The 72,089-nt window shown below is 41.8% G+C and overlaps 5 protein-coding genes and 1 long non-coding RNA gene across 6 annotated transcripts; 5 read left to right on the forward strand and 1 right to left on the reverse strand.

Moving 5' to 3' along the window:
- Positions 1-303: 303 nt before the first annotated feature.
- aldh1l1 (aldehyde dehydrogenase 1 family, member L1) lies at positions 304-44,266 on the reverse strand (the record flags this gene model as incomplete). Its single annotated transcript, XM_083667785.1, has 22 exons — positions 304-797; positions 1,107-1,306; positions 1,511-1,616; positions 2,203-2,368; positions 2,526-2,624; positions 2,795-2,894; positions 3,240-3,333; positions 4,194-4,281; positions 4,509-4,614; positions 4,788-4,858; positions 5,192-5,342; positions 5,566-5,693; positions 5,860-5,979; positions 6,443-6,590; positions 6,879-6,970; positions 7,161-7,286; positions 40,676-40,813; positions 40,961-41,050; positions 41,285-41,386; positions 41,587-41,752; positions 41,968-42,202; positions 44,140-44,266. The coding sequence occupies 22 exons, from the start codon at positions 44,264-44,266 to the stop codon at positions 742-744; spliced, it is 2,709 nt and encodes a 902-aa protein (XP_083523911.1). The 3' UTR covers positions 304-741.
- On the forward strand, positions 14,997-16,667 carry LOC310803124 (uncharacterized protein). Its single transcript, XM_083667784.1, has 2 exons — positions 14,997-15,298; positions 15,646-16,667. The coding sequence occupies exons 1-2, from the start codon at positions 15,106-15,108 to the stop codon at positions 16,413-16,415; spliced, it is 963 nt and encodes a 320-aa protein (XP_083523910.1). The 5' UTR covers positions 14,997-15,105; the 3' UTR covers positions 16,416-16,667.
- LOC310803121 (uncharacterized protein) lies at positions 16,977-18,921 on the forward strand. Its single transcript, XM_083667781.1, has 2 exons — positions 16,977-17,218; positions 17,371-18,921. Exons 1-2 carry the CDS (start codon positions 17,032-17,034, stop codon positions 18,291-18,293), a joined length of 1,110 nt encoding a protein of 369 aa, XP_083523907.1. The 5' UTR covers positions 16,977-17,031; the 3' UTR covers positions 18,294-18,921.
- LOC310803120 (uncharacterized protein) lies at positions 19,242-27,975 on the forward strand. Its single transcript, XM_083667780.1, has 3 exons — positions 19,242-19,485; positions 22,109-22,270; positions 25,257-27,975. The coding sequence occupies exons 1-3, from the start codon at positions 19,293-19,295 to the stop codon at positions 26,372-26,374; spliced, it is 1,473 nt and encodes a 490-aa protein (XP_083523906.1). The 5' UTR covers positions 19,242-19,292; the 3' UTR covers positions 26,375-27,975.
- Positions 28,146-30,014, forward strand: LOC310803122 (uncharacterized protein). Its single transcript, XM_083667782.1, has 3 exons — positions 28,146-28,386; positions 28,543-28,725; positions 29,171-30,014. Exons 1-3 carry the CDS (start codon positions 28,194-28,196, stop codon positions 29,875-29,877), a joined length of 1,083 nt encoding a protein of 360 aa, XP_083523908.1. The 5' UTR covers positions 28,146-28,193; the 3' UTR covers positions 29,878-30,014.
- LOC310803126 lies at positions 32,249-33,836 on the forward strand. Its single transcript, XR_014554170.1, has 2 exons — positions 32,249-32,480; positions 32,673-33,836. It is a non-coding gene; the product is annotated as an uncharacterized lncRNA (long non-coding RNA).
- Positions 44,267-72,089: the final 27,823 nt, after the last annotated feature.

The following is a 72,089-nucleotide window of genomic DNA, read 5'->3' on the forward strand; positions in this document are numbered from 1 at the left end:
TCTCTGCTTTAGCAAGACACAAAATAGGTGGAAATACTATAGGTAAATATATATCTATATATATCTATATATCTATATCTATTTACATGTCATGAGCCTAATATCTACATCTATCTACATCTATATCTATCTACATGTCATGAGCCTAATATTAAGTTGTAATTCTGTTAGACAATAGTACCAACTGAAACTGGGTAATAATAATTGTATGGAATGTCAAAGGTGATTATAATGACAATTTTGTATCTGAAGTTAGTATTTGAAGAATTTAATGGCAGAAACAATATTTATTTGGGAGAAAATTTGACAATCATCGTTCTGCATTAATGTAGTTCCCATGGAATTTAGTCAATCATTTAAATTTATTAATAGAAAACATTTAAAAAAAAAAAATGTTACATTTCATGAGACATTGTGCTGACCTAATGTAAGCAATATTAGAAAGTTAATAACATGTTTTAATCCAAAAATGTATACTGAGGCCATACTGAGTTAAAAGTACTCTATTTTTCTTACTTATTCTACAACACAAATGTAGAAATCTCTGTGTGGATATCTGACAAAATCATTTCTTAAAACATGAGAACACTGATTCACATTATAGTGGACATATCCTGACATGATTATGAATACAGTACCTGCCAAAGATTAGGACTTTAGCTGTACTGCGCTATATCCGAGAGAGCCAGTTTGATTGCGCTAGAGAAATGTAAAGCTGGAAGACTCGCTCTCTTGCTATACTCAATACTCAATGGTCACAGCCTTGGTCTTCAGGTATTCGTTGAGTGCCTCTTGTCCTGTTGGAGTGAATCACATACAGTGATGTTGCGACGGAAGTACATAATCACTGACTTCATGTCACCACTAGAGGGAAGAAATGCTACACACAAACTGTTGTGGCTAGCAAGACATTTCATGAACTCATGAAAGAAGTCCTCTTGATTGACATTTTCAGAACATTAAAATAATAGATTGACAAACACCTTCATCAATGTAAAGCATTTCTTGTTGCTTAAGAGCAGTGCATTTGCTATATCGGGCGGCCATTTGGTCTGCAAATCTGCTCTGAGTGAAGAATAGGTAACAGAATCTCCTCCAGGTCTTACCCAGGTCCTTGCCGAAGCCCGACTGCTTGAAGCCCCCGAAGGGCGCGGCCACGTCTGTCTTGTTGTAGGTGTTGATGAAGACCGTGCCGGCGTTTAGCTTCTCGCTGACGTACAGGGCTTTGCTGATGTCACGTGTGAACACTCCCGACGCCAGACCGTACTCCGTAGCGTTGGCCCTCCGCAGGACATCATCCACATCACTGAGAGAGAGGGATGAAAGGAGTGAGATGGGCCAGAGTGGAAGAGAGAGAGAGATGGAAAGCAGAAGGAGAGAGACCGTGGTGGTGGGGAGGTTAGAGGCCATAGTTAAGATGGACATGGTAAAACAAACTTCAAAGTTGAGACTTTTATAATGTATGTATTGAGCTAACTTCAAACCAGCCTGTTCAAATAAAGGTACTGACCCACTCTTGAACTTGGAGAGGATCATGACGGGGCCAAATGACTCTTCACTAGCGAGGAACATATGGTCTTCTACGTCAGTGAACACAGTGGGCTCAAAGAAGAAACCTGGAGAGAAATAGATAACACAATAAGCATTTATAGACATGTATGCGACATATATATTAGATTTTGAGAATTGAACACAAAAGCCATATACTTGTTTGTATGATAATCAAACTTGTTTTACACTGGCTTTACTCAATTTGCTATATACACTCACTGAACACTTTATTAGGAACACCTGTAAACCTTCTCATGGTGTGGGGATGGCTACTTCCAGCATGATAATGCACCATGTCACAAAGCAAGGTTGTGTCAAACTGGCTTCATGAACATGACAATGAGTTCAGTGTTCTTCAGTGGAAAAATCTGCAGGAATTGCGTGATGCAATCATGTCATCATGGACCAGAATCTCAAAGGAATGTTTCCAACATCTTGTGGAATCAATGCCACGAAGAATTGAGGCTGTTTTGAGAGCAAAGGGAGGCCCTACCCAGTATTAGTATAGTGTTCCTAAGTGCTCGTCAAGTGTATCTATATTTATTTTATTTTATTCTTTTTTTTCTTTCCTTACCCACAACCTACACGTCCCTCAGGTATGGATTTAAAATGCAGTGAACAGAAACTAAAACCTTTGTGACCTTGTCTCACCTGGGCGGGCGACTTGTTTTCCCCCACACACCAGAGTGGCGCCCTCCTTCACACCTGTCTGGCAGTACTCCACCAGCTTGTCCAGGTGGGCCTTGTGGTTCTGGGGGCCATGATCTGTGGAGCGGTCCAGAGGATCACCAACCTTCATCTTCTTTATCTCTTCAACCTGCGAAAATAATAGAAACATAATAGAAACATATACAACACAGTACATGCAGATGCAATATTGTTGATATGATAAAAAGATATGATACAATCAGATGTTTATAACAAGGATACAAAGATAAAAAAAACTTTAAAAAAAACTAGAAAAAAATACATACCACTCTCTGTAGATACTCGTCATGGATGGTTTCCTCCACAAAGAGTCGGCCAGCTGCGATGCAGTTCTCTCCCTTGTTGAAGAACACTGAGCTCATGCCCTGAAAAACACACACACACACACACACACACACACACACACACACACACACACACACACACACACACACACACACACACAGAGTAAGTAAATATATTATACTGCCATTCTACCTAGCGATTTTTACTGAAAAAAAGTTACAGTTTGAATATACTGTACAGGTAGACTGACCATGCGAACAGCCTTATCCATGTCACAGTCGCTGAAGATGATGAGAGGTGATTTACCGCCCAATTCCAGAGACACCTTCTTCACATTACTTATTGCACAGCTGGGAGAGAGGAACACATGTACAACACATGTGAGATAGGGGCATTTACACAGATACGCATAGCAAATACACACACACACCCACACACCCACATACACACACACCCACGCACGCGCACGCACGCACACACACACACACACACACACACACACACACACACACAGACACACACACACACACACACACACACACACACACACACACACAAACAAACAAACAAACAGCCATACACAAACAGCCACATAGACAGGCTCAGTCAGATACATACTCTCATACAAGCACACACAGGACAAGTCATGGTCAACTCTAGACAGAAGTCAGTGTGGAGGAACAGTGACCTCTCACCTTTTCATGATGTGTTTGCCTATCTCAGTTGAGCCGGTGAAACCAAGCTTACGGACGTCAGGGTGGTCCGACAGACGCTGGCCCACCACAGAGCCTGACAGACAGAAGAGAAGCTGAATCATCATATTGTCAGCATCAAATAATCCATTCTACCTCTGGAAAATACACTATTGGAAATCTATGAAAAAAGCAGATCTAGGAAAAAAAATAAGGTAATATTCCATGTAGACTGTGTCCACCGCTTAATTTAAAGCGAGTTTGGGTGAAAATCTAAAATAAATAATGTGAAAATCTGTTACATCGGTGCAATCACAACCTATAGTTCAGTCAGGACACTTACGTCGGTTTTATCATTATTTAATGAAAATGGTAATACATTTATTTTGGCGTAATTGGATGACTCTGCGCTGTATAGCTCCCTGCCTGAAGTTTAACAACATAAAAACTAAATGCCATATGGCAGCCGCTCCCACGAAACACAGAGCGACCGAGTGGTTGGAGGCTCGGGCAGTGGATGGAACGACCAACAAGGATAACTCTCATAGCCAGTGGCGTTACACTGTTTAACTATGGTGGAGTGTTGCACAGCTGCTTTAAGCCTCGTCCCTGAACGTGAGAATATGTTTTGCATACGTTTGAATCAGCTGTCCCTCACCTAAGGGTCCGTCACTGCGCAGTTTGACTGAATAAATCCAAACCTATTGGAATTTATTTGCACTAATGAGCACTTTTGGTGGAAGCAAAATGGAGCACCAAGTAGGTTTAACTTGAATGAACTTGAAATTGCTTTTCAGTGTTATCTTTCACAGTTATAGACACAGACAACAATGAAAGACGGAGCAGCACACTTTTCTTGTGATTTCACTGAGTGACACGCTAAGTCTCTTGACAAGATAAGTCTCTAAGACAAGATAAGTCTCTTGACAAAACTAGAATAGATTCTCTGGTATTTACCTGATCCAGGGAGGATGTTGACCACACCCTTGGGGAATCCGGCCCTCGCTGCCAATTCTGCAAACTTCACAGCGGTCAACGGTGTCACCTAGGGGTAGGAAGAGAGACAGAGCAAAAATTGCTCAACAATGAATCTGTTTAACCCACAGTCTAAATGTTCTCGTAGAACAACGACACTAGAGTAGAGTATTAGGTGGGTAAATGCCCCACTTGATCCAACGTTGTAGATGGTCAAAGCTCTAGTGTAAGTGCATAGGGACACTCACCTGAGCAGGTTTGAGGACTGCAGTGTTGTAAGTGCATAGGGACACTCACCTGAGCAGGTTTGAGGACCACAGTGTTGCCAGCAGCCAGACAAGCAGCTGTTTTCCAGGCAAGCATCATCAGAGGGTAGTTCCAGGGGATCACGATGGCACACACTCTGAGAGGGGGTGTAACAAATCCATCCATCCAATCATTTGTCTATTCATTCTTTTATCAATTAATTAATTATTTTGGCCCTTCATTAATTAATTAATTAATTAATTAATTAATTAATTCATTCATTCATATATATGTGTTTGGGATGGTAGTGGGTGGGGTGGTGTGTCTCACCCAATTGGTTCTTTCTTGGTGAAGGTAAGGTTGCGATTGGGCCGGGCCTGGTTGATGGGGATGGTGCAACCCTGTGACAAGTGGACAGTGTGAGTGACATCACGAGGACCATCGTACAAATCACCCTGTCAATAACTTATGCTTTACCCTAATCGTAGGCACCAATGTCAAGTCAGGCGTATGCAACTCTTTGAGGCTTCTCAAAACAACTACATCATATCTTCATGATGATTACATAGCCTAACAAAGTGTTGACGTTTGTCATATCACACATATGAACGAAGGCAACACCAACTTAATTTTCATGTTGCACAAAATGAAACAAAGTAAAAAAAAAAAAAAAAAAAAAAAAAAAAAAAAAGAGAGAGCAACAGACTCTGTTGCCATCTCCATATCTCTCTCACCTGGATCTTGTCACACCAGCCGGCAAAGTAGCGGAAGGTCTGGATGGACATGCCTATGTGGGTCTTTAGGGCCAAGGTGTAGACCGCCCCGGAGTCAATGGACTCGATTGTGGCCAACTCCTCCTCATGCTGCTCCATCAGGTCAGCTAGCCTGGGGGGGGTCGCAAAGGGTCAGCCAAGGGTTTGTTTACCACAGTCAACTAAACACTTTATCCAACACATAGAATAGAGCAGAATATAAACCAGAGTAGAAAAGATACATTGAATAGAATAGAGAATAGAGAAAGAAGAGTGTGGCATTGACCACTGGTATGTGAGTGTGTCTTATCAATCAACCCAGACTCTATATGAGTATCTGTGTTTAACAGACGCACTTGTATATGAGTCTGCCTCTGTCTCTGGGGTTCATCTTTCCCCACTGTCCCTCTTCGAAAGCCTCCTTGGCAGCTGCCACAGCTCTGTCCACGTCACCGATTTGAGCAAGAGACACATCACAGATAGCCTAGACACAGAGAGAGAGAGAGACACACACACACACACACACACACACACACACACACACACACACACACACACACACACACACACAAGGGAGTGTCATCTTAATTTGTCATCGCCAAAGAAAGACCAATAAGTGAGATCAGAACTCTGTCTCTGTGTCGCCCTACCGTCCCGTCTGTGGGGTTAATGGTCTTGTAGGTCTTTCCTCCCTCTGCGTCCACAAACTCCCCGTTGATGAACAGCTGGTGGGGCATCCTGATGGTCATGTTGTTGATGTTCCTCTCCACCTATGTGCACAGTGTACAGAACCATTCTAGGATTAGGATTCAAAGGCATTTTACGTACAGTCCCTGCCTTCCAAAGCTTGTAGAAATCTGTTAATGACAAAGATTTCACCTGGATCACCACTAGTAGCTTTGCTGGTGATCAATAACTAACTCAGTGGACTTGAATACAACAGTTAATGGGTTAAAATAAACAGTTACAGACAAGTTAAAGGTTTGGCGTGTTAATGTCAAGTTAATGGCTTGATGATCATACTCTATCAACAATAAATGATGATGATGAGGATGATGAGGATGATGAGGATAAGGATCATGATGATCATGGGGATAGTGATGATGGTAACGATGATCATATTCATGATGATGATGATGTTAGTGATGTTGCTGTCAATAATGAATGATAATGATAAAGGTGGTGATGATGATGATGATGAGGAGGAGGATGAGGATAAAGATAATGACGTACGTAGTCGACCACCAGCTCCTCTTCGTCGTCCTCCCCCCGGAGCTTCCTCACACACATCTGGATGAAGTCCTGGAAGGTGGTGGCCATGTACACATCCTCATTCTGCAGCTGGCAAGCACTGGCCCTCAGCTTTGCCTCCTCCACCAGTCTGCAATACGAAGGGGTGAATGAGGGACGGAAGGGAAGAAGAAAAAGAAGAGGGCGGGGGGGGGGGGGGGGGGCATGGACAGATAGATGGATGGAGTGAGAGGAAAAGAGGGATTGAATGGAGAAAAAAGGGTGGCGGAGGGAGAGGGAGAGAGGAGGACATTGGGAGAGAAAATGAAAGGACATCACAAATAGAAAATAAAAACGTATTACATCTCTTTGCTCCTTAATGCGAGCAAGCTCCCTTCAAGTGAAGTCTTTGCGATGTTCAAGTTGGGCTGTTCTTTACCTGACCACGTCCATGGAGGCAGCGCCTGACTTGAAGAAGTCAGTAGAGTCCTCAACCTCATCCACGTTGGTCAGGATGCTCTTCCACACATCCTGTCATAACACATGAACATTGAAAAAGACTTCCCCCATATTGGCTGGATGGATGGATGGATGGATGGATGGATGGATGGATGGATTTGGATATTTACAGTAGTAATACAGGAACATGATTGAAAGAACAGAGGTATAGAGTGAGTATCCCGAGCCAACAAAGAGAGGATGAAGTGAGTTAGGATCTTACCCTCATCTGCTCAGCGAAGGCCTTCTCCTCCTCTGTCAGCTCCACGGCAGCACTGTCCCCCGAGCGGAAGTACTGTGCTGCCGCAATCATCTTCCCATCCTCAAACTGCAGGTTCTTTACCAGCAGCTAGGTACACAGACACACAGACACAGACACAGACACAGACACAGACACAGACACACACACACACACACACACACACACACACACACACACACACACACACACAACACATGTATGTGTTATTATAGTGCACACATACAGATCAAAATGCCTCACAAGTGATCATGTCTTGTCCTGGAAAACATCATAAAAAAATAAGAAGTCTCTCTTCCAATTTAATTATTTTTTGCCTGTGGTCATAAGGTTGTTCCACTGTCTTCACATTCATATTTGAGACAGTATATGCAGTATATATGCATTTCATAAATACGTCTTTGAGAATTTCCAATGGGTCCAATCGGAGTCGGACAATGGTAAAATTGATACGTGATTCAAGTCAATATGGAGCGCACAGAACACATGTTTTGGATTGGAGCTTGCGGGAGGTGAGGAGGACATCTCGGTGTCATTGGTTTACCAATCTGCTTTGACTGCATTGTTTGATTGTTTCTGTATGAAATGGGGGAGATTGACATGTCCTTGGTCTGATAGTCACAGACTCCCTCTTCCCCCACCTCCCTAGAGATCACAAGTAGCATTAAAATTGATCATTGCAAATCAATGACCTCTGGTGAATTGACGAGAGAGAGAGAGAGAGAAAGAGAAAGCTAAAGAAGGAAAGAGTGAGCGAGAGAGCCTGTGGAACAGAGGGAAGGGAAGGGTGAAGTCACAGAGGAGAGGGAGGCACCAGGTGACATTTAGATCAGCTCCTCAACACCTCAGGCGGCGTGTAATGTGTTCATTTCCTCACTCGTTTGCCAACCTGCTCCAGTCTGTGTGTGTGTGTGTGTGTGTGTGTGTGTGTGTGTGTGTGTGTATGTGGGATTGAGAGAGAGGGCGGGATGTGTAGAAGAGAGGAGAGAGTGTGTGAACCATGAGGAACATTCAGAACATTGCCAGTCATAGTTCACCCCCCCCCCCCCCCTTTCTCTCTCTCTCTTTGTCCCTTACACACACAGACACACACAGTTGTGAATGGGAGGAGTTTCCATACAGCCCAGAGTGACAGGACAATAAAGACTGAGGTGACCACAGCGATTGAAATCTGTCATGTGTGTTCATCTCTTTGAAAACAAGCTGACACAAATGTATTACAAACACCATCAATTGACGGAAGTCATAGCTCGAGGTGAAACTTGCCCAAAAGGAAAATCGTTTTGTTTGTTTTACTCAATATTCCAGTTCATATAAATAGAATTTTATCAAAGACAATATTTAACACATAGTATAGCCCATATAAATATAATGACATCATTCTACTTCTGGTTTAGACAAAGATTATATAATTAATAAAAAAGAAGTTAGTTGGATAGATGAAATAGAGGATGATCATATTAAAAGACACTAGTCAGTGGCAAACCTAATAAACGACCCCATATGACGACCCCATATGTGTGCCATTGCAATGCAGTTGTTTACATCAAAACTACATCGAAACGTCCATGTTGTCATGAACCTGCTCTGTCTAATGAGGTACATGTGGCAGGTGGGAGTTTTCCATCTAGGTCTGCCCCCCATGTGAACATGTGAAACATCCATGGACAGAGCCAGGTGGACATTCCCAGCCGGCTGTATAACAGGTATGCTCCGCTTGCTTCTGGTGGGACAATGAAACGAGGCTCTGTTCCCCATATGCGTGACGACCGTACACATAATCCTCAAATGTATCATTAAAACTGCACTTACTTACTGCCCCATACACAGAAAACACATCCAACAACATGTTTGTCATTGTGACCACACGTGAAGATGGACTTGCACCACAGGTCAAATGTAGATAGATAGATAGATAGATAGATAGATAGATAGATAGATAGATAGATAGATAGATAGATAGATAGGATGACCCTGGTGTAGTTCAGTGGTTGGTGGAGTGGTTGAGAGTGATTTTAGTGGTGTTAAACTGGTTGCTGAGGCAAGCCCACTAATAGGAATAAGTATGAGCAATAACAATAGTTGGACTTGCTGAAGCATAATTCCTCTCTGTGCCCGTATAGTCCTAAACACCCTCCAGTCCAGCAGGTGGCGGCCACAGCCACACAGATCATTGGTGTGACGGTATATGTGGTTTCTCTTCTTCTTGAGATAGAGAAAGTCAACACGCATTGAAGAAGGAGAAACGCCAATGTATTAAAGGTTCCTATTTCATTCGGAAATGTCTAAACTGAAATTGTTGAATGCGTTTCTGACCGAGCGATTAACAGCAGCTGCTGTGGAGATATTTGGAGCTGTTGAAATAACGATCGTGGAGTATCATGAAGAAATCTCCCGTGCGAAAGAGGAGAACAAGCGTCTTCAAAGGGTACTGGATTCAGTCCTCCAACCCGACATAAAGTTGCACCGAGCAGGTTCGTAACGAGGATGACCCCCAAGCATATTTTAGATGTCTCATTTCTATTATACACAGCGCAGTATAGTTAGATACAAAATACTATAATAGCTTTGTTGGGCTACTGTACTTCAAACAACATAGGTTAAACTGAGCATGTTTGCTTCTCTCAAACAGCCTAATACCTACTCTCCAGAGAGGTAATAGACCTTGGACTGGACCCAGTGGACTGTTTTCAGAAGAATAGCCTATCTAGGTTTGCATTTGGCTGATATAGGTTATGCACTCTAATGGTAACATTACCGTTTTTAAATATTATAGTTCTATATATTCATCATAACATTCTCGACTTTATTTATACAGTGCCCTGTGTAAAGAACGGGAGTGGAAGCATTTGTTCTTTTGGCTCTATACTCCAAAAATGACTGAGGTTGAAGTATAGGTTCTCAGCTTTTATTTGATGGTATTTTGTGTACTGGTTTCACCATTTAGAAATGACAACCCTTTTTATACATAGTCCCCCTACTTCAGATAGAATATAATATAATAATATACATATATAATAAAGACACCAAATGTAATGGGACAATTGGCTTGACAGGTGTTTCTGGTTAGTCAGGTGTGTTCCGTTGTAAGGATGAATCCAACTCGGGGTGGTCAGATGCTCGGGCAGGGTCTGGCTTTGATCTTAATGATCGAGTTGAACAGCGCTTAATTATGCTGCCTAATGTTTAATTGGATAAATAGTAGTGACTCTCTACATTACATAAAGCTAGCTCGATACAAACACATATAAGATAAATTACCCCTAATTTATTATCCATAAATACAAACGTACATCAGCTAAATTGCACTTGAAAAAAATCCATTAAATACACATGCACTGTTTTTAGTACATACTTTTTAGTACATACTCTCAGTATCAAAATCCAGCAGCAGGTACTCCAGGTCACAAAGAAGCCCCACGACATGTTCCTCCATAACCTCCGTATCCACAGCCTCTGTAGGTACCCCCCCATATCCGCCATTCCCGACCCCCCCTGCCCCTCCTCAGAGTGGAGCGGGAACAGGAAGATCAGGGAGGTCCCCCGGAGGTCTCCAGGAGAGACACCAACATCACCATCTTCCTTTCCCCCCTCTGGCTCCACAACCTCCTCTTTAATCCCATCCTGAATCGTCCCCTGAGCCGAGCTCTCAGCTTCCCCAGACACTTCCAGGCTGAGGACACTAGATGTAGCCAGCCCCCCCACACCAGGGCGCCCTACCAGGAATACACCGGTACCCACGGGACGCCGCCATCCCTGCTCGTCCATGAGGGATCCCGCCATGATTTAAGCGCAGAATCCCCCCTCTGAAGTTCTGAGCAGCCTGCTCAGGTGGAAATGCAGGTCGGGGGAGGGCCAGACTTTCGACGGCACTCATAATTCTGATTATTGCGCAATATCAAAACCCAGAAATGATGCGGAAATAGATGCGCCGAGCATCTGACCACGCTAACGGAGTATCTGAGCACCCTGAGTTGGATTCATCCTGACACCGTCACATCATTTCTGCAGGCATAAGAGAGCTGTCAATGTCTAGTATTGATTCTATGTAAGCCGTTTGCCTTTGGAGTCTGCTATTGGTGTCTATGAACATGAGGACCAAAAAGGTGTCAATGATGCTCTTAAATGTTGAGGAAGACATTATTAGGCTGAAAATCATTAAAAAAAACTAAAACCAAAACCTTAGGCTTGCCAAAATCAACAGTTTGGAACATCAATAAAAAGGAAAAAAAAGCACTGGTGACCTTGCCACTGAGCATCCTCCTCTATACAGTCCTTTACCACCAAGGGGGGGGGGTATACTCAAGGGGTAAACTACGGAAGCGAGCTAAGGGAGTTGGCGAACTAACTTTAGATCAAACACAGGATTTTGTCAATGTTAACTCACTAACTCCCTTTATTTACAATTAAATTACTTTGCAAGAGACATTTGGCAAACCACCCGATGAACCATCAGAGTCAGTGAAAGAAGGATTTTATTCCAAACTTTGGCTTGGTGGGGCTATTTTTATTTTGATACATGAAAAAGTCTCTGATTCTATCTGTCCATAGGACTATATAGGGGAGGATGCTATCCAGCTATGGTAACCTCAGCAATGACAAATGGGCTGGTAGGCCAAGGAAGACTTCTACATTGGATGACCGAAGAGTGCTCATAAAATGTTAGCCATTTTCTTAAGCATGATGCTATAGGCCAGAGAATTGATCTGAATTTTCTAAGGGCCTCTCGTAAACAAAGTTGTTTTTTTTAGGTCTGGTTCCTTGAGGTCTGGTGCAAAACACTTGCTATAAAAAAAATGCTACATTTTCACACATCTGAACGGATCAATCTGAACACATTTAGTCCACTCGTGGTAGACGTGCCAAATAGCTTTGAGAAATATTCAGTAATGGCAGAGAAGTGATGATAGGCAAAACAGCCATTTTCAATGCAATGTCCGATGCATCAAAATAAGCTTCACCTGAGGTCTATGACGAACAAAGCAAAACATACTAAGCCTCTCTATTGATTGTTTAATGTTTCTTTCCATCCTTTCCCCAGACCTCAGTGATCAGACTTTCTCAGTCTCTGAAGAGGAGGTTCCCCTTGAGCAACAGGATTGGAGCCCCAGTCTGGGGCAGGAGGAACCAGAGCCCACGACAAGTCAGGAGGGGGAGGAGCAGTTTCAAGAGCTCAAGTCTCATACCAATGACTCTATACTCACTCTACCATGTTTGAAAACTGATTTTCCTCAGGACACACCTGATGCCACCTTGCATCCGTACCCAATCAAAGTTGAGGAGGACAGCGAGATACGTGATCTGCACAGAGCAGGTTTGTAATGTGGATTACCTCATGCAACAATATTGCATTTAGATATTCTCTCTATTCTACACTGCACAGTATAATAAAGTCAGAATCTCCTACTTCACTAAAGTCACTAAAACCAGACTTGCAAATGAAGCACCACTCATTCCAATAAATTGCATTTTGTAGCCTAGCGATATGCTTCAGCTGAGGTCTTTGTCGAACAAAAGCGAAATATTACTACGCTTGTTTATTGATAATTTTTTTCTTTCTATTCTTTCCCCAGACCTCAGGGATCAGGCTTTCTCAGTCTCTGGAGAGGAGGTTCCACCGGAGCAACAGGACTGGAGCCCGGTGGAACTGGGGCAGGAGGACCCAGAGCCCACAACCAGTCAGGGGGAGGAGCAGTTTCAAGAGCTCAGACAAAAGTCTCATACCAATGACTCTATATTCACTCTACCATGTGATTTTCATCAGGACACACCTGATGCCGCCTTACATTCTTACCCAATCCAAATTGTGGAAGACAGCGGGATATGTGATTTAACAACCACTCCAGCTAGTCACATTAAAACAGAGCCTGAGGGCTATGCAGTGTCAGAGACAACCAGTGACTCTCAACACCCTGGGACAGAGAACATAGGACCATATGGATGCCATATTTGTGGCAAATGCTTTGACGGGATAAGAAAACTGACAAACCATATGAGGGAACACACAGTATTCTGTGTGGAGGGGCAGTATCAGTGCAATGTCTGTGACAAACATTTCAAATATAAGGATGAACTATTAAATCATACTAGGGCACACTCAAGGGAGAGGGGGCATCAATGCCATGAATGTGGAAAATCATTCAAACATAGGGGTGATCTAATCAGGCATACCAGGATACACACAGGGGAGAGACCATATCACTGCCAAATCTGTAAAAACCGTTTCAAAGCGAAAGCTGCACTGACTGTGCACATGAGGGTACATTCGGGGGAGAGACCCTATAGATGTCATGTCTGTGGAATGTGTTTCATAACGGGGAGTAATCTAAAAGTACATATGAGGAGTCACACAGGGGAGGCACCCTATAGTTGCCATGTCTGTGGAAAAACGTTCAAACAAACGTGTAATATGGTAGAGCATTTTAGGACTAATCATAAGGGACAGGGGCCGTATAAATGCAATCATTGTAGCCAGTGCTTTTTTGACATGAGCTCCCTGAGAATCCATGAGGAAATGCAGGGCGGAAAACATGTAGTATAGGTCAGGGCCCAAGGAGGCAGAAAAACCTTTGAAAGTTGAGTGGAAACGTCTTATTTTACCAGGGGAGGTATAGTAAATATGTTGGTTGATACTTCCATTTGAGAAATTGTCCTATAACAAAAAAAGATTTGCCTCTTTTAAAAAGCAACTGAAGACTTCTTTTTGCCTTGCTTTTAATAAGCCAGCCCTTTATATTATTTTACTCTAACATTTATATGTATTTATTTAATTATCTATATTGTAGGCCTACACACTTTCCTGTTATTCCTATGATGTTTTTTTTTTATTATAAATTATTATTATTGCCGTTTTAATATTGGGGTGTGCCCCGACATTTCCTACTTAGGGCCCCATAATAGGTTGAGGCGGCACTGAGTACAGTATGTTATCACAAATGAGATTTAAAGTTATTTTGCTGTTTCGGTATCCAAGATATTTGTGAATCATTTTTCAATAAGGTAGCCACATAAGTGCAATTTTCTTAAGTGTTCTCAGACTGGATCAATGACGAGGATGACGCCTGAATAAACACAGTGGACACTGGAATGTTTTGTCTTCTCAGTATTTCTCTAGTGCAGTAGGTGGTGACAGGACTGAGGAGTTTGCCACTAGACACCAGGACAGGCAGGGTTTTTATTTTTATTTTTTTATTACTTTTTGCATTTTTTTTTAACCAGGGCACACACGCACCTACACAAACACACATCAATGAGAAACCAGGCACACACAAACACACATGCTCATGCACTCTCTGGATGGTAAGAGTACATTTAACTCCAGTGTATGTGTTAATTACCTGACCCAGCGTATGGTCATACTTAAAGTCCTTTGAGTGACCAAAGCATTGGCATTCTTTGCATGTCAACTACATCTATTAATCAGTTATTTTAGCAAGGACGAATCCTTGCCGCAATTGTTTTGGGTGTTTCAGACAAATAACAGATGTTTTTAATTGAATTCAGGAATAAACCTAAATGAATAGACATTGAAAGGCAGTTTATCAAGTGGAAGTCTATGACCTCAGTCCAGCAGATGGCGACATCGATTTACCGGTTGCGTGATGCACGCCTTTTTTTTTTATTGGTTGCTGCGGTTGCTGTTGGCCATAACACTACAGAAGAAGTCAAGGACGGGATTTTGACCATGCAATGGATGCAATGTAAACCTCTCTGAGGATAAAATTAAATATTTAATCTGTTTTTTTTTTGTATAATATATATATAACTATCTATTTGATCTCTGACGGCAGTGATAAGCAGATAAAAACGTCTCGTCTGCCTGAAAGCCACAAGAGGAAGATCAGAACAGAAGGATGCTAGCTTGAAGTTTCCCAAAAACCTATTTAATCACTTAAGATAATTCTCAAACATGTCCAGACTACAGCTGTTGAATGTGTTTCTCACGGAAAGATTAACAGCGGCTGCTGTGGAGATATTTGGCGTTGTTGAAAGGACGGTAGTGGAGTATCAGGACGAAATCACCCGGACGAAAGAGGAAAATAAACGTCTTCAAAGGCAACTGGATTTGGTTCTCAAACCCGAGATAAAGCTACACAGAGCAGGTTTGTTGCTAACTCCAACGTATAGCGATATAGTTAGCTACTATAGATGTTCAGATATAGCAGAATGCATGCACGGTCGATGAAAAAAAGAAACATTTGATCTGATAAGACCTAAAGCGGCGGCCGGTGTAGTCTTCGATGTGGCGAAACCTCAGCACGTTTTCAGGCAAGCACGTTTTCCACTGCCTGGGACGGGAAAAGTACCGAGTATTTTGTAGTACCTAACAAAAAACCCCCAATAAAAACCTTCTTGGAGTTGTTATATTACTCAACTTATATAAGTAGGCTATACTCTACTCTGATTGTGTGTTGTTGTTTCTATAGCTGACGTATTCCCTTCTCTGCAGACCCCAGGCATCTCACCCTCTCCGTCTGTGAAAAGGAGGAGCAGCACAGCGACCAGGAGTGGAGCTCCAGTCTGGGGCAGGAGGAACCACAACCCACACAGATCAAAGAGGAGCAGGACCTCAGAACCAGTCGGGGGCAAGAGCCTCAAATGGTTGAGTCTGATATCAACTTCAGGCTTTCATGCGTGAGCGACTGTGGCCGATACCCACCTCAACCCTCACATCTCTATCAAATCCAAACTGTGGAGGACAGTGAGAGGAATGACTTGTCACCAACTCTAGCCGAACACATCAAAACAGAACCCGGTGGAGACGGCTGTGAGGTATCGGAGCCGACGAGTGACTCTCCGCGACTCTCTGCAGTAAATCCGGACTGTTCTGTAGCTCAGAGTGAAAAGGTGTATCACTGTCATATTTGCAACACGTATTATGCAAAGAAAGGAACACTGACAAGTCACCTGAGAGTGCACACAATGGAGAGGCCCTATCGTTGCCATGTCTGTGGAAAGCTTTTCAAAATGAAGACTTATCTCAAAAGGCACACACGGTTACATACAGGGGAGAGACCGTACACCTGTCATGTCTGTGGTAAACATTTCAAACGAAGTAATCATATGGTAGATCACGTGAGGAGTACACATAAGGGGAAGAGTCCTTATAGATGTGACGATTGTGGTGAATGCTTCACTCATTTGATCTTCCTGAGAGATCATGTGGCAACAATTCACACAAGAGGCCAAGCCATGAGTGCCTTTATTCTAACAATTTGACCCAAGTCCACATTAAATGTTGTCATTGTAACCACTGTTAATATGAACAATTTGATGTAGTCCCATTCAGTCACTAGGTGATCCTGGCCTAGGACCCCTATCCAGAGTAGCAGTCAACTGGGGTTGGGGTTCGGTTAGAAAATGTGATCTGAAAAGTGGGTTTGGGACTTTTAATTGAATAAACACTACTAGGAATGTTTTTTAGTTTTTTTTCAAAACAGTTTAAGTGCAGTGATTTTTGCAGTTGAACTGCAGTAGCTGTAGTTGTGTAAACAAAAATTTGCATTCTCTGATTGCTTCATGCTTAATCACAGTTAGTGCTTAATCACAGTTATATATATTATGGGAAGTGTACCTGAATAAATTATGATTATTTTGTTTACTTGTGTGTGACTGAATTAATAAAGATTGGAAGGATAGTTTATCAAGCATGTTTTGCCTTATAGTGAAAGTCAATATTACTCCAGTACAGCAGGTGGCGACATCGTATCAGTTTTGCGATGCACGCCTGAAGCACAAAAAAAGGCAGAATTGAGTAGATTACAAGCTATCCTGTTGTCTACAACCCATTTCTTTCGTTATTGTCTGTTTTACTTGGGATAATTCCCAATCAAACATGTCAAAACTACAGTTGTTGAATGCGTTTCTCACGGAAAGATTAACAGCGGCTGCTGTGGAGATATTTGGAGCAGTTGAAAAAACGGTAGTGGAGTATCAGGAAGAAATCTCCCGTTCGAAAGAGGAGAACAAACGTCTGCAAAGGCAACTGGATCTGCTTCTCAATCCCCAGAAACAAAGACGAGGTTTGTAGTTGACGACTATTAATATACAATCGTCCTGGTTGGGTTAGCTAGCTGTGTTCACTAAAACAATAAAAAAATTTTTTACGTGAGCTTCAGGATTTTGGAAACAAACTTGGCTGACTTTAATGTATTAACGCCCCCCCCCCTTCCAGACCGCAGGCATCAGGCTTTCTCAGTCTCTGAAGAGGAGGTTCCCCCTGAGCAACAGGACTGGAGCCCCAGTCTGGGGAAGGAGGAACCAGAGCCCACGACCAGTCAGGAGGGGGAGGAGCAGTTTCAAGGGCTCAAATCTTATAGCAATGACTCTATATTCACTCTACCATGTTTGAAAACTGATTTTCATCAAGATACACCTGATGACACTTTGCATCCTTACCGAATCCAAGTTGTGGAAGACAGCGAGATACGTGATATGTCGACAACTACAGCTGATCTCATCAAAATAGAGCCTAAGGAAGAGGGCTATGCCGTGTCAGAGACAACCAGTGACTTTCAACTCCCATCTGCAGTAAATCCAGACAGTTCAGCAGTTCTGAGGGGAAATATTTATCGCTGCCATATTTGCAATGAGTGTTTTGCAAGGAAAGGAAGGTTAACAATGCACCTGAGAGTCCACTCAGAGGACAGACCCTACAGCTGCCACATCTGTGGGAAACGTTCGAAATATAAGTGTGTTCTACAAAATCATATGAGGATACACACTGGGGAAAAGCCCTACAGTTGCCATGTCTGTGGCAAAGGATTTACAGCTAAGAACTATCTGTCAGAACATATGAGGGTACATACAGGGGAGAGACCCTATAGTTGCCATGTGTGTGGAAAACCTTTCAAAGCGAAGGGTGATCTGACAACTCATATAAGGATTCACACAGGGGAAAGACCCTATAGCTGCCATGTCTGTGGAAAACTCTTCAAACGCAGTGGTCATATGGTAGATCATGTCAAGAGTGTACACGTAGGGGAGAGACCTTATAGATGCAATGATTGTAGTGAGTGTTTTTCTGAGATGAGCTCCCTGAGAAAGCATGTGGAAACCATTCACAAAGTGCAGAATACATGTGTGCCCTTGCTCTGACAATTTATCCAAGCCAAGTCCACATGTCATGTTCTCATTGTAACCACTGTAAATATGAAGTCCTAATCATTCACTATATCTGATTACATTTCTAACACAGACTAGGTCAACGTGGTGACCTTTAAATCATGTTTTCTATACAAAATGTGCAAAGCCTGTAATAAATCATTTTTAAAAATCACAGAATGAAAAAAGTAGGCAGAAAGCCTCAGAAGGCAGAAAAAACAGAAAAACAAGGAGAGTAGCCTGAAAGGAAACTATGTTTGGGATTAAACTGCAGTGCACTATATTAGTACAGTATGTTGCTACTGTATGTTCCCAAGGAGGGATTTGACTGTAGTTGTGTAACAAAAACCCTTGTGTTCTCTGTAATCAAACTCTTTGCATTTCTTTGTTGGGAAAATAGGTGCAGTGTACTCAAAGTCAAACGAACAGCTAAAAGCACACATTCGACACTGCTAGTTGGCAGTTTACTAACCCCATTTCCCCAATAGTGTTATTATTCATTATTACTATGTGTATCTTATTTGTATTTCTAGTAAGCTATGAAGTATATTCGTTCTCATATCTTTCAATCTGTTTAGTTGTTTTCTTCATGTTTTTTTCTATTCTGTTTTTCTATTTTGTTCTGGTGCTTTTGATTTGTATTGTGTATTTATTTATTCCATAGTCTATTATTTATTTTTAGGATTTAGAATTGGTATTAATTAACATTATAAACTTTTAATTTACTTTACTGCAGTTTATGTAAGAGTAGCCTCTTTTCGGAAAGTTTTGGCGACCTGGGTGAATAAAGACAGAAAGTAAAGTTAAGTAGTCATGTTTGTCTTCTCCGTGAAAGGTAATGTTTCTCCAGTACAGCAGGTGGCGACACTGCAACATCTGTTAACGACACATATTGCAGACAGCAGAGCGCAGACCATTAACAAAAAATAACTTCCTCAGAGAGTCGCAACGACAATATAGGTTTATTTTATTATTACTAACCAACTCACAAACATGTCCAAACTACAGCTGTTGAATGCGTTTCTCACCGAACGATTAACCGTGGCTGCTGTGGAGATATTTGGAGCAGTTGAAGAAACGATAGTGGACTATCAGGACGAAATCTACCGTTCGAAAGAAGAGAACAAACGTCTTCAAAAACTGCTGGATTTGGTTCTCAAACCCGAGATAAAGTTACATCGAGCAGGTTTGTAACACTGCGGTTGTGATTTAGCCAAGATGTTGATCACATTGATGTGAATGTATCACTCAATAGAGCGACATGATCGCTATATTTACGATTGACTGGGAATCGGTCTAAAATATGAAAATTGATGACCCAAGCAAAAATAATTTGTGGCTGTGCACGGATTTGTATGGAAATCCACAACATATTACTGGTTTAGAGTTTTTTTTTTTTTTTTTTTTTTTTTATCGTTTTCTTCTGTGTCTCGATCACATCTGATGTGGAGACCAAACTTTCGGCAATTGCACGGCGCGACCAGTGTGGTTTTCATAGCGGAGAGAAAAGTAATGTTCTGGAGACTCATGATCAATAAAGAACCTTCTATAGAGTTCACTACAGAGTCTAGTTTGTCTTCTACCCAGATACAAACTTTAAAATCGGGTTGAAAGCCTGAAGAAGGCAGTTTACTGTCGAAATGTTGATTTAAATAAATAATTAGTATCAGAGCAACCTTACAAACATTACCATTACACTTTATTATGATTATTACTTAAAATTAAGAGAAGATTCATCATCGAATTAACATGTCTTATTAGAAGCAGTAATCGGTCTGAATAATCATTACATAATAAACTTGCTCATTTTTGCCAATGTCAATACCGATTGCTGGCCGGCCGATCAATCGGTGCATCCCTACAACATTTAGTTTTCCATAGTGGCGTCATTTGAGCTGAACCTAGGGTATTACAGAATAATTGGCGCAAAAATAATAATCCTAATTTGGGCGGAGGGTCTGGGAGTCCCCTCCCATGAAAATGTGGGGTTTTGTAAACGAATGTCATGCAATTATATACACTCACCGGCCACTTTATTAGATACACCTGTTCAACTGCTCTTTAACGCAAATATCTAATCAGCCAATCACATGGCAGCAATTCAATGCATTTAGGCATGTAGACATGGTCAAGACGACCTGCTGAAGTTCATACCGAGCATCAGAATGGGGAAGAAAGGTGATTTAAGTGACTTTGAACGTGGCATGGTTGTTGGTGCCAAACGGGCTGGTCTGAGTATTTCAGAAACTGCTGATCTACTGGGATTTTCATGCACAACCATCTCTAGGGTTCACAGAGAATGGTCCGAAAAAGAGAAAATATCCAGTGAGCGGCAGTTCTCTGAGCGGCAGTTCTCTGTTGATGCCAGAGGTCAGAGGAGAATGGCCAGACTGGTTCGAGATGATGTCGAACCTTGAAGCAGATGGGCTACAGAAGCAGAAAACCACACTGTGCCACTCCTGTCAGCTAAGAACAGGAAACTGAGGCTACAATTCGCACAGGCTCACCAAAATTGGACAATCGAAGATTGGAAAAACGTTGCCTGGTCTGATGAGTCTCGATTTCTCCTGCGACATTCAGATGGTCAGAATTTGGCGTAAACAACATGAAAGCATGGACCATCCTGCCTTGTATCAACGGTTCAGGCTGGTGGTGGTGGTGTAATGGTACACTTGGAACACTTTGGGCCTCTTAGTACCAGTTGAGCATCGTTTAAACACCACAGCCTACCTGAGTATTGTTGCTGACCATGTCCATCCCATTATGACCACAGTGTACCCATCTTCCAGCAGGATAACGCGCCATGTCACGAAGCTCACATCATCTCAAACTGGTTTCTTGAACATGACAATGAGTTCACTGTACTCCAATGGCCTCCACAGTCACCAGATCTCAATCCAATAGAGCACCTTTGGGATGTGGTGGAACGGGAGATTCGCATCATGGATGTGCAGCCGACAAATCTGCAGCAACTGCATGATGCTATCATGTCAATATGGACCAAAATCTCTGAGGAATGTTTCCAGCACCTTGTTGAATCTATGCCACAAAGAATTAAGGCAGTTGTGAAGGCTAAAGGGGGTCCAACCCGGTACTAGCAAGGTGTACCTAATAAAGTGGCCGGTGAGTGTATATACTGTATAATCACCAAACTTTACGCAGCTGCCATGCCTTACCCAATGACTCCTGGCTATCCACAGTTCTGAAATGGACAGTTAAGTGGGGATGAATTCAAAGCGTTTTCAGACATCACTGCAAATGGCCACATGCTTAGATGTGGGGCAGTTTACAGGCCTGAAGTTCAAATCATTTTCAAGACAAGACTATACGCACAAATCAAACAGGGACTCGGCCTATATTACACTGGAGGAATCACAAGTGAGACAATCAGAGTTTTTTTGGTGGGAAAGGAAACAAAAGATGAGTAAATTGGCCGCCTTTATTAGGATTATTACATTGCAAACAATTAAAAATAATTTGTCATACCATGAGAGCTCCCAGATTTGCGCAAAACAAGTCCATGCTTTAATACGTGACAAAGCAAGCCAATGGTGAGCTAGGAAAGCGGCCATCCCATGTGTATGGCTTTTCGGCATACAGAGAGAGCAAAACGGGAGCATAGACAGCAATGAATTCTGAAACATTGAAAGACATACAAATTGTTACTACATCTTAAATTCCATAAGCCTCCCCTGACTGAAATTAAAACGCATAACCCTCCCTCAAATCCCCCCATCTATAGGTGGCACGGTGTGAATAATGAATGGGGTCTTTTTAAGATGACTAATACTATATATCTTTCCCTGCAGACTTTGGACAAATCACCATCTCTGTCTCTAAAGACAAGGTTCCCCATGAGCAGCAGCACAGTAAGCAAGATTGGAGCCCCGGTCTGGGGCAGGAGGATCCAGAGTCCACACAGATAACAGAGGAACAGGAGCCTGGTACCAAAACTCCCTCCTATGTAGAAAGTAAGGACTCACCTCAGCACTCATATATTGCCCAAATCCCACCTGAGGAGATCAGCACAATAACTGTACTCATCAAAAGTGAACCTGAAGAAAAAAGCCATGCAGTATCAGAACCAACCCGTGATTCACACCTCCTCTCTACAGTTGATCTAGCTGGAGGTCCACTATTGTCAGCTTCCATGTTAGACAGGAACAGAACCCTGGTTACAGTAAATCCAGAGTGTTCTGCAGCTCAGAGTAAAAATGTTTATCGCTGTCATATTTGCAACAGATGTTATAAGATTAAAGGAAGATTAATACTGCACTTGAAATTACACACAGAGACCCCCTATCACTGTAATATTTGTAAAACAAGTTTCAAAGAGAGGGGTACGCTGAAAGTGCATATGAGGACACACAAAGGGGAGAGACCCTATAGGTGCAACGTCTGTGAAAAACATTTTAAAAAGAATACTCATCTAATAGAACATGTCAGGACACACACAGAGGAGAGACCCTATAGATGCAACATCTGTGAAAAATGTTTCAAACATAAGAGTCGTCTTGCATATCATATTAGGACTCACACAGGGGAAAGACCACACAGCTGCCATGTGTGTGGAAAACGTTTCACACAAAGTAGTACTATGGTAGTACACATTAAGGCGAGACACAAGGGAGAGAGTCCGTATAGCTGCCATTTCTGTGGAAAACAGTTCATGAAAAAGATGAATCTGACAGAGCATACGAGGATACACACAGGGCAGAGTCCCTCATCCTATCTGTCATGTCTGTGGAAAACAGTTAAAACTGAATAGTAGTCTGACAGAACATACACTCACAGAGCACTTTATTAGGAACATCTGTACACCTTCTCAAGGTGGTGTAATGGTGTGAGGAATGTTTTCTTGGAACGCTTTGGGCCCGTTAATACCAATCAATAATTGCTTGAATGCCACCGCCTATTTGAGTATTGTTGCTGACCACGTGCATCCCTTCATGGCCTCAATTTACCCATCTTCTAATGGCTACTTCCAGCATGATAATGCATCATGTCACAAAGCAAAAGTCGTCTCAAACTGGTTACATGAACGTGTGGTGGAAGTCTAGGATTTACCACTCTGTACTTTAGCTCTTCGGAGGTAAGAAACAAGTCCTGAGTAGCCACAATATATGAGTCCGGTATTTATTGCTTGCAAACAAGAGACAAGAGCGTAACAGCAGCCCAGCGTAGATCCGGGGGTCCGTTCAGTGCAAGTCTAAAGAGACAATGATCAGGTTTGTCTTTTATACAGTTTGAACATAATGGGAGTCGCCGCCAAATCTATCGGCTGATGGGCTTGTGCTTACGTGAGAAAGGGCGGGAGAGAATGAACAATGGGGAGACTCTCTCACTGATCAGTCTGTGCTTTCTTACTGATTAATCGCCGTTCAACATTTCACACCTATCGGCAGGATGCGCCTGTCCCCCCATTATTGCTCTCTCTCACCACTCCCTCAGAGATCACCGCTGTTCATATGGTAAATCATGCAGTGCTTCTTAGAACAATGGCTATAGAACTTTAGAGGTGTGGCAAGAGAAAATGTAATCACAGTATTTACACAAGTTGTATCAGTCATATGAAAGTGTATAACCTGAAAATAGTTCTATGAATGTATTTTCCATAACACATGACAATGAGTTCAGTGTTCTTCAGTGGCCTTCCCAGTCACCGGATCTGAATCCAATAGAACACCTTTGGGATGTGGTAGAACGGAGATTCACAGCTTGAAAGTGCACCTGAAAAATATGCAGGAACTGCGTGATGCAATCATGTCATCATAGACCAGAATCTCAAAGGAATGTTTCCAAAATCCTGTGGAATCAATGCCATGAAGAATTGAGGCTGCTTGGAGAGCAAAGGGAGGCCCTACCCAGTATTAGTATAGTGTTCCTAATAAAGTGTTCCGTGAGTGTATGAGGGTATATACAGGGGAGAGACCTTGCCATGTCTGTAAACACACTTCAAAGTGAAGAGTCATTTAACATCTCATATTAGGACTCACACGGGGGACAAACCTTTAGCTGCCATATAGAGAACATTTCACACAAAGTAGTAATAGGACAGTACATATTAAGGCTAAACACAAGGGGTAGAAGCCGCACAGATGCAATGACTGTGGCTAATGCTTCAGTAAGATTGGCTCCCTGAGAGAGCATGTGGCAACTATTCACACAGGAAAGATGTGTTTGGCTATATTCTGACTGACAAATTATGTCCACATGAAATGTCCTCACTGTAACCACTGAAGATGTGTAATTTGATAATCTATTAAATTCATGGTATTTATTTTTTGTAAACTACTAGTTTTTAATTGTTATACCTTAACAATTGATTAATTGTTAAGACATCCACAGTCTGAAAAATACTTGGTAGGCCTAGGCCTTCAACGTACATAAAACATCTGATTGCTTATCTGTTTTGGATTTTTTGTGTGACTATGAAATGCTATGAAAAGCTCTTATCTTGGATAAATAAAGACAGAAAGGAAAGTTGGTCATGTTGTCTGACTTCTTGAAAGGTGATATAAACTCTGTGGTGACATGTTTCCCCAAGTCAGAAGGTGGGGACATTTGTTCCATACTTGAGTTCTTGTACATAAACATTGAGCCACAAGACAACGTTTTGCAAGCATCATTAGCCAGTGCAAATTTAATAAAATGTATTTATTTAGCTAATTTTAAGTAATCCAAACATATCAAAACTGCAGTTATCGAATTAGTTTTTAATGCAACGATTAACAGTGGAGATGGCTAAAGCACTACCCTGTTGAGATATAATGACAAACATAATAACAATGGGGTCATAGGTCCTTAAATGATAAAGTTCTACTCTCTCAGGTATCTGAAGGACGTTTATGTAAGTTATTTACTCAATAGAGACACAGCCACCATTATCTTTAATTACCCACATGCACATGCCCTGGTTTCAAAGAGGCCTGGCTAATACTATATCCTTCTCTGCAGACCCTGGGCAGATCACTGTCTCCGTTCCCCATGAGCAGCAGGAGTGGAGCCCCAGTCTAGGACAGGAGGACCCAGAGGTCACACAGATAACAGAGGAGCAGGAGACTGATAACTCAGACCCGACATACACTCCCTCCTATGTAGAAAGTGATTCTGATAAGGACCCAACTATGTCCTCAGAGGAGGCCAGTGAGAGGAATGATCCATCAACCACTCCAGCTGAACATAACAAAACTGCAGTATCAGAACCAACCAGCAGCTCACAACTACTGTCTACAGTAAATCCAGACTGTTCAGCAGCTCAGATTGAAACTGTTCGCTGTGATATTTGCCACAAAAGGTATGCAACAAAAGGAAGACTAACAATACACAAGAGGGTACACACAGAGACCCCATATCACTGTACATTTTGTGAAAAACCTTTCAAAGAAAAGGGCACTCTGACAGAGCACATGAGGACACACACAGGGGAGAGACCCTACAGTTGCAATGTCTGTGAAAAACATTTCAAACAAAAGATTCATCTAATAGGTCATATTAAGACTCACACAGGGGAGAGACCATACAGCTGTCATATTTGTGAAAAACATTTCACACAAAAGAGTAATATGATAGCACATATCAAGAAGAGACACAAGGGAGAGATGGCTTATAGTTGCCATGTTTGTGGGACATATTTCAAGAAAAAGCTTAATCTGGCAGAGCATATGACAACACACACAGGGGCGAGGGAGAGGAACCATCAAGGGAAGAGATCTTCCACCTGTATCTGCCATGTTTGTGGACAACTTTTCAAAAAGAAATGTATTCTGACAGATCATATGAGGGTACATACAGGGGAAAGACCCTATAGTTGTCATGTCTGTGGAAAACATTTCAGAAAAAAGAGTTATATAAAAGATCATATTAGGACACACACAGGGGAGAAACCTTTTAGATGCCATATCTGTGGAGAACATTTTGCACAGAGTACTAAAAGGTCACAACATATTAAGGCCAAACACAAAGAGGAGGATCTGTACAGATGCAGAGATTGTGGCAAAAGCTACACTAAAGTAAGCTCCCTGAAAAAGCATGTGGAAACCATCCACACTGGTCCTGACCCTGGTCCACATTAAATGTTCTCACTGTAACCATTGTAAATATAAACCATTTGATACATTCACTCAAGAGGTCTTCACAGATCCACCCGAATACTAATACGGGTCTCGGGTCTATGTTACTGATATACCCAAGTGGACACGACCCCGGCTGTAATTAGTCGTGTATATACAGGTACATGTCAGTCAGGAAGAAGAGACCTTATAGATGCCATGATTGTAGTGAGAGTTTTTCTGAGATGAGCTCCCTGAGAAAGCATGTGGAAACCATTTACACAGTTCAGAATAATGCCCTTGCTCTGACAATTTGACCCAGTCAAGTGTTTTCATTGTAACCACTGTAAATATGAACCGGAGGCCTAGTCCAATGTCTGATTAACATTCTATATAAGATTACATTCATGACCCTTTCATCATTTTCTCATATACAGTGCCCAGCGTAAGTAATGGGACAGTGAAGCATGTTTTCTTTTGGCTCTATACTCCAAAAGTTTGGATTTGAAATCAATGGTATATGTGGTATTTGTGTACCGACTGGTTTCACCATTTAGAAATGATAACACTTTTTATACATTGTTCCCCTATTTCAGGGCACCATAAGTAATAGGACAGATTAATATAATGTCCAAATTAAGCACTCATGCTCAGTATTTGGTCACCAATCCCTGGGTGGGATGCTGGGTATCTTCTCTGGTGATGGTCTGCAAGGCCTGTACTGCAGCCATCTTCAGTTGTTGTTTGTTTTGAGGTCTTTTTGCCTGAAATCTTCTCATCAGGAAATTAAATATATGTTCAATTGAATTTAAATCAGAAAATTGACTTGACCAGTTAAGACCTTTCCACTTTTTGGTCCTGAAAACCTCTGTAGTTGCTATGGCAGTATGATTTGGCTCATTGATGAAGCACCATCCAATGAATTTAGAGGCATTTACTTGTACTCGAGCAGACAAGATGTTTCTGTACACTTAAGAATACATTCTGCTGCTGCCGTCAGCAGTTACATCATCAATGAAGACAAGTTAGCCAGTTCTAGTGGCAGCTACACATGGCCAAACCATAACATCCCCTCCACCATGTTTCACAGATGAGGTGGTATGCTCTAAATCTTGGGCAGATCCTTTTTTCTCCAAACTGTCCACTTGTTATCACTCTGACACATGATAATATTCATCTTATCTGTCCACAAGACCGTTTTCCAGACCCCTGCAGGCTTTTTAGGTACTTTTTTTTGCAAACTGTAAATGACGATCCTTTTTGAGGATAACTTGTGGTTTGCACCTTGCAGTTGTAACAGAGATTGATTGGTTCATTTGGTACCCAATTATTTACCCACCTGATTCTACTTACCTACTTGATTTAACCAATGCAACTTGGGGTTCACTTATTTTTGCACCTGCACTAATTTCTTTATAATTTAGTTTTTCTACTACACGCATGAATTCTTCTGAACATACAGAATTATACAGTGGCAACATTTGAAATTGGTAAAAATATATATTTTTAAATATTATTTATTCAATAGTCCATTATTTAATTATCGTCTGTTAGAATTATCTCAACTTCTCATTTACTTGACTGCAGTTGATGTACAGGAAGAGCCTGTTTTCTGAATGTTTTGACGACCTGCCTGGATGAATAATAAAGACTAAGTGGAGTTACTCATGTAGTCTTCGTGAAATGTAATGTTTCTCCAGTACAGCAGATGGCGATAATGCAACATCTGTTTCACGATACACACTCACTCAGCCTTCTGTAGACAGCAGAGAAAGACCGGAGCATAAAATAAAAAAGAGCGTCCGCAAACGAGTCCTGAAGAAATGCTAACCATCTCACAAAGATGTCCAAACTACAGCTGTTGAATGCATTTCTCACCGAACGATTAACAGCGGCTGCTGTGGAGATATTTGGAGCAGTTGAAGAAGCGATAGTGGAGTATCAGGACGAAATCTACCGTTCGAAAAAAGAGAACAAACGTCTTCAAAAACTGCTGGATTTGGTTCTCAACCCCGAGATAAAGTTACATCGAGCAGGTTTGTAACACTACGGTTGTGATTTAGCTTATATGTTGATGATATGCAACCATCTTTAACTTGTATCATGCACAAAGATGTGGCATTGTTTCCACGAGGTCTGAAGAATAAAGGGGTTGTTTTAAAATGTCTAATAGGGTATGTCTTTCCCTGCAGACCGTGGACAGATAACCATCTCTTTCTACGAAGACGAGGTTCTCCATGAGCAGAAGCACAGTGAGCAGGAGTGGAGGCAGGGGCAGGAGCATCAGGACTCCACACAAATAAAAAAGGAACGTGAGTCCACACAGACAACAGAGGAACAGGAGCCAGATACCAAAACTCCCTCCTATGTAGAAGGTAAGGACTTACTTCAGCCCTTAGGGGAGAGACCCTATAGCTGCAACATCTGTGAAAAACGTTTTTTTTTTTTTTTTTTTTAAAGAGTCATCTAATAGAACATATTAGGACTCATTCAGGGGAGAAACCGTACAGCTGCCATGTTTGTGGAAAATATTTCACAAGAAGTAATATGGTAGCACACGTTAAGGCAAGACACATGGAGGGGATTTCATAAAAAGGGGTAATCTGACAAAGCATATGACAACACACACACAGGGTAGAGACCATCACCCTTTATAGTAATCTGACTGTCAGTACTGCCATGTGTACTGCCATATCAATCTCTGATTGTATGTAGGTCATCTTGAGTAGTTTGAAAATAAAGTGTGTTTGGGAATAAACAAGGTCTGAAGAATAAAGGGGTTGTTTTAAAATGTCTAATAGGGTATGTCTTTCCCTGCAGACCTTAGACAGATCACCATCTCTGTCTGTAAAGACGATGTTCCCCATGAGCAGAGGCACAGTGAGCAGAAGCACAGTGAGCAGGAGTGGAGCCCAGATCTGGGGCAGGAGCATCAGGACTCCACACAGATAACAGAGGAACGGGAGCCAGATACCAAAACTCCCTCCTATGTAGAAAGTAAGGACTCACTTCAGCCCTTACTACATATCGACCAAATCCCACATGTGGAGGTCAGCGTGATCCAAACAGAACCTGGTGAAAATGGCCATGCAGTATCAGAACAAACCAGTGATTCACACCTCCTTTCTGCAGTAAATCCTGATTATTCTGAAACTGTTTATAGCTGTGATATTTGCAACAAGAGTTATGGAATAAAAAAAAGACTAACAATGCACATGAGGCTACACGCAGAGACACAGTGCCATTTTTGTCAAAAACCTTTCCAAGAGAAGAGTCTGAAAGTGCATATGAAAATACACAAAAGGGAGAGACCCTATAGCTGCAACATCTGTGAAAAACATTTTAAAAGAAATAGTCATCTAATAGAACATTTTAGGACTCATTCAGGGGAGAAACCGTACAGGTGCCATGTTTGTGGAAAATATTTCTCAACAAGAAGTAATATGAAAGCACACGTTAAGGCAAGACATGGGGATTTCATAAAAAGGGGTAATCTGACAAAGCATATGACAACACACACAGGGTAGAGACCATCACGCTTTATAGTACTCTGACTGTCAGTACTGCCATGTGTGGAAAACAGTTCATATATTAAATGAGCTACATATATTAAATGAGCTACATTGACAATATCAATCTCTGATTGTATGTAGGTCATCTTGAGGAGCTTGAAAATAAAGTGTGTTTGGGAATAAACTCTAGTGCATTACTCTGTTACTGTATTTTCAAACAAATACAATGTGTGTTCTCTGCTATGAAACTCTTGAATTGCTGAACCGTTTTTCCCAGTAGTGTTATTGTTTAGTATTACCATTAGGATCTTTAGTAAATTATGAAGCATACAGTGCCCTGCATTAGTAATAGGACAGTGGACCATTTTTTCTTCTTTTGGATCTATACTCCAAAAGTTTGGATTTGAAATCAAACGAGTCATATGAGGTTAAAGTAGAGATTCTCAGTTTTTATTTGATGGTGTCATGGAAAATACATTGATAGAACTGTTTGAAGGATATACACTTTCATATGACTGATACAACTTGTGTAAATACTGTGATTACATTTTCTCTTGCCACACCTCTAAAGTTCTATAGCCATTGTTTTGAGAAACGGCCGATGATTACAATATGGATAGCGGTGGTTTTGGAGTGAGTGGTGGGGGAGAGTGAGAACAAAGGTACAGACCCATCTTCCCAACAGGAAGGTGAATAAGTGTGAGATGTTAAACGCCGATTGATCAGTAAGAAAGTCTCCCCATTGTTCTTTCTCTCCCGCCCCCTCTCACGTAAGCACAAGCTCGCTGGTGATAGCCTTGGCGACACCTACCATTATGTTTCATCTATATAAAAGACAACCCTGATAATTGTCTCTTCAGACTTGTGCTAAACAGACCCCCGGATTTATGCTGGGCTGCTATTAGGCTCTCATCTCTTGTTTGCAAGCAATAATAAATACCGGGCTCAAATATTGTGGCTACTCAGGACTTTGTTTCTTGAATCTCACCTCCAAAGAGCTGAAGTACAGAGTGGTAAATCCTAGACATCCACCACAATGGTCATGTGTACATACTGAATTCATCATTTAGAAATGACAACACTTTTTATACATAGTCTTCTTATTTCAGGATACCAAAAGTAGACAATTGGCTTGACTAGGGTTAGTCAGGTGTGTTGCGTCACATCATTTGTGCAGGAATAAAAGAGCTGTCCATGTCTAGTATTCTAGTCTTTTTGTTTGCCTTCAGAGTCTGCTATTGATGTCTGTCAATATGAGGAACAAAGAAGTGTCAAGGAAGTCATTATGAGGCTGAAAAAAAAAGATTCAGAAACATAGCCAAAACCTTAGGCTTGCCACAATCAACAGTTTTTCATTGAAAAAGAAAGAAAAGCACTGGTGAGCTCAGCAATCGCAAACGGGCTGGTAGGCCAAGTAATATGTCTACGGTGCTCAACATAATTAAGAAAAGAAAAAAAAAAAAAAACTGTCCCACAGACCAGGAACACTCTGCAGGAGGTAGGCATGAATGTGTCAGAGACTACAATCCGCAGAATACTTCACCAGCCAAACTACAGAGGCTTCACTGCACTAGTTATCCTCAAAAAGGATGGTCAGATTACAGTTTGCTATGAAGTACCTAGGAAGGGTGCTGCAGAGGTCTGGAAAATAGTTTTGTGGACTGATGAGATGAATATTATCATGTACCAGAGTGATTGCAAGAGGAAGGTTTGGAGAAAAAAAGGATCTGCCCAAGATTTACAGCATACCACCTCATCTGTGAAACATGGAGGAGGGGGTGTTAATGTTAATGCATGTATAGCTGCCACTAGAACTTGCTAACTTGTCTTAATTGATGATGTAACTGCTGACGGTAGCAGCAGAATGTATTCTGAAGTGTACAGAAACATATTGTCTGTTCGAGTACAAGCAAATACCTCCAAATTCATTGGATTGTGCCTCATCATACAGTAAGACAATGACCCAAAACATACTGCCATAGCAACTAGCAGGTTTTTCAGAGCCATAAAGTGGAAACTTCTTGACTGGCCAAGTCAATCTCCAGATTTAAATCATGCATTTAATTTCCTTATGATAAGATTTTAGGCATAAAGACCTCAAAACAAACAGCAACTGAAGATGGCTGCAGTGCAGGCCTGGCAGAGCATCACCAGAGAAGACACCCAGTGTCTGGTGGGGTCAATGGGTTGCAGACTCCAGGCAGTTATTGCATGCAAAGGATTGTCCACCAAATACTAAACATGAGTGCTTAATTTGGACATAAAGACAGACAAAGAAATGTCAAGTTGGTGAAGGGTGATGTTTCTCCTGTACAGCAGATGGCGACACTGCAGAACAGCGGACAGCAGAGAAAGAGACAGAGCTTCCTCAAGAGAGTCACGACGACATGTTTATTTTGTTGTTATTATTAACCATAACACAAAGATGTCGAAATTACAGCTGTTAAATGCATTTCTCACCGAACGATTAACCGTGGCTGCTGTGGAGATATTTGGAGCAGTTGAAGAAGTGATAGTCGAGTATCAGGACGAAATCTACCGTTCGAATGAAGAGAATGAACGTCTTCAGAAACTGCTGGATTTGGTTCTCAAACCCGAGATAAAGTTACATCGAGCAGGTTTGTAACACTGCGGTTGTGATTTAGCCTAGATGTTGTTGTGAATTAATTACTCAAGAGAGCGATATGCAGCCATATTTCTTTTATTTTCCTCATATATATTTATATATTCCTCATATTCCTCATGTTCTGAACATTGAAGGGCTAGCTAGGCTTGTTTTTAAAATGGCTACTGTTTATCCTTACCTGCAGACACAGGACAGATCACCAGATTCTCTGTCTATGAAGAAGAGATCCATCACGATTGGAGCCCCGGTCTGGGGCAGTCCACACATATAACAGAGGAACAGGAGCCTGGTACCAAAACTCCCTCCTATGTAGAAAGTAAGGACTCACCTCAGCCCTTACTACATATTGACCAAATCCCACCTGAGGAGGTCAGTGTGATGATAATTGAACTCATCAAAACAGAAGCCGATGAAAAAAGCCATGCAGTATCAGAACCAACCCGTGATTCACACCTCCTCTCTACAGTTGATCTAGCTGGAGGTCCACTATTGTCAGCTTCCATGTTAGACAGGAACAGAACCCTGGTTACAGTAAATCCAGAGTGTTCTGCAGCTCAGAGTGAGAAATCGTATCGCTGCCATATTTGCAGCAGAAGATTTAAAGTTAAAGGAAGACTAAATGTGCACTTGAGGCTACACACAGAGACCCCGTATCACTGTAATTTTTGTTTAAAACGTTTCACAAAGAAGTGTACTCTGACAGTGCATGTGAGGATACATACAGGGGAGAGACCCTATACATGCAACATCTGTGAAAAACGCTTCAAACAAAAGAATCATCTAACAGATCATATTAAGACTCACACAGGGGAGAGACCATACAGCTGCCATGTTTGTGGAAGACATTTCACACAATGTAGTAATATGGTAAAACATGTTAAGACTACACACAAGGGGGAGAGGCTAAATAATTGCCATGTCTATGGACAACAGTTCACACAGAGTTGCCAAATGACAGAACACATGAAGGCGAAACACAAGGGGCTGTACAGATGTAATGACTGTGGCGAATGCTTCACTAAGATTGGCTCCCTGGGAGAGCATGTGGCAACTATTCACACAGGAAAGACGTGAATGCCCATATTCTGACTGACAAATTATGTCCACCTGAAAAGTCCTCACTGTAACCACTGAAGATATATAACTTGATATCCATTTAGTTCACTGTATTAGTTTGTTACAGTTTCTTACTGACTGTTTTCCATTATTACACCGTTGTCACATGTATAGTATAAACTAATACTTGGTAGGCCTTGGTTTTCAAGCAACACAGAGTTATGTTTTTCATTTTTTTTACGTGACTGAAATGTTATGAAAAGCTAACTTCGATAAAGACCAAACAAACTTTGTCACACTGTCTGATGACTTTATAGCCAAGGCGATAGCTATGTTTCTCCAGTGCAGCAGTTGTAGATATTATTTATGTCATGCATGAAGTCCTAGTACACAAACATTGAGCTATGAGACTGGCCATGTCCGGAAGCTCATTCTGCCTACTGTTTACTAAAAATATCTACTACATAGTAACCATACTACTTACTATTTAGAACCTACTGTTTTGTAAAATATATGCACTAAGTGCCATATTTCAACATACTATACCTCATACATACTGAGAAACTGTCATCTGTAGCTCAACCGGTGATGGTTATTGGTTACATTTTTCCACCGCCCGCCTCCCTTAACTGCTCCATTGAATTGTGGGACTAAGATTTGAATGATGTGCAGTGAATTCATACCACATGGAAAGACAGATGTATGACATCTTGGCATTTTCAATTACACTACATTTTGCATACTGCCAAATTTTCTAATGCATTTTGAAAACACCTACTAAATAGGTCACAGAGTATTTTGACATGGCCCCTGTTTAGTGAGTTGGCTGAGCTTGTTCTGTGTATCCACATTTTCATACACTGCTAGGGACAGCTCACAGACAATGTGAGGTTGGCAAGAACTTTTGGGATTTTCTATACAGCACTGGCCTACACCTCAGGGTGTAAAATGCTGGAAAGTTTGAAGTGCAAAGTACTTTGCCAACATTATAATCAAAATATTTTTTTTGGTGATGGGTTTCATATTTAATAATGGGAGGCGTAGTAATACTACTACCGGTTCAAGCAGACAATTCCCATTATTTTTTCCCCATTCAAGACACTTTAAGCTTTTGTTACACAACGCTTATATTATCTGTTTGAAAAAATTCTAATGGGAAAATGAATTGGGATTTTCAGCTTGAACCCAAATTAAGTTCAACGAACTACATTCTGACAGCAAGCTTCAGAGCCCTATACAGTGCCATATAAAGTCTACACCCCCTTTAAAATTGTTCACCTTTTGTTGCCCCAGAGCCTGGAATCAGAATACATTAAATTAGGATATTTTTTTCCCACTGACCTACACAGCCTCTTGGACACTTTCAAAGTGAAAGAACATTTTTAAAAAATGTCAGTAATTTATACAAAAATAAAATAAAAACAGAAGACCTGTTTGCAAAAGTCTACACGCCCTTTGAACAATTTACTCATTAAGTTGAGTTAGTCCATCAAACTTTCTGACTCCTCTTACAGTTGTGGTCAGAACTTGTTTTTTGTCACAAAAAACATTCATGGAGTTTGGTTCTTTTATGAATTTATTATGAGTCTTCCGAAAATGTGACAAAATCTGCTGGGTCAAAAATATACATACAGCACCTTGAATTATCAATTTTGGTGATGTAGAAAGTTGTGTCAATCAAATTTGCTTTGTGGCATGGCCTCTTAACTTCTTATGAGTGGTTATGATTGACTACAGCTGGTGACTTATTTCAACCCATTTAAATAGGGCTCGTTTGATACACTAATTACACTCAGGAGCTCAGCACGGATCTGAAAAAGCGCATCATTGACTTGAACAAGTCAGGAAAGTCACTTGGAGCCATTTCAAAGCAGCTACAGGTCCCAAGATCAACTGTGCAAACAATTGTTTGTAAGTATAAAATGCATGGCACAGTTGTGTCACTGCCACGATCAGGAAGAAAACACAAGCTATCACCTGCTGCTGAGAGAAAATTGGTCAGGATGGTCAAGAGTCAACCAAGAACCACCAAAAAGCAGGTCTGCCATGAATTAGAAGCTGCTGGAACACAGGTGTCAGTGTCCAGTCAAGCGTGTTTTACATCGCCATGGGCTGAGAGGCTGCCGTGCAAGAAGGAAGCCGTTGCTCCAGAAGCGGCACCTTAAGGCTCGACTGAAGTTTGCTGCTGATCACATGGACAAAGAAAAGGCCATCTGGAGGAAAGTTCTGTGGTCAGATGCTCTGGGCCTGTTTTGCTGCCAGTGGAACTGGTGCTTTACAGAAAGTAAATGGAATAATGAAGAAGGAGGATTACCTCCAAATTCTTCAGGAAAACCTAAAATTATCAGCCAGAAGGTTGGGTCTTGGACGCAGTTGGGTGTTCCAACTGGACAATGACCCCAAACACACATCAAACGTGGTAAAGGAATGGTTAAATCAGGCTAGAATTAAGGTCTTAGAATGGCCTTCACAAAGTCCTGACTTAAACCCCATCGAGAACATGTGGAGTGTGCTGAAGAAACAAGTCTGTGTCAGAAAGCCAACGAATTTAGTTGAACTGCACCGATTCTGTCAAGAGGAGTGGTCAAATATTCAACCAGAAGCTTGTGGATGGCTACCAAAAGCGTCTAATTGAGGTGAAAATGGCCAAGGGACATTTAACCAAATATTAGCATTGCTGTATGTATATTTTTGATTTTGTCACATTTTCAGAAGACCCATAATAAATTCATAAAAGAACCAAACTTCATGAATGTTTTTTGTGACAAAGAAGTATGTGCTCCAATCAATCCATCACAGAGAAATAAGAGTTGTAAAAATGATTGGAAACTCAAGACTGCCATGACATACATGTTCTTTACAAGTGTATGTAAACTTCTGATCACAACTGTATCTGTGACTTCGCTCTATGACCTGTGAGAAGCAGCAATATGTCTAAAAGTGTCTGCCAGAAAGTTACATGAAAGAAGAAGAAACCACAAGTAAATTTTGCAAGCATCCAGCTAGCCCAAATACTTCAATAAATTGTATTTATTTAGCTAACTAATTCCAACATGTCAAAACTAATGTTTTTTCACACAAGGATTAATAGTGGCTCCCGAGGAGATATTTGAAGCAGTTGAAGAAGCAATAGTTGAATATAAGGATGAAATCTCCCCTTCGACAGAGGAGAACAAATGTCTTCAAAGGCTACTGGACTTTGTTCTCAAACTTGAGATAAAATTGCAAAGAGCAGGTTTGTATTTGAAGCACAACACTTATGTAGAGACACAGCAGTCTGTGGTGATAGCATTAACCTTGAATGGTACAAATCGGCGGCTGAGCAGTGAGCAAAGAGGACAGCAGCATTTTCTTGTAAATAGAATCTCCTTATTTTCATGGTTAAGAAAGTTCTATTCTCAGGTATCTTAAGGATGTAGGGCAATAAACAAGTACCATGATATATGGGTGATTTTAAGATAAATGTGGTTGTATCTCGTATCCCTCGTAGTCGTTTGTCATATAAATTAGTTATGCAATAGAGACACAGCCACCATTGTCTTTAATTACCCACATACACATGCCCTGGTTTCAATGAGGTCTGAAAAATGAAGGACTGGCAATACTACATCCTTTCCTGCAGACCTGAGGCTGATCACTCTCTCTGTCTCTGAAGAGGTTCCCCATGAGAAGCAGGAGTGGAGCGCAGTCTAGGGCAAGAGAACCCAGAGCTCACACAGATAACAGAGGAGCAGGAGACTGATAACTCAGACCCGACATACACTCCCTCCTATGTAGAAAGTGGTTCTGATGATAAGGACCCAACTATGTCCTCAGAGGAGGCCAGTGAGAGGAATGATCCATCAACCACTCCAGCTAAACATAACAAAATTGCAGTATCAGAGCCAACCAGCAGCTCACAACTCCTCCCTGTAGGCAATCCAGACTCTTCTCAAGTTCAAAGTAAAACGTACAGTGCTGCTTGAAAGTTTGTGAAACCTACAGGGATGGTCATTATTTTTGTATAAAATATTAAAATGAACTTTTTAAAAATCTTTATCTAAACCCCAATTCGTAATAAAGACATTCAAAATAAAGGACACAAACAAAAAAAAAAAGATATATTTTCATTGTTTATTTAACAAAAGTGGTTTATAAAACAAAATCTCAGATTCTATGTGTGCAAAAATATGTGAACTTCTTCAGTCAATAGCTTGTGGCACCTCCATTAGCAGCGATAACGAGTAAACGTCTTGTATAGCCACTAATAAGTCTCTGACATCTGTTTTGAGGGATTTTTGCCCACTCCTCCTTACAGAACTCAGCCAATTGAGTGTGGTTTGAGCGGTGTCTGGCATGAACTGCCCGCTTCAGGTCCTGCCACAGCATCTCGATTCGATTTAGGTCAGAACTTTGACTTGGCCAATCCAAAACACAAATCTTCTTTCTCCTGAGCCATTCTTTGGTAGATTTGCTTGAATGCTTTGGGTCGTTGTTTTGTTGGAAGACCCATTTTCAGCCCAGCTTTAGCTCCTTGACTGATGGCTTGACGTTCTGTTCAAGAATCTCCTGGTATACCTCAGAATTCATGGTTCCCTTAATGATGTGGAGTCATCCACGTCCAGAGGAGGAAAAGCAGTCCCAGATTTTGACATTCCCACCACCATGCTTGATTGTTGGGATAAGGTTATTTTGGTGGTAGGCAGTGTTAGGTTTTTGCCAAACATCGTGGTTTTGATTATGACCAAAAAGTCAATTTTGGACTCATCTGTCCAGAGAACGGACTTCCAGAAACCTTCAGTCTTGTCCAGGTGGTCTCTGGCAAAGTTAAGACGGGCAGTTTGGTTCTTTTTTGATAGCAGAGGCTTCTTTCTAGCAAAATGCCCATGAATGCCATTTCAATTCAGTGTTCTTCTTATTGTTGAAGCATGCACAGTTACCTGAGATGCAGCAAGGGAGGTCTGCAATGTTATGTTTGGGTTGGCTTTTACCTGATTTATTAATCCACTCTACGTGGATGCAGCAGCCGCACTACTCGGTCATGGCTTTTCACTGTCCTGGCGCCCCACTGGTGGAACGAGCTTCCCACTGCTGTCATGACTGCAGAGTCACTACCAATATTCCGCCGTAGATTGAAGGCCCATCTCTTCAGGCTACATTTTAACGGTCCCTCCTTAAAGACCTCTTCACCCCCACTACCCCCCTGTACAAGTTTCTCTCCTGTTAATAAAAAAAAAATATCTTCTAGCATTGTGACTGCCTATGGCCCCTGGTCTGAGCATTGATTACTTTATCTTATGATGACTGATGGATAGTTGATTCACTTACTTAAACAAATGTATTTGTTGTAAGTCGCTTTGGATAAAGGCATCTGCTAAATGCCATAAATGTAAATGTAAAAAAAATCTATAATTGCACAAGGGGTTCACATACTTTCAAGCAGCACTGTATAGTTGCCATGTTTGTGGAAAACATTTAATGAAAGGAGTTAATCTGGCAGAGCATATGATGACACACACAAGGGAGAGACCCTCAACCTTTATCTGCCATGTTTGTGGAAAACATTTTAAACTGAAGTGTAATCTTACAGAACATATGGGAATACATTCAGGGGATAGACCCTTTTGGTGAAACCTCTGTGAAAAAGGTTTAAAAAAAAAAAAAAAAAAAGCCACCATCTGACATATCATATTAGGACTCACACAGGGGAGAGAACATATAGCTCCCATATCTGTGGAGAACATTTTACAACAAGTCGTCATATGACAGGACATATTAAGGCCAAACACAAGGGGGAGAATCCATTCAGATGCAATGACTGTGCCGAACGCTTCATTAAGCTTGGTTCCCTGAGAGAGCATTTGGCAACTATTCACACAGGAAAGACGCGAGTGCCCCTATTCTGACTGACAAATTATGTCCACATGAAATGTCCTCACTGTAACCACTGACAATGAATAATTGTATCTAATCTATTCAATTCACTGTATTTGTTTTTAGTAAACTGTACTAGTTTTGCAAAGACAGTTTTTTATTATTACACCTTTGTAATTGTAAAGAGATCCACAGTGTACAAACATACTGGTTAGATCTAGGACTTCAATGAACATAAATCATCAAATGACTTATCTGTGTTGGATTTTTAGTAAGTGACAATGAAAAGCTCTTACTTGGATGAATAAAGACCAAAAGGAAAGTTGGTCATGTTGCCTGACTTCTTGAAAGCCAAGCCAGTTTTGTCAAAATGTAGTCTGTGAACTTCTGGTTGAAGACGAAAATCCCTTTTCATTTTTCCCCTCAGGATTTTTTCATCTTGCTATTAAGCGTTGTGTTACACATAGGCATACAGTTTTTGTATATTTTCTTTTCTGATTAACTAGCGTTTGGTTCTGGTAACTGTTTCTCAATAATTTTGTCTCTTAAGTCAAAATTAGACTAAAGCTATCCAACTTAAAGACTAATCAATCGCTTGTTAATTGGATAAGTCAATGATGGGGCCCCTTAAAGTCTTAATAGGAATTCATTTGCATTTTCGCACTCATCGCATAAAAGACTATGTCAATACTAGACACCTCATTAGTCACCCTGTGATTCAGTTCTAGTGTACTGCCCTTCCTTCAGCCATAAAAAACATGCATTCTGTCACTGGGTCTCTCTTACATGCTCACCCTCAATCCCTTTCTCTCTTAACTGCTTTGACTCTCTCCCTCTCCCTTTCGTCCCCCCCCCCCCCCTCTCTCTCCCTCTCCCTCCCTCCCTCCCAGCTGCTCTACATTACATCATGTTACTGCTCAGGGTAAAGGTCTTTGACAGACCTAAGACCTACAGTAATAGCCCAGATATATCTACTGCTCATGAAGAGGAACAGACGGGCTCGGGTGCAAACCAGGCCAAATGCGACAGGTCAAAATCACTACTACCTGTGTTCCATAAAAGTCATGACCTATTAGCATACTTCATGGTCAGGTAGTATGTTTGCGTGTAGGTATGCTACAAGTTCAGAGTCACCCAAAAGAGAATGGAACAAATGACTACGGTTTATTCAGAGGAATCTTAACTTGAATAATGAGCAAAAAGTGCAATTCTCAGTAAAACAAGCCAAAGAAAATCCCCAAAAAGTTCAACTCTGGTAATATCCAGTGTGTGCCTTACCGTCTTGCCATCGCTGCCAAACAGCACCAGGCCCACCTTGGTGACCAAACCGGGTTGGCTAGCACCAGGGATCTCCAGGGGCTGTCCGTTAGGAATGGTGCCGTTGTTCACCAGAGTGGAGCCATAGAACGTAATTTTCTACAGGGAAAGGTTGAGACAACAGTGGTATGAGCTTTTGAGGTGCATCTCAGTAGTCCTGTTCACCTCCTGTGTTTTCAGGTCAGTCAATACAGTCTCTGTATCAGAGGATTTACTGTATCAGATTGACTGTGGGTGCATTCTTACCTGTCCATCAACCTCTGCCCAGGCACCGGGGACTTTGTCATTTCCTCTGATCCAGTTGTGAAGGGCCTCTGCTGACTGGTTCCAGTCAATCTACATCACAGACAAATGCAAATACTGATAAATTATAAATCTCATTATAACAATGGACCAGTATACACAGCAGAAACCTAATGAGTAAGTACAAATGTAATTAAGTCCAGTCATAATAGATTTGACATCATAGAATTTCTGTGGATTACAGATAGCATTATAGTAGTACTTGTGGTAAAAGCAAGATGGCAGGAGCAATCTAGAACGTTCTGTCCGGGACTAGGTCTTCAGTACCTTTGCGTTCTCTTTCTTCTGGATGCCCTCATAGGTGGCTCCCTCCTCTGACTGGGTGATCTTTGGGGCTTTCCCCGCTGCGATCAGCCTCACCGCCTCCACCTGTGAACAACCATGCATACTGAGACCCCCCAACAGCATGGAATGGATATGTGTGAACCTATTCAAGTGTTATGGGGGTGACATTGGGATTTCCATGTTATATTTAATATTGCTGGCTGTTGACAAAACTTGCTGGCTGTTTGAGATGCAGACAGACTGCTATTATCTGCATTACTATGTTGTCTTTGCCCTTGACTCACTGTGCCTTTCACTCCCTCTGGAAAGAGGAATCTCTTATAGATGGTGTTGACCGTGTCATCAGGCTCCACATCACAATCCCTCTGCAGCAGGATTGGTCCAGTGTCCAGTCCGTCATCCGCCCAGAACACTGTGAACCCGGCTTTCTTGTCACCGTGGATTAAGGTCCTGTGGTCGAATCCAGAGGGAGAGAGTGAGGAAACACAACTATGTCCAAACCAACCAGTCAACCCACCAACCACCAAACCAACCTTACCAGCCAGTGAATCTGAAACTCACCAACCCACCAACTGACCCAACCACCAACCAACCGGTGAACATGACAACCATCCAATCACCAATAACACATATAAACAAATATACCCAGCTGCCTACTGACTCACCAGTTGATGGCGGAGGCGCCTCTGTGTAGGGGCAGGATGGATGGGTGGTAGATGATGGAGCCGTGTTTGGGGTGGTCGATCACCTCCATGGGGATGAACTGGGAGCAGAAGGGCATGACGTTGAGCTCCGCACCCGTGGCCTTGTATTGGTCCACCACCTCCTTGATACCCTTCCCCTTCAGACGCCAGCGGGGGAACTTGAAGACAGGCACGCCGTCCTTCTCCGCCTCCTTGGCTTTAGGGAAGGGGCAAAGACAGAAGGAGTCTGAGCTATTCAACACAGCTATTCCTGTAAAGCGCAGTGTATTGCATTTGTGTATGAAATGTGCTATTTTTAAAATGTAATTTGATTAGAAGGGTGGGTGTCTAATAGGGATGGGCATGATTAATCGACGATCGATTAATTGATCATTAGAATTTCGTCGATGACATTATTTTTTTAGTCGATGAAACTAGGCTTCGCGTCGTGCCAAACAACTCCCCTTACCTGTTGTAAAATCAGCGAAACCCGCGGCCTCTTGGGGCTTATTGCTTAATTTTACCACACAGGGGCAATATTTGAAAAAAACGCCACAGGCCTACTCAGTTACCTGCGGGTTTCCGTGTATTTCAAAAGTAATCATGAAGAGGTCACGGCGAAGTGTGGTGTGGGACCATTTTGTTTTAAAAAATGACTTAGTTAACTGCAAACACTGCGAAGCTGTGTATAAGTATAACTCGGCCACGACTCAAATGATGTACCACTTGAACAACGCGCATCCGACCCTGGTTAGTGGCGGTGCATCCTCCTCTTTGTCTCAACCTAGCATCAACTCGGTGTTAGCACGGAGGAGCTGCGATGCACAACGAGCAGAGAAAATTACCCAAGGGATCTGCAAGTTCATTGAGATGGATATGCTGCCCTTAAGTATTGTTGAGGGAGAAGGTTTTCGAAAACTGATAAACTTATTGGAACCAGCATATCACATTCCGTCACGACGTACTATCACCAGACTGATAGAAACTCACTACGTACTACTGTAAGTTTAACTGCCACAAGAGTTGTTCATCTTGTAATAAAGATCTCAATGAGGAAAACACGCTGTGTTTTTGTATTTTCATTGCATTTTGAATATAGCCTATAAATAGTGAATTTTAATATAAAAATATTAATGATTAATCGAAAATCGATCGTTAATTCTCCCGACGATCGACTAAGACAATTTAGTCGAATGCCCATCCCTAGTGTCTAAGGGTACCCTCAAGGGTACATGACTTTTGTGATCCCAATGTTTTGTTGAATAGGTCTCCTTAAAACCACAATCTGTGGTCCAGTGGTCTAGCACCGCAGTGTAGAGTGCACATACGCTATATGCCTATGCCCTGACTTTCTTGTCACTCTCCACTGTCTCTATCCAATAAAAATATGAGAGTGGGACTGCCCCACTCAAAAAATAACCTTAAACACAATCTGTAATTCATGATCCTGTTTTTGTATATAGTAATATCCAAACGATATGATATACCCATTGATTATTGAGTAATACTGTATATTCAGCCTCATGAACTATATGCAATTGTTTTACCTTAACATAACCCAAGATATAAGGCTGTTTAACTTGAAAGTTTACAATCAACAGGAATGTAAACAAACACTGTATAGACTAAAAATATGTCTAACACTAACATGTTGGTTTACTGTCAGTCCTTGCATCCAGATTTCTGTCCATGAATTTGAGAGTGGTAACATTCCTCCAACCCCAAACCTCTGCTTTATGTAGCGGGCTGACTTTGTTGTTTTCCGAATTACAGATTGTGGCTTTAATTCAGGAGGGGGCCATTAAGAAATGGGTTAGGGTTAGACACTGGTGTCCAATGCCTGCTTTTAGTGGTGCATGACAGCCCCATCAGTGCTCAGTTGACAGACAAAGCCTTGTTACTTGTTGATTGTTTGGGACTGGGGTTCTTTCAATGATAACAGATATAGGAAGAGTCCAAACTTCACATTGCGTTTGAAAATTCAGATACGTTGGCCATTTGAGGGTGTGTGTTCTTTGTGTGCACTGCTCACGTGTACTTTAGGTGCTATGGTATGAGGACCACATATGATGAAGGTTGCACCCATTGCAACATGCTCCCAGATACTGTATAACATAAAGCTGTAGTGCACACGTGACATCATGACCTACTCACCTAGGAGGTCGGCTTTGCCATCCTTGTCGGGTATTGTGAAAACTCCGACAATGATGTGTCCCTCCTTCCTTAGCTCCTTGTACACCTCCTGGCCGAAAAGACTCTGACCAATCACAGCAATCTTCATCCTGAGCGCTCACAAGCTAATGTAGGTAAAGACAACAGACAACAGGCATAAGAGCATTTTATTTTTTTTAAAGCACTTCTCTCTACAGTGTAGGGTATTCATAACCCGAGTCATTTAAAACATATGCATTTGGATTTTGGATTTCATAGCAAAATCATTATACTGTCAAATATAACTCATAGTGTATCCACAAAAGTAGCTGAGTAGTTTAGAAAACAACTATGTATGTAAAAAAGTGTTTAGTGAAGTGTTTGTTTTGTTCCGTTTAAAAAGGTTTATTAACGATTACTTTCATTGTATAATACTTCAGTAGTTTCTTGCTGAAAAGGGGTGCCCTGTTTCAACCAATCAGATTGCATGGCAGAATCATGCCTATGGAGGATTGACCAATCGAATCCAAGTGGATTTAAAGTTCACTTGACAGCTCGCTAGAGATCTGCTACGTGCAGGAATTCTTTTTCTTTCTACAGTCTTCCTCATTGGCAAACATATAAAAATGTGCATATATCTGCAAAGCTATTTCCATCATGCACGCTGTTGACGCACAATTTTACGCTCAATACAAATGAAAGTGCCATATGAAAATGAATGAACAGTTGAGCCACAAACCGGGTGTTTTAAGATAATATATATATATTTTTTTAATTTGCATGCTAGAAAGCGTGAGACAATGTACTGTATGCAATAGACATATTCGAGACTAACTAGCAAGCATGCAACGAGAAAAGGTAGGCGCGCTCAAGAACAAACCAAATAACTCATGATAACTTCAGAAACAGTTAATTCATTCAATATAGTTTAGAAGTTTACTAGTTGTCATGACAGTTAGACATCTTGTTATAATAGAAAAAATGGAACGTTACCCCTGCCTTTCGTGACCAAAAGTCTTCTCTACTGGTGTGAAAAGAGTGATTGTGTGGATCAGGTCGCTCTGTATTTCGCCTCTATGTCGAGAGGGGCTGCTACATGTGAGAAACTGTCATTACGCAACAGTTCTATCGTGTGATAAGATAGGACTGTCTGAGCCGTGAGAGGAGGGGATTGGGTGTACATTTTGGATTACCAATTTGTAACAAAAAACAAAACAAACAATTGCAGAGGTAAAGTAAATTCAAGTGTGCTGCTTTTGTGCTTTGCCTTTTGTGCTCTTGGTGTTGCTTGCTTATATCTTGTGTTACTCTGCAGATGTTTGCTTCTATGTTGTTTTTAACTTTGTTGCTGCTTTCTTGGCCAGGGCTCCCTTGAAAAAGAGGTCTCGTCATCTCAATGGGACTCCCCTGGTAAAATAAAGGTAAAATAAAAAAAAAAGTTCAACAAAAAGTTTGACTCTAAAAGCATCTTATCATACATTGACATCATGCTGCAACCACATCAAATAGAATAGTAAAAAAAGAATGAAATCCGTTCAATGCATCATGAGTTTACTACATGACTCATATTAAATCAGTCAGCTATCTGAGAGTTGGATACAACCAAACTCTGACATTTTAACTGGGCATATTCCTTGAACAACTTGTCTAAGGCCAATCAATAGTATGTGACAGTCCATGTTCAAGAGCAAGCTTACAGTATGCTTACTGTAGTTATCAGCAACTAATACTGCTTAACTAATCAGCAATGTGTAATAGTCACAATCTCCAAGGTAATATGACAGTCTCGAAGAAAGCACAATTTCCTGATATGGTTCATATCTACATCATAAAAAAGGTTGTCAAAGAGAAACATAGATAAGAGAGGTCAGTTGGTAAACCCAGATTATTGTTTTACCATAACTTTATTATAATTTACCATAACTTCCTGCAGACGTCAATAAAGATGATCCAGATATGATCAAAGATTCCGAATTCGTTGCACAATAATACAAAAGTTATAGTTATGTAATTTAACATTATGTTCAGAGAGCAAATACCTGAATAAACATCATCCTAAAAACAAAGTGAAACCTACTGTGAAAGGAAGGAACATGTGCGCACAATGCATGCACAGATGTATGCACGTGAGTGAGTGCACACACACACACACACACACACACACACGCTGTGTGTTTCATTGGCCTTGGGTGCTGATATAGTGTTGTTGTTGACCCAAGGGCAGTACAAAAGGTTAGGGAAGTCAAAGAAAGTTATGGAGACACCTTGGCCTACTTGTGTCTTGAATTGCATACTATATATTCATTAAACCAATTGGAAATCTATGGCAACCTATGACAGGTCTGAGAGGCAACCAAAGAGTTGATCATTGATTGGTTTATTCATACTCCCATTATGATCTGCTATGAGCTGAGTTCCTGGAGAAAGCTTGCGGTTTCAGGTTTTGCAGGGAACGCTACACTGTTGCTTGAGTATTTTTGTTCGTCATATCATTATAACTCATTCACAGTGATTTATTTGCTTAAAGGCATTGCAGCAGTTATCTGCAACAAAGTTAGCACATTCGTAAAGTTCATGGTGTGCTAGCCTTGTGATACAAGGTACTAAAGTTCGATACTGGCAAGCAACAGCTTCCCCCTGGCTTGACAAAAGTATCCTTTTCACTGGTGTTGTAAGAGTGAAAACCTCAGCCCACAACGCTTGCATCACTCAATGTCTGACTGTTACCCAGTGTAGTCTGAACCAGCTCATACTGGTCACCAGTAATCACTACAAGTTCATTATTGACTCGGGATCACCTGACTGCATCAGCTCAGCACTGCAGATAATTTGGTCATATACTGTACATTTTTAGGGTTTGTGTGCGTACACGTGCTTGTTTGCGCAGGAAAACTATATATGTTTGGGGTCATTGTATATATATATATTACTTTAAACTGGCAACCCCTTTCATGTAGAGATCAGTCAAGTCAAACTAGACCTCCAACAGGTTTCTATAGATGAGACCTAGGCTGAAAACACTTGTTTGTAGAGGCCCATTCCAACACAGAGACCAAAACACATAATCTTGTTATTTTACCTTTATTTTGAAACAGTTATTTTGTCATTCAAATAATACTTTTCATGACTCAGATATTAATTGCACAGATATTAATTTCCATGTATGTGACCTATGACACTTATGATAATATTGTAACACATGTTGTATGTCAGAGTTATGCCGGGGTGCAACAGCTAAGCATTAGTACATGATGCCTTTTATGGATTATTGTAATGCCATAATTGTAATGTCATAGCAAGCATTATGGTAACCGATCAGGTCGCCGTTATTAGTCACCCTGACACTAAGAAGTGGATATACTCGATGTTATATCTATTTCAACCACAAGGAGGCGATGCTGTACAGGAAAATAGTTCTTCTGACTACTTATGTGCCTTCCAGCTGCTTCACACTATCACACTAAGTTCCTACACATGTTTGAATATTCCCTGAATGTAGGTTAAAATAACATACAGGTTTCAATGTCAAATCTCTGTTGCTTGAGACCAAATCATTTGAGGATCGGAGCAGTTATGTTTGGGTTACAGTGGATTCAATGAATTCCAACCGAGGCATTTAAAATCATCCACACATCTGGTCTGCTTATTCAAAGTATAAGCAGAAACTCAGCGTAGTTAAAATAGGAGAGAGTTCAATATGGGGCTTTTTAACACCTCATTAGCACCTTCCGTCACACATACATTGCCCTCCATAAGTATTAGAAAGAGGAAGCATTTTGTCGTCTTTTAGCTCCATGCTACAACTGGTTGGATTTGAAATCAAACAATTACTATGAGGTTCTTTTTTCAGATTGATTTCACCATTTAGAAATGACAACCCTTTTTATACATAAATATACATCCCCCTATTTCTGGTCACCAAAAACATTGGAACATTGGCTTCACAGGTGCTTCTGATTAGTCAGGTGTGTTCTGTCACATCATTTGTGCAGGCATAAGAGAGCTGTCAATGTCTCGTATTGATTCTAGGCTTTGCATTTGCCTGCTATTGGTGTCTGTCAACATGAGGACCAAAGAGATGTCAATGAAAGTCAAGGCAGCCATTACGAGGCAGAAATATCAGAAAAATCAATCAGAAACAAAGGCAAAACCAAAGACTTACCAAAATCAACAGTTTGTAACATTAAAAAGAAAGAAAGTGAGCTCAGCAATTGCAAACAGGCTGGTAGGCCAAGGAAGAGTTATACAATGTTATACAATGACAGAAGAATGCTCACCATAATTAAGAAAAAACCCCAAACATCTGTCCCACAGATCAGGAACACTTTCCAGGATGAATGTGTCAGAGACTACCATCCACAGAATACGTCACCAGCTGAACTACAGAGGCTTTACTGCAAGGTGCAAACCACTAGTTATCCTCAAAAAGGATGGTCAGGTTACAGTTTGCTAAAAAGTACCTAAAAAGCTTGCAGAGCTCTGGAAAATGCTCTTGTGGACAGATAAGATGAATATTATCATGTACCAGAGTGATTACAAGAGGAAGGTTTGGAGAAAAAAATAATTAATCAATGAATTGATTATGTTACTGCTGACAGCAGTAGCAGAATGTATTCTGAAGTGTACAGAAACATCTTGTCTGCTTGAGTACAAGCAAATGCCTCCGAATTCATTTGACGATGCTTCATCATGCAGTAAGACAATGACCCCAAACATACTGCCATAGCAACTAGGGAATCTCTCAGGGCCAAAAGGCATAACGTTCTTGACTAGCCAAGTCAATCTTCAGATTTAAATCCAATTGAACATGCATTTAATTTCCTGATGATAAGATTTTAGGCAAAAATACCTCAAAACAAGCAACAAACAACTGAAGATGGCTGCAGTACAGGCCAGGCAGAACATCACCAGAGAAGATACCCAGCGTTCGGTGGGGTCAATGGGTTGCAGACTACAGGCAGTTATTGCATGCAAAGGATTGTCGACCAAATACTAAACATGAGTTTCCAATACTTTTGGAGCCCGGAAATAGGAGGAGGAGGAGGAGTATGTGAGTAAATGGTGAACCCAATCTGAAAAATCGGAAAATCAGAAAATTGAAAAACAAAAAACCATTGAATTACAACTGAGAATCTCTACTTTGACCCCATAATAATTGTTTGATTTCAAATCCAAACGGTTGGAGTATAGAGCTAAAATAAGACAAAATGCTTCCTCTTTCCAATACTTATGGAGGGCACTGGATTAAATAGCCCCATTGCATTGTTTGATATGTGATATACTATCAACACATGGATGTGCATATATGTTCTCTGCATCTTTGTATCACAGTATATGCACAATTACATTGCAATATGTTAGACTGCTCTTCTGGTGCCTAACAAGTCAAAAACAAGCACACACACTTGGATACAGTATGAAAGTCTCCAGGATTAAAAACAGCAAAAAAGACTGCCAGAACGGTGTACTACATTTGACAGCCAAACACATCCACAGAAACACAGTTGGGCCACATTTTAAGACAGGCACTGACAAAGCCACTCTCATCTCATGAAAAGGGGTGTGTGTCTGTGAGTTTGCTGTGCTGTATATGAAAAGTACTCTATCTTGGATGTTTGCTCGAGGATGCTGTGTGCCAGGTAGTCTGGCTTGTGACCCCACATATCCATCATACACAGTAATTATAACTTCTATCCCCAGTCCCAGCCCCCCCCCCCCCCCCACGCCCCCGCTGTTGTGTATCTAAGCGTCTGAGGGTATTTTCATATAGAGCTTTGGTTCCACAGAGGTAGAGATTCATATTCTATAAATAAATGCACACTCTGTCCTCCATCTTCTTTCCTGGAATGACCTAAAACACCTGTCCTATTATACACACACACACACACACACACACACACACAGACACAACCACACACGCACACATACACACACACACACACACACACACACACACACACACACACAACACCACCATCCCCAACTTAAGTACTTTTGGTTTTCAGACTAAATAGGTCTGAAAGAGAATGATCTACTCAAGAATACTTGAAAGATAGAGAGCTCTATGGGGCAATAATACCTTGAGATCAAGTGTATCGATATAACTTTAGTGATCCACAAAGTATTTTATTGGTAGTATTGTATTAAGTATTGGGAGAACTGACTTCAAATGATAAGAAACTGTCCTAATAAAGACTCAAACCGCTCTCTTTCTATCCTCTTTTCTTTAGGACCGACTGAGTGTCCCTACTCTAGCACCTTGCTAATTGTGACGGGTATTAATAACTTGGATCAGTGGGATAATGACAAGACAAACACGATCGACTCAGAGCTGAACTGCGAAGGCCAAAGCACTGATAGATCAGAGCAGCTTGTTTGGGGCAAGGCCTTCTCTAAGTCACCTTGGCCTCCTCACTCGTGATAAATCAGACCAATACAGTAAAGCCGTCACTACAGGATCAGGCCATGGCGGGTGGGGGGAGAGATGAGGAGGGGGCGAGTATTAAAGGCCGTGGAGGAAAGAGAGAGAGAGAGAGAGAGAGAGAGAGGGAGAGAGGGTGTAGTGAAGATCGATAGAGAGAGAAAGAGCGAGAACACACCAGTATGACCAAGTCGCTGTGTCTTGGGAGAACATGATGTTTTGGTGGAAAATAAACAATTGGATGTGTGGCTGTGCAGTGCCCTGGCTAACCTGGGGGTCTCTCAGAATGGGCATTGTGTGTGTGTGTGCGCGTGTGCGCATGTGTGAGTGTGCGTGCATGTGCGTTCACCCATGTGAACACCCATGTGAACACCCATGTGAGCACCCAAGTGTTAACACCCTGTTGCTTGCCCATTTTACCCCTCCGCCGTGTCCCTTTAAACCCAGGCAGGGCCTCCTTACCTTGGCACTAGGCAGTGGGATGGATGGCAGCCTGGCATGGCCGCAGGGGTATAAAAATAATATACAGCTCTGTTAATAGGAATTTCAGTCCAGTGCCAGGAGCTACTAATGCCATCAAGTTATAGACCCCAGAGAAAGTTAGGGAGACAGATGAAAACAAGGGTCCGAGGGAGGGCTTGAATGAGAATGTAAAAATGTTTATTCGGAAACTTTATATTTCCTTTAAAGAAAACAAGTGGTATCCATCACGATCGTGGATGATGAAAAAAAAAACAATCTGATCACTTCTCCATATTGACAGTTGTTGTGTCACTCTTTTGCTAGTACCGCCCTCTCAAGCTAGATGACGACCACAGCGGAAAATAGCGTGTCATGAAAGCCATGCATCGGACCCCAATCGTTGTTCAAAGCACACAGCCCCCTCGTGGTGGCAGAGAGCAATCTGAGCTGAGAGACGTTGAGGGAGAGAGGCCAACTGTCCAGTTCAGAACCAGTCCCAGCCACTTCTCCCGGCTCAGTCAAATCAATGTTTTAGTGTGTCAGGAGTTGGAGGATCTTAAGTCAACCACAGACTGGTCACACCCTGTCTATGGGAGCAGTGTTTGGATATCTATGAATCACTGCTATTATACACTTGTGTGTATTTATATCAACATTTCTCCTAGTTTATGTATACAGTACACTTATGTTGGATGTCGGAATGGGAGAAAGGCATCACAAATATGTTGAGGAATGTTGTACAAGGCTTTCCTATTTTCAGTGCAGGGAGCACACCAGTCATTTTTTTTATGTGACATGTTGGTAAACTGGAGGATGCAAATATTACCCATCCCTCTATACACCTTTTATTGGAATAGTGTGTGTGTGTGTGTGTGTGTGTGTGTGTGTGTGTGTGTGTGTGTGTGTTTTCATACAGTGTACATTTTGGACGATAACCAAGAGCAATAGCTGTATTCAAGACAAGGATCTCTCTCTCTCTCTCTCTCACACACACACACACACACACAGACACACTTTTACCAACTACAATATTCTTATGATTTATGACATTGTTGTGAGAGCTTACAGAACATGTTTTTAACATGACTGATGCAGTGTCAAGTTCCATGCGAGAGCAGGTGTTTCCCTGCCCAGAATTCCAAATATGTCACACTGGAAACCACCCCAGCAGTTTGGTCGCTTTACCTTATTATCAATTCCCTTGTCACACATCACAGGTAGCACAGAGACAGTAAATCACACAAATCTGTGCTTTAACATGTTTTTAAACGATCTATCATCGATGAGGCGAGAGCCTACCTTGTCACAGTGGTTGTGAATCTTGAGTGTAGGGCGGGGGGTGGGGGGGGGGTACTACTACAGTACAGTTACTTAACTGAAAGAGTTGGCCAAGAGAGTTGAGACAGTGGGCCATAGAAAGAAAGGTTACCCAAACTCTCCCCGACAGGAACAGATATTTTAGAGTAGAACATGGATCCAAAACATCCTGCTGCTGGTATTTTTGGGTGAGCGGCTGTGCCAGAGAAGAATCACTTATCACTGGCAGACTCTGCCAAGGAAAACATTTGGGCCTTGAAAAAAGTTACAGACACTGGGATAAAACTGTCTTGTATACTGAATTTCAAAACATAGGTTTTTGGGTAGGCAAGAGTTTTTTGTTTTTTTATTAAACACCTGGATAGGTTCAGGAATGGCTTTTAAGTTTCAGTATCCTCTGTATTCTATTTTGTGAACAACTGAATTTCCCTTACCTTTTGAGGGAGTTATAGATATAGGAAAATATCTAGATATCTATTTGCATACAGTAAATTCAAATTAATTCGGTTTAAACATGAAAAAAGCATTTCACAAAGCATTCAGTCTTGTACATTGAAATGTTTGTTTGACCAATATAGGCTCCAACCTCAAGGGGGAGCCACACTTGACTCTAGTTATTTTCTTCTGCCCTTTAAACACCTCGGAGTCAGTGAATGAGTATCAAATTGAAAAAGATCCGACTGCTGCCACCATGTTGGTTAGTGACAGAGTAACCTGATGCCTGTTCTGCCCTTAAGGCAAGTGTGTATGTGTGTGTGTTTGTGTGTGTGAATGTGTGTGTGTGTGTGTGTGTGTGTGTGTGTGTGTGTCACAGGCAGAGAGGCAGGGGGAAAACCCTACATGGGCAGACTGGATACCAGCACAGAGCCATGTGCTTTCCATGCCATTTCGTCTGTCTGTCTAACTGTCCTGTCCAGCAACTAAGGCAAGAGGTGCTGAAAGTCTATCTAATCCATGTTGCTGTTTCACTGGGCATGTTAAAGTGGCACAGCATTCTCCATGTCACTCTTTATAGCATGTGACGACTTTTTCTAATGATAGTAGAATGGAAATCTTGAATGCTATTTTGGGCATATTCAAACCAACAAGACATTGAGCATTGAGCATTTTGATGTATTTAGCTATTTCGTATTTTGTAGAATATACAGTAAATGGTTTGGCTTTATATCTCATAGAGTCGCTACTATTTTGGTATTATTGTGTATATACAGTCACTGCTACTAGTATTGCTACTAGTATATATGGTGTATTACTGTGTATTGCAATGTTACTGTATTATTGTGTTACTACTATGTTCTGTTCTCAAAGAGCTTGCGAGTAAGGATTGTCATACACTGCCCTGTATCCCAGTATGTATGGTAATACAACTAAAAAGTAGTATTTCTTCAACTTGCTGCTATGATCAGTGGTTGTGAAAGCTCAGAAAATACTGAAAGGAACATCCCCGAACCTGTTGCTTTCATTAGACTCTCTAGAGGCCTGCTTAAGACATAGCAGTGGACCTTTCCAGGGTTGCGTGATAACAGGCGATGAAATGGCCTTTGCACTGCTTAAGGACAGTGATAAAAATACTGTTGCCTCCCCCCTCTGTGCATCTCGCAATAAAGTAAAAAAAAAAAATATATATATATATATATATTAATTGTAACTGGAGATGCACACAGTCCCATTATTAGGAAGAGTTGTGTCATTGCTATTAACACTGTTATTATCAGCAACAGGGAAATGTAGTTTTAAAATGGAAACTAGGTCATCGATATTGGAGCTAAATTTGCTACACAAAATAATATTGTCTCTATCTGTAGACTGTTTGATGGCGCATGCGCACACACACACACCAGCAAAACATAGAGCATCAATTTGATCAACACCAATCACCTGAGTGAGACTCAATTCTTATACGAAACAACAGCAGTAGTTCAGACATACAGAGAGACACAATGTTGATTTGTCTACGCATGTGGTGTAGAGTGCAGTTTTAACAGTGTTCCTGGCTTTTTTATTCCCTTACTCCTCGTATTGGTTGGCAGGCGGCAGGGAGAACATGATGTTTTGGTGGAAAATGAACACTTGGTTGTGCGGCTGTGTGTGGACTTTGGCTACAGTGCTACTGGCTACCCTGGGGGTCTCAGAATGGGTATTGTGTGTGTGGGTGTGTGTGTGTGTGTCTGAATGTACACTATGTGTTTGTTTGCAGGATTCGTGGAAGTATGAGGGGCAAAAGGGGAGTTGTTGGAGCTTTACCAAGTGTCTAAATTGATACTCAATTGGCAATTCCTGAAAAGATTCTTTGCTTGCCAAAAAGAATCTCACTAGAGAGAATATTGTTTCTGTAAGTGCTGTTCAAATGCCATGTGTTTAGGTGTGTTTGTCAGTGATTCAAGTGCAATGAAATCCATCAAAGTATCATAAGTGTCGACATTGTGTCTGTGTTGACAAGCAAGGAAACAGCTTAATAAATAATACAGTCCTTGCCTCATGTAGGGAGCTGGGGAAAATAGTCCTAAAATAGTGCTGTTGGAGTGTGGTCAGCTCATAGAGCAGTTTATTCCAGATATCTGTGGATACAGTCTTTGCTTAGAGCAGTTTTTTGGACAAACAGAGGGGGTATAAAATGTACTGAATCATGCTTTACCGGTGCAGTACATTTTCACTGTTTATTTGCTTGGCAAAAACCATAAAAGCCACCTGACTTTCCATGCTCAGGATTTTACAGATGTTATTTTTCCAAGGCATTTGGGGCTTGTGCTCAAACCTAACACTCCGGGCAACATTTTGGTTGTGTAAAATGCCTTGAGCAAAATGCGCTGATCTCAACTGTGTAGTTCATATCTGTGGAGTGTATCTTTGGCAGGTCTCTGGTACTGAATGGTTGGGATATTTAAATCATGTGATGAAGGTGTGCCATTGTCCTGGCCAGTCAGGATTTCAAAAACAATTAGATCAATGTGATGCATCCTCTGGACACTCCAATTTGTTCGAGTTTTGTGTTGATCTGTGCAAACGCACTGCAAGGTGACTCGAAAATACCAAAGTCACCATTGCACCAGGTCTTTGCAGTCCACAGGTTACTTTGCACAAGGAAAATGGAACTCTTTATCTGTTAATTCAGCTCTACCTGATCTTGTTATATATTAGGTTTGAAATAATTAGGTTTCAGGTTTCAGGTTTATCCAAGTTAAATCAAGGGAAGTAGAATGTTCTAAGATTTAGCATAGCTGCTACAGTGGTGATAACCTTTTCCATGTCGGTAGATAAACATGAAAGTTACTTGGCATTCCATAAAAATGGAAACAGTGTGTTTGAGAATAGCATGTCACTGGCTATACGTCGGCACTAGAACATTATTCCCTGGGCTGGGATTCAAACCGGAGTCCATCCGGTGCATATAGTCCTGTATACTAGACAGTGTACCACATGGACCCTATGTGAGTCCACTGCACATTAGCACACACATAACTCAGCTAACTCCCATGGCCATTAATCTGACCCCTCTGGACGTGGCGGCTATTCACCAGCCTGTTCTCTGGAAGCACTTTGTAAAGACCAAGAGGAAGGAGAGGAAAAGAGGGGACAACATTTGTTGTCAATTTAGCTCCGCTTGCCACGCTCGGATGAAAGCAACCCAGTGGATTTATGGCACCTTGGCTTAGGCAAACATGTGCTGGTGGAATGTGTATATCATATGAATGTGAATACTGAGCAGGCTTTCACAAGGAAGGTTTCAGATTTCACATATCATTGGGAGTTGACATTGAGTTTTATTATATGACACATCATTTCTGGATTTATTTTGTTCTATCCAAAGCAACTGCAAAAATAATATCTGGACAGCAGATGTGTCGGAAAGGATTAATCTTCTAGTTGTCGGTTAATTTTCCAAATTGCTAGCACTGCTAGGTAAAACTGCATGTGCCTGTAAATTATGGCATGATTCATAATTCATATTTGAATTTCAAAGCCATGCAGCGTAAAATGACTCTTTTTGCCTGTCTGAGAAGGGAAGGTAAGATTTCAGATATCAATTCATTCCACCTGTAAAAATGTCCACAAACACCCCATTTCATTCTATGTTCAACTCACTCACCATAAGCCTGGAAAGTAAGGCTGACTCAACACAAACTGAGAGAAAACAGAGAGACTGCATGACGGATTCCCAAATGGTGGATTCAGTCAATGCATACTTTGTTTTTACCCCAGCACTGAAAGTTTTATGTTCAAATACAAAAAAGGCACATATGGTGGCCAAACCATGAGTCCTAAATAATGTAATTTTCATTCTGAGGGCGAATCTTTGTAGCCAGCACAGCCTTGCCAAATGTGCATGACTCAGCGATAAAACTGTGTTTAAGGAATCCACAGAAATGCCTGTGTTTTTGCCCAGATCGACTACAGTTGATTTATTTGTTCTGAGGCCTTGGACAGCAATCAACATTAAAGTACAAAGTGTGTCTTCTCTGAAAAAAACATGTTTGGATGTAATAAGACAGATACTGTTACTGTATGGCAAGGTTATGTCCAACACTTGTAAAAGGATGATAATGGTAGGGAAGTGTCAAAATTAACACAAATAAGCACAACTAGATCACATCTGTTCCTCCCTCATCTTCACATTGGAACCTCTCTTCTCTTGAGTCTAGAGTGTCAAACAGATGTTAAACGTAATGATGATGATGTAATGAATGAAGAGAACATTTTCTAGATAGTATCAATATGGTTCATATGTAATTGTGGTATATTTTGTATTCATTGCACTAGATTCATTCAATCTAGTATTTATTTCCCATTTCTCACTCATAAACACAGATACAGTATGGCTCCAGCTGTGCCCATGCTTGGGGAACCCACACTTGCTAGATAGTATCTCGATAGACACCACCACCATAGCAACTATAACCACATACTTGCAAAGTCTCAGTGCTTAGAGAGGGCTCACAAGAACATATAGTAAACATTGCAACCTAGTCTCCTAGCAAAACGTGCATGCAGAAACAGTAGTACAAGGCCACCATAACATGCTCATCTGTATGTTACTGTAGCATGAAATCTGCATGCTTCCACAAAGCACCACTAAAGGGTAAAACAAGCTACAAAGAAATATAGCTGCTAGCAGCAATGAAATGGAGTTCCAGCCATGCAAGCAACATCAAATTGCATGAAAATCCAAAAGGCGCATTAAGAAAGCATTAAACTAGAAAATTGAAAGATTGTTGGTTTGGGTAAAGGTAATAGGTAGGGTAGGGGTTAACTGACACTGGTCATCATAGGTTAGGGCTATGTCCATGACAGGTTTCCGGTGAATTGAACAAAGTGACCAATGTCAAAAGGTTCATTGTCTTTGTCGCCCTCTTCTGGCCACTTAGTGATGTAACCTGAATCCCACCAGTCCCATTGAAATACATTTTCTTACATGTGAACAACATCAGGCTTGGTACATGTCTTCAGATTGATAACATTGATGTCCATGACAAGTTTCATGTGAATTGAACAAAGTGACCTGCATTTAGAACTGTTTTATTACGACTCATTGGAATGGGAATTTTGATTTGCGTATTTTAAGTAATTTTTGGACAGAACACTTAGCTTTTCGGGTTTTTGTTACAGACAAGTGATGTGAGCATATGTCCCGAATTTCAAGTCAATCAGACTTACGGTTCACGAAAGAAGATTTTTAAATGTTTTTTCAAAAAAATCAAAGATGGTGGAAAATCCACCATGGCGGAAGTTATGGGTCCTTGTGGCAAATGTGTTCCTTGTGAGGAAAGGGACCAGTATACCAAATTTCATGACTTTAAGTCGGGCTAATCCTCTAATAAAGCACTATGTTAGCAACACAACTACTTGGTACTCTGACTTACTTCCAGCGCTTAGACGGTATTAGGCATCCACTTTGAGTGGTTAAGGTCATTCAGGACAAGTCAGAAACTCTGAAATGCAAGCTCTGAGTGGGAAAAAGCAATTTAAAACGCAACCCCTCAACTCGTCATTGGGATCATCCTCTAGCTCTGAGTTTCCAACCTGTAATTAATTCTCTGACGTCATGTCAACAAGAAAGTAACCATGAGCATGGCAGGATTTTCAGAAGCTTACCCTAAGTGAAGTGGAAATATAACAACAATGTTATTTATTGAAAGCTATTGAATACACCATGCAGTATGTTGTCACACATAAGATGCATTTTCAGATAGTTGTAAACTCTGCAAAATTTAAAGTTAAAGCGATTATATCTGGCCAACGTTAGCCATCACTTGCAGGTGTTCATATTGTTTGTAGCTTTCGACCACAAATCCCTAGAATGCTCTGAACTTGGAGGTCCGAGATAACAGGTGGGTCATAAGTTAGTCATGAATGGGACTAATATGGTGGTTAGGCACTATTAGGCATTAACTTGAGTGGTTATGGTAAGAGTAAGTTGTCAAAGGAAGGCATTAGCAAACTAAAAGCACTTTTGTCAATATTGCCTCAAAGCCGACTGGAACCTTGAAATTCTTATATGCCACCCTCATTCTACCACCTAACAAACCAATCTTCCTTTTGTGGTTTCCAGCCAGCTGCTATTGCCTGATGCATGAAAGCACGCATGTTTTAGCCAGTGTATTTATCGTATGTACAGGCACATGCATCCTATAGGTGACGGGAAGGAGGGGGCTCTCCTTCACTGACTTGACCCTGGCCACAAGGAAGATGGGGTGTACCCTCAGGCATCTGTGGAGTCAAAGTCGCACAGCCACAGGATTAATAACCTTGGACACTGGGAAGGGACACACAAACCGGGGAGCCAGTCTGCAGCATTCAACACGCAGGGGGAGGTCTCGGGTGGAAAGCCAAACCTTCTGCCCAGGCCGGTAGGTGGGGGCACGAGTTTGCCGGTGGTCTGCCATCTGTTTGTACCGGACCGAGGTCCTGAGGAGCACTGGTACAAGTCCAGTGAGATGTCAGACCAGGGACAATGAGGCACAGGAAGCGGACGCAGGAGACCAGGAGGCGTGCGTTGGGAGAACCTGTTCCAGGCGCACACAGGACAGGCAGCCACATACTCTCCAACATCTCTTTCCATGGATGGCCACCAGAAGCGTTGCCTGACCACAAAGAGAGTCCGCCGTATACCAGAGTGACAGGAGAGAAGGGAGGTGTGAGCCCAATGGATGACCTGCGAGCGATGGGAGACTGGAACAAACAACCGGTTTGGGGGACAGCCGTCCGGTACTTGGGCGTTAACACTCGCCTGTCTGACCTCTTCCTCAATGCCCCATGTAACAGCCATGTAACACAGGAGGAGGGCAGGATGTTAGTGGAAGACCTTCGGGCTGAGTCAGGGTCAAACAGGTGAGACAGAGCATCAATTTACTTGGAACCAGGTCGGTATGACAAGGAAAAATTAAATCTGTTAAAAAGCAGAGCCCCCCTGGCCTGAAGTTGAGTCGCTTGGCAGTCTGGATGTACTCCAGGTTCTTGTGGTTGGTCCAAACCAGTAAAGGGTGCTCTGCCCCCTCTAACCAGTGGTGTCACTCCTCCAGAGCCACCTTGACGGCCAACAGCTCCCTATTTCACACATGATCATTTCTCTCGGCAGGAGAGAGTTTCTTGGAGAGGAAAGTGCAGGGATGGAGCTTATTGTCCTCTTGAGACTGCTGGGAGAGGACAGCCCTGATACCCACATATGAGGCATCCACCTCCACAACAAACTGTTGACGGGGATCTGGGAGAATAAGGACAGGTGCCGAGGTGAAGCTCTCCGTCAGCCTCTGGAAAGCCTGGTCCACCTGGGGAGACCACTGGAATCTGACAGCAGAGGAGGTGAGAGCATGCAGCGGAGTGGCAACTGTGCTAAAGTTTCTGATGAACCGTCTGTAAAAGTTGTCCTCTGAGATGATGAAACCCAGGAAAGCAACGGTGGAGGCATGGAACTCACACTTCTCCGCTTTCACAAAGAGTTGGTTTTCGAGGAGGCGTTGGAGAACTTGCTGGACCTGCGTTTCCTCATCAGGGGAGAAGATGAGGATATCATCCAGATTGACGAAGACAAACTGATTAAGCGTGTCTCGGAGAACATCATTCACCAGAGCCTGGAACACACTGGGGCATTGGTGAGTCCAAAAGGCATCACAAGGTATTCGTAGTGACCACTAGGAGTGTTGAAGGCCGTCTTCCACTCATCCCCCTCCCTTATCCTTACTAAATGTTAAGCATTTCTAAAATCAAGCTTAGTAAAGATCTTAGCCCATTGTAACAGTTCAAATGCTGTCAAGATAAGAGGGAGGGGGTACCTGTTCTTAATGGTAATGTCATTCAGGCCTCGGTTCAGGCCTTCTTTTCGACAAAGAAGAAGCCAGCCCCAGCAGGAGAAGAGGATTTGCAAATGATACCGGCAGCAAAGGAAGAGTCAATGTATTCCTTCATAGCCTCCCGACAAGGAATAGAGATGTCCTCTGGGAGGAGAAGTTCCTGGGAGCAAGTCTATAGCGCAGTCGTAGGACCGATGAGGGGGTAGAGAGGAAGCACGGGTCTTATTGAATACCTCCTTGAGATCGAGGTAACAGGAGGGAACACTAGAAAGATCCGGGAAGTCAGAATCCAGGAGATAGGAGACAGGAGACCTATTAGGCGCTGGAGGCTAAGGATAACTCAGGATGAGAGGCTATAAAGGAGAATTGAAAAGATGGAAGCTCAGAAACTCAGTGTGGTTATTGGCGATAATTAATTGAATCGGTTGAGTGCGGTGAGTGACTCTGCACAGTAGGTGACCATCTAGAGCATTGGCCTCTAATGGCTTGGGCAGGGGAACAACATCAAGACCAAGTCTTTTGACTAACCTCCAATCCATAAAACTCTCACCTGCTCCGGAGTCCACAAACACAGGATGACTGAGAGTCTGAGTTGGAGTAATTAGCCGTGCAGGAGAGAAACAGCGAGAGGGATTGACAGAGGGAATGGTTCGGCTCACCAGCTCTCTCTTATTCACTGATGAGCCTTGTCTTTTACTGGACACACAGACATGAAATTACTTAGCTGAGCACAGTAGATGCATCTGTCCACTCGTATACAACGCTGACGCTCCTCGGGAGTGAGCCTGGCTCTCCCCAATTGCCTGGGCTCTTCCAAAGCAGTAGGGGGTGCTGGTGCGATGGCTGCCAGACGAAACCATTGGGGAGGACGCCAAGGAGGAGAGCGAACTGACCCCTCAGGACCGGCGGAGTAATCGCAGCCCTGGATCTCTCTCTCTCTCTCTCTCTCTCTCTCTCTCTCCTGAAGACGATTGTCAATTCTAATGGCCAGAGCGAAAAGAGAATCCAGGTCGCGGGGAAGCTCATGAGGAGCCAACTGGTCCTTGATCAGTTGGATTGGAAAGCCCATAGTGAAAGGCGTCGAACAGAGCGCGTGGGTTCCAGCCGCTATCAGCTGCCAGGGTGCGGAACTCGATCGCGTAGTCGGAAACCCTCCTCTTGCCCTGACACAGGCCCATGAATGCACTCGCTGCCTCTCGACCGGCGGTTTTGTGGTCGAAAATCTTGCGGAGAGTGTTAGTGAAAACTTCCAGGGAATTACAGACTGGAGAATCCCTAGCTCACTCGGCTGTAGCCCAGGCTTCGGGACAGGCGCCGGGACTGAAGGAGAAGTGACGAGAGTCTCGAGGCGCGCCACCAGATGCTGGATCTGGCCAGCTAGTTGGCTAACCTGGCCGCCGATAGAAGCCTGGAAAACCTTGTGGAGTTCTGTCAGCTCACTCACCCCCTGGCAGATAGAGGTGAGTAGCTAGTCATGGTGACAAATCCGATTTCCCTGGGATTGAAGCACAGAGCACACAGTGTCTGAGCTGGCTGAGTCAATAGTTGGCCAGTTCGTACTGTAATGGCAGGAGTACTCAGGCAAAGGATTCAAATGCACAACTCGGAGACAAAACTTAAATCCAATAGAATAGTCAGGTAGGCAGTCAATGGGTAGGCAGATAATTCAGCAAAGAGGCAAAGTCAGAAACACACTCGGAGATTAAAAAAAAACAAAAAAACAGGAATACTTATCACTAGGAAATGCTGGGACGTATGACACAAAGGTACAAAGACAAACTGGCACAGAGACAGGGGAACACACAGACTAAATACACAGGGAAGGATGATGAGGAACAGGTGAAGCCAATCAGGGCGGGGTAGACAATGACACAGGCGGGAAACACACAAGGACAGGTGCTGAAGTGTTTGAAATGAGAGACAAGGTGAAGAACACAAAAATAAACAGGAAACAATAAATGAATAACATGAAACAAAGACAAACATAAACTAAGGAACAGGGCGAGACGTTATAGCAATTCAAGGAACGTAATTACAATGACAAAGGAGCCATAAAAGTAAGAAATCAAGCTGGCTTCAGTCTTGTCTCGAACACACTCATGTTAAGTATTGGGAAACGCTAGCTATTATTTTTGCACTGTCCAGTGAAACCCTCATTCTTTGCTGAATTATGGAGCAGTTACAATAATCCACAAAGTGGTTTGATATGGGCCTACAATTTTGGAAGTTTCCGACACATTGCATAACTTGATTATGTTTTTTTTATTTTTATGTGGGTATACTTCTGTATGTATATGTGTGTTTTGCAACTGTATACTGTATCTGATTCCCTAAGCCTTTTTTTAATGTGCTACATTTGAGATAATGACCTATACATTCTTGGTGCATTTCTGTCTTTATTTAAGTGTTTAAAATGGCTGCTGCTCAGATGTCAGTAAACCTCAGCTTGAGCTGAAGCCAGGGGGTTGTGTTCATTTCAATCAGGCCCATAATCGCTCATGACCAGTGGTGCAGAACAATAAAAGTCCAAAATGACGTTCTGGCCAATGAAAAGTATGCCAGTATCCAAGGTACTCTGCAGTATAGCAAATGTTCTCTCTTTCGGTCCTTCTCTCTCTTCTCTCTCTTCTCTCTCCTAATCTTTCTCTCTCTCTCACACACACACACACACACACACACACACACACACACACACACACACACACACACACACACACACACACACACACACACATCTGGGGCACATCAGCATTCACTGTTCCACATGTGTTTGTGTTTAAAACTCTGGTGCTCTGCTTGCCCCTGGCTCCTGTGCCTACCATTCCACCGCAGTCCACCTCCTGTGCTTCAGCTCAGACCTGTGCTGTACAGCACACTCCTCCCAGTCTTATCACTCTAGTTTTTCAGCAGCGGCACCCTGACAACTTGCTCTAGGAGGAGGTCATGGGTAATGTAGTCATAACCATCATGCTCCATGACCAAGATGACAGGTCTATGGAAAGCAGTGGTTACCATGGAACAAATCTCAGGTAATAGCTGATAAGTTAAGTCTCTGTGAAGAGATTTTGTCAAGCTGAAATGTATAATTTCATATTTCTTTGCTCAGGATCTGTTTATTGGTTCAAGGTTAATTTACATTTTGAATGACACCATGACATTGTCTGTTCATATGTTTGTTTGTATGTGTGTGTGTATGCACACTTACGTGAGTGTAAGAGTTAAGAGTGTATCCTGGTTGGCCCCTACTAACAAGGCACACACTCATCTCAGTCCTGTCAATCAACAAGTTAAAACTCACTTATTCACGCACAGATGCAGAGCGACAAGACATGACCTCATACACAAGTTTCCATGGCGAAATATATCCACGACACAGTAACCCCTACATAGGGTGTACAGTGAGGGTTGTGTTTTCTACTAACCAAACTCTGACAAGCAGTCTGTCAGCCTTCCACCCCTCTTGACCAGAGCTAATTTAGTTGTAGTTTTTAAAAGCACCAATTTATAGTCAATGCAGAGCAGTGTAACTGGTCCCCAGTTAGACAGCCTGAATTGCGGAAAAGGGGGAACAGGAGAGTGCTTCTCTGTGGGACATAGAGGTCAATCTGGGAGAGAAGGCCATCTGGGGTTTGCTATCAGTAGTGCATCTGGCCGATCAGAGAATTACATAACAAACCTCAGTTTATCTCATGAAAAGGCATCTGTGCAGTCATGTGTGTGTGTGTGTGTGTGTGTGTGTGTGTGTGTGTGTGTGTGTGTATTTGTGTGTGTATGTGTATAAGAGAGAGAGAGAAAAAGAGAGACAGGGTTTCTGAGACACTGTGTGTGTGTGTGTGTATGTGTATTTTCGCGTGTGCACGCGTGCATTCATAGGTGTGTGAATATTTCCATACGTTCATTCATGAAACTGGCAGCTCTCAAGGTTTTGACCCGGAGTTAAAGATTACAGCACATTTCTAGATGATTCCTTGAGGTGAAGTTGACCCATTGTACTCTAAGGATCAAGTATTTCTCTATCATCTCACCCTTGACTCACTTTGTTAACTTCTGTACTTATTTCACTTAAAAGTCACACTCGACAGTCGCAGCTCATAGCTCATATTGATGCCAAATAATAACATAATGTTTTGTATACACATATTGATATCAATGGGAGATTTGCGTCAAAACCTGAGTTACGCACACAGATCTCAAGTTAGGACTCGGCCCACAGTGCTTACGCCACTTGTGGTCTATTAGCACTTAATGCAGACGTGCTACATAGCAATTATCAATGAAGCGTACAAGAGAGAACTTACCACCACTGTCATTAAGCCAGAACGCTGGCTTCCTGTTTTGAAGTTCTTTTGGCTGCTTTGCACAAAACCAGAGCTGCACAATTCTATAACCATTGGCTGTTATTGCAGGACCAGGCCAAGGTGATCTTTAACCTTGTATTTGAATAAATGATTCATTTATTGTTTTGGACATTTCCCTTCAGATACAGTGGGTTTTGAGATGAATATGCACCGCTATGACTTCCCATTCATGCAGACTATGGACTCCAAGAGGAGTCTCGGTCTGAAATAAATCAGTCATCGTTGTGTCCCAGGGAAGCAGAGCCAAGATTATATAACAGCGAGAAATTGAATGAGAGTCCACAAACCCATGCATATGTCAGTGGATTGCGTATTACACAGACCGTCTTTTATTTAAAGATCTCAAACGGGCTTGGCATACGCCAGAGCAACTCACCTCATCCACCACATCACTCCACTGCTTGATCTCATGCAGGGTCAAATCCCAACTTGAGAGCTGCACATGTAATTCAATTTAGTTTTTTTGCACACATTTTCCATTGATATCAATGTACGACATTGTGAAAACATTTTTCTCAAGAAACTGCTAAGCTTTCCATAAGAGTATTTTTTTCCTGTCTACAATATCAACTTTCAATTAATCTTAACATATAGCTATTACAGCATACAACAATTGGGGTTTGAGACAGGTAAGGATGAGACAGGGGTTTTTGGTTGTAATTGTGACCTTACCAGGAACAACTTTGAGCCTTGAGCAACAGCCAATGTTGGCACTGCTGAGGTTTACCTGGTCAGGCAAAACTCATGGCCCTTGATACAGTATAACCCATACCAGGAGCCATAGGGTTACAAGCAGAGGGATGCAGCCCCTGCAGCCATAGTTTTATCTGGTATTATCTTTGAAGCTAGAGTTTTATGATATAGAAGCAGATGACTGAGATGAAATAGGGAATAAAGATGTATTATGGCTACAGCTGCTACTGGTATGATATAGAGAGACCTAGGATATCAAGCTTTAGACTTAAGATATCCACAGCTGGAATGAGCTGAAATAGGAGAAGAGGCTCACTCATAGGATCCCTCTGCTCTCGTCACGCCACTGCATATTATTGGGATGTAAAACAGCTCAGAGTTACCGTACACCAAGGGGCTATCATCTTTGACTGTATGGTGCTTGCACAGACATATCAAGTTCATACTTTATACGTAATAATATACATAGCACATAGGGCCATGACCTGTAAAATCTCTGGGCTCTAGTTATCGGTCACATGGCCTGATGGTCCAGAAGAACTCCTGGCCAGGTGTGCAGTAGGGGGTGAGTAAAGTACAGGGAAAAAGTACCTCAAATGTCAGTGAATGATGATGTCAGTGAATGATCGATGATGACTGAAGTATAGTCATTCATTTAAAATCTAAAACATTAAAAACAAATCTGAGGGGCATGACGCCTCTGCAAACACCACACAATACACAAGTGAGTGCAAGGTGAAAACTGCATTTATTTATACCTGAACTTAAATGTTGTCATCAATCATCATACTGTTTATGTGTGCCCAGCTACTGCCTCTTGTTCCTACGGGCTGTGTATGCTCACCACCCACTACACTCTCACAAACATACTCTAAAGTGTGATTGTTTAGCAAGTGTGTGTGTGTGTGTGTGTGTGAGTGTGTGTGTGTGTGTGCATGCGTACATGCGTGTGCGTGTGTGTGTTTATGTGTGTGTCGTATTTAGACCTTGGAGACAGACATGCACTCCCTCTGTGTACTGAGTATTCCACGAATACCATTCCATTAAAAGGCCTTCCTTTCCAGGAAGGCAACACAAATGGTAATCATAACAATGATAGGGTGAAACTTGCATAAAGCACCAGGAATGTTTTCCTTTTTTGTCTCTCTTTTTTCACCCCTGAAACCACAACATGTGTCTGCATAAAGTCCAGCTGGAGCCGAATGTCTTCAGCATCCCAGTTTTCTTTCTTGGCCGCAAACGATATTGTGAGAGAATGCCTCCCTCTGAAAAGTATATACATACTGTACTTCTATCCCTACTTTCTCTTGAGACTGTATGCAAAATGACTTGACCAAAATCTGGGTCGTATTTCTCTTTCTTGTCTCCTGAAATAAAAGAGTTGAAAGATGAAAACTATGTTTTTCATTTATCCACATCAAGCTTTAATTTACATGCTTTTCCTTAGACTCTTCCCAAATAAAATCCACATTCAGATACAGTAAGAAACAAAGAATGTACTGTCAATGCAAAAAAGGCACAAAGAGTTTAACAGCTTTTCTCAAAACTGGAGCTCAGATTAAATACTTTTCAATTTCTAATGAACACCACTAACAAGGCATTTTCTTAATGAATTTCAGATTCTTGTGGCCCCGTTTGCCGTCACATACATTAGTTTCTCATTAACTGTAAGTGTGATCAAGGGTTTTAGTCATAACTGCTTGGCTTGCTTGTTTTTCCCTCTCGTTGACCTATGTCAGCCTCTGGGGAGTGGGTTTGGGGCCTGAACAGGGAAACGCAAACTTCATTACTATTACAGCCTAGTCCTGGAGTGAACTGGGAGAAAAAAAGAGACCCATTCTAAGCAGGTGATTGATTAACCTATTGGGAAGCCTAAAAACATAGAGGGGGGAAAACTGGGTCGAACAGGTCTTTTTTATGCTTAGGAACTGCCTATACAGTAGCATCAGCAGGTCTAGTACTGTATAAGACTGATTGGCCATGAAAGCCAACGTTTGCCGTCACATACATTAGTTGACACACTGACACACAAGGACAAACTGAAAACTAGGTTGAAATAACTAGGTTGAAATATAGGCTTTCTTTAAGTCTATGTTATGTAATATCAGTCACTTACATGTGCATACCCTTCTTTAAAGGGAAAGTTACAGTGTGAATTACGACTGAGAGAACCTCTAAGTTATTATATAACCAACAAAGTCTTTGCCCTTTGACTTCGAGCTCTTACCAAACACACCACCCCCGTTAAGTGGTGTGCCCTGTGTTTTGTCTCAGGGCAACCGGGCTGACTCCCCACCCCCAGAGCCCCCCCCCCACCCCCAGTCTTTTACAGTGTCTTACATAACCTTGTTATACCCCCCTTCAGAATCTCCCTTTATTTTCTGCTGAGATGGTCACTATGGCTACATTGTTTCCCTGACCACATGGAATGGACCCACCTACTGTCAATAAAATACTCAAATGAGAGGGGGTCTTCCCAGTGGTCAAAATGCAAGCGAAAAACATACAAGACACAAGATACTTTTGTTGCCACACAACCAAGGTTGGTGGAATTTGTTTTTTAAGCAGAGTTCATATACCCATACCTAGTGGTGTAGGGATTTTTGGGGTCAAGCCCAACTCCGACTCCTTCTTTCAGAGTTGATGAAAGCATGACTTCAAAATTGCAAACTATCCTAAAATGGTTAATACTGTGATATCAGGATGTGTGCGTGAGTGCTCAAAAACGATTGCAATGGGCTAGCATTGGGAGAAGATTGCCATTCCCTACAAGACATTAGCTACCGTTTTTGTTGTCTCAGACATAAATTAGCAGTGAAATTTGGAGTCACAGAGTCATGAGAGACGATTCTTCTCCCTCTCAAAATTGGAGTCGACTCCAACTTCAAAGAGTGGGGTCGACTCCCCACCATTATCGTTGATAACTATTGACAATGTCTCGGACACACACATACACAGTACATACACAGTACATACACAGTACATACACAGTACATACACAGTAGCATACTGCATTTTTCTGATGTGACAAGAGCTTGAATATTGTACCCAAAAGCATAGTTTGAAGATGTCTGTGTCATTATGGGGTTGGCAGTTATGATTGGAATGTTGCTAACTAGCTTTTGAGGACACATGACTATAATTATCGGTAGTCATGAATCATATATACTTAAAACCATTGTTTTGACTGACAGTGTAAATCAAGGTAAACGTTTTGAAGGGTTTACAGCTGGAATGCATATTCAGTGTTGAGTGATGGTGATATAGTCACATACCTCCGGATTATTTTCAAGACATTACATTCACACATAGTTCTTACATAATTGGTTTAGGGCAATTAGGGACACCATCTTTGGTTTCACTGAACAGTGAATACGCCCTAGGACCTTAGGACCTCTTGCTTCCACTGCAAACGTTTTTATCAGGTTTTATGTTGATTCTATCTCAATTTAGTCAATTCAGGACGTAAATTCTCCAAATTGGATTACCCAAGTCCATTTTGAATGTGAAAAACCCTCACTGAAAATACATTGTACTCTCAAATTGTAGAATTGGCATCTCAATTCATCTCCTAAGTCAAGTGAATTGAAATGGAGCTGACCGCAACTCTGATATTTGCCAAACCCTTTTATTTTGTGAACGTGCCTCTTTGACAAACGGCATATTGTTGTTCATCTGAAGCATGTGGGCGAGACTTTTCCGTAGCTCTTTCACAGATGGAGAGTGGCTCTGGGATAGTTATCATCAGACTTCAGTGTGTTTAAAGAGGCGAGATTTATGTGACATTATGGTGCTTCTCAGGAAGCTGAGACAAGAGGACTCCTCTCAACCTGCCGTAGGGAAACAGCAGAGAAACCCGAGCTTGTTCCCTAAAGCTCCGTAGACATTGGGCCATTTCAGTCTGATATACGAGGCCTATTTATCTGGAATTCATTAAAAGATGAAAGACTTTTATTTCATACCGTGAAAAGTGTCTTGTTCCGTTCGATTTAGTCAGAAATTGACCTTGTGGTGTCATTTTATCACAGCAGATTGAAGACCTGACATTTCGGACTCATGTCATAAGCCCCAGTCCCTGTTTAACCTCCCAGATGGCATCATGGAAACATTGGAGTGTGTGCCAGCCTGTGTGTGTGTGTGTGTGTGTGTGTGTGTGTGTGTGTGTGTGTGTGTGTGTGTGTGTGTGTGTGGCTTGTGAGATGGCATCCTGTGGCGTCCCATGTCAGCTGATGATGTGAGGCTGGTTAGGGACTTGTTGACCCCCTCATATCATATCACACCACACAAACATTGACACACACGCGCATGCGTGCAAACACACACACACACACACACACACACACACACACACACACACACACATACACACACACAAACACACAAACACATTTCTAGTGATTATTTTTTTTTACTTCAGATCAGTTATGTAAAAAAATGTTCCACTTCAAACACTTGAGTGTTGAAACACTCCAGACCACATTGATAACGTTGCCCTCGGTGACACAGATGAGCTCATTGTGCGACCCCTGTTAGCCTTATCAACTGGCACCGAGGTAACCTCGTTCTCCCGAGGCTGCTGTGACATCGGAGAGAGTGAGGAAACACACTGTTCTTACTATACAGCAGTCAATGGCCCAGGCCCAGATAACTTTATCACTGTTTATCTTTCTCTGTTTCCCCCTTGCCTCTGAGCAGCCCTTGTAAGAACAGCCCATGAGCATAAAGCAAAAAAATAAACACGACACAAGCAATCCAGCAATCGATCACAATTACACAGTTTTTAGGCTGTTATTTGCTTTCTAGATTTTGATATAGCCTAAACGTTAAAAACAACAAAAGTTGTTTTTTCAGCTTTCAAACTACATGGGCGATCTCACACTGAATTAACAACATGGAAGTCACTAATTCAATCTATTGTTGGCAAACCAAACTAGAGAGAACTTGGTAAGAGTGTAGCCTAAATCAGTAGGATTTTGAAATAAAACACCTGCAGCAAAAAGAAAGGTACAATACACTGTGCGCATCATCTTCTGCCTTTCATATTGAAAGCTCACCCGATACTTTATTGTGTTTGCCAACGACAACAAATACCCTCACGCTCCCTTTGTGCTCTGAACTGGAAAAGCTATCTGGGATGTGTCTTGGGAGAACAGAGCCGTTGGGTTGCCAGGTACACAACACAATCCCACATTGTTCGGAACCAGGTTTGTATCGTTCTCAATGTCTTCCCCCCCATCCCCCTGTCCTTAACCAGAGGAAAGCTTCTCATTCATGAAAGTCTTACCAGGACAAACTTTGAATGGGAAGGGATGTCAGGGGAGAGTGATGTAATTAGTGAGAGAATTTAATCTCTGTGACTCTGTGACTATTCCCTCTGTGAGGGAATATTAGATGCTACGAGTAATATTAAAGGGACACTTCACAATTTTTAACCTCATATTCATTATCTAGAGCAGCATACCAGTGTATGCTGGTCCACCATACAAAGGCCCATGGCAGACAGTTTTGCTTCCTGGCTTTTCTTGAAAAGCATACTCAAGCAGTGCAGGGGAGGCTGGTGGAGGTAGAAATCGGAAGACATGCTCATTGTAATGCATAGAATGGAATGAGGAATGGTATACAATACTCAGATTTCTACCTCCACTAGCCTCCACTGACCGAGTGGTGATGTTAGTACTTTCCCTATTTGGGAAAGTAAAGCTAGATAAGAGCAATTCTCAATAAAATGTGTCAAATAGTTGTTTGACTCAGACACAAAAAAGCAGGTGAATGGGGTTCGGAGGATTATATTTGACTCTGGATGTGAACTTTACAAACAGGCTAGTCTCACTTCTGAGCTCTGTAGCTGTATGAAATGCCATACACTATGTCACGGAACGTGGGAAATCGTTTTAGGAGGAGCTAAGAAGATTAAGAAGACTAATGTGGGTCTTTAAACTATGTTTAAAAAATGTGTCCCTTTAAGAGCACCTCACTCTCATCCTACAGCAGGTCTTTTTTTAACGGCTGTACTAGATAGAACTAGTACTACTAGAGAAGTTGTGCTCTGTTCCCTTAATGGCATGGAGGTTCATATACAGTAAGTACAGTGTCATCACATTGACAAGTTTGGCTTGCTACCACAGAAACACCCAATCCCTAACTATCTATTATTACATTTGAGTGAAATTAGCGCTTCTTTAAAGTGACAATTCCAAGCCATTTGCCTTTTTCCTATTTTGTTCTACAATACAACAGTCTTTAAGATCTATCCAGTGTACAGTATACACCAGATAAGGTGATGAGAATGGGTGGCAAAATCCACTCCAGTAACCTTCAAACAACATGAGCATATTCTATAATATCATCATTATCATGTCAACAACATGCCTCGTACGGGGAACTGCTGGATCATTTTCCTAAAGCATCACTCACAGA

This window comes from Argentina silus (genome assembly GCF_951799395.1).
Source record: "Argentina silus genome assembly, chromosome: 4".
NCBI lineage: Eukaryota > Metazoa > Chordata > Actinopteri > Argentiniformes > Argentinidae > Argentina > Argentina silus.

Bases quoted from the DNA above. Each gene is read 5' to 3' on its own strand.
- LOC310803124 (XM_083667784.1), top strand. From the start codon at position 15,106: ATGTCCAGACTACAGCTGTTGAATGTGTTTCTCACGGAAAGATTAACA. The intron at 15,299-15,645 runs GTTTGTTGCTAA...CCTTCTCTGCAG, and splicing joins GATAAAGCTACACAGAGCAG to ACCCCAGGCATCTCACCCTC.
- LOC310803121 (XM_083667781.1), top strand. From the start codon at position 17,032: ATGTCAAAACTACAGTTGTTGAATGCGTTTCTCACGGAAAGATTAACA. The intron at 17,219-17,370 runs GTTTGTAGTTGA...CCCCCCTTCCAG, and splicing joins TCCCCAGAAACAAAGACGAG to ACCGCAGGCATCAGGCTTTC.
- LOC310803120 (XM_083667780.1), top strand. From the start codon at position 19,293: ATGTCCAAACTACAGCTGTTGAATGCGTTTCTCACCGAACGATTAACC. The intron at 19,486-22,108 runs GTTTGTAACACT...CTTTCCCTGCAG, and splicing joins GATAAAGTTACATCGAGCAG to ACTTTGGACAAATCACCATC. The intron at 22,271-25,256 runs GTAAGGACTCAC...CCTTCTCTGCAG, and splicing joins AACTCCCTCCTATGTAGAAA to ACCCTGGGCAGATCACTGTC.
- LOC310803122 (XM_083667782.1), top strand. From the start codon at position 28,194: ATGTCCAAACTACAGCTGTTGAATGCATTTCTCACCGAACGATTAACA. The intron at 28,387-28,542 runs GTTTGTAACACT...CTTTCCCTGCAG, and splicing joins GATAAAGTTACATCGAGCAG to ACCGTGGACAGATAACCATC. The intron at 28,726-29,170 runs GTAAGGACTTAC...CTTTCCCTGCAG, and splicing joins AACTCCCTCCTATGTAGAAG to ACCTTAGACAGATCACCATC.